Source organism: Triturus cristatus, chromosome 4_2, assembly GCF_964204655.1.
Source record: "Triturus cristatus chromosome 4_2, aTriCri1.1, whole genome shotgun sequence".
NCBI lineage: Eukaryota > Metazoa > Chordata > Amphibia > Caudata > Salamandridae > Triturus > Triturus cristatus.
Window position 1 is genome coordinate 872683053 of NC_140586.1, and position 72089 is coordinate 872755141.

Consider the following 72089-nt stretch of genomic DNA (forward strand, 5'->3'; position numbering starts at 1 on the left):
GGCGATATAATTATCACCGCTTTAGCGTCGGTTGTCGGGCGATAAGCGGCGATAATTATATCGCAAAATCATCAAGGACACGCTAGCGCGTGTTTCTTTGATGTAGAGCCCGTTTTTTCACAGCCTCGCCTCGCATCGCTAATGAGATGCAAAGAAGGCGTGGCTGTGAAAACAACACATGAAAATAACGCGAAGGCAGCTTCGCGATATTAACAAGGAGGAGCAGCGATAAAAAAAATCGCACAACCTTTAGCCTTTATGCTGGAATTTAATGTCTGTTAAATTCCAGACTAAGGCATATTAATAATGGTAGGTGGATTATACTGATACGACCACAGGGTCGCATCAGCAATGTTATCGCTGTTTTCCTTGGAACATCTCTGGAAAACCAGCGATCTTCCTTGATAAACAACGCTATTGCTGAAATATTATCGCCATAGTGCTATGTATTAATATAGTGTTATCATGGCAAAAATTTTCAGTGATAGCCGGCGATAATATTTCTACCGCTATGTGGGGCCAGCGATAATTATCGCTGGCCTTTGTTAATATGCCCCTAACTTGTCTAAGACCTCTAAAATCACCAGCAGGGTTGTCTGGGTTAGTGCAGGTGCTACACTTGCATAAGCGGGCACCATATACGAAGCCAGCCTTCGACATGCGTTAGTTACTCTTGGTTTATCAAGCCATGCGGGCCACGGAAGGTGGCATTGTATGGCGTGATAAATCATAAATAATAGTTGTGTTGCCCCTTCGCCCCCTTGCGTGGAGCCAGGGCGAAGCAACTGAATGATAAGTATGCCCCTCAGTGGCTATGCCCCGAAACTGACATAAGCCCCTTTGCTTCCAAGGCCCTCTTAGGACAGGATTGCAGTCACTCTGCACCAACCCTCGGGCACAGTTGGACACTTCTTGCAGTTGATGAACCTTGAAACATCCCCAATTTATGTTTTTGCAGGTTTTATCATCCTGAGGAATTAGGGGCGCTTTGCAACAGAACCCGAGTGCAATGCACATTTTTTTCTGAAATTGTATTTCTTTCTGAAATTGAAAATCAAGGCATCCGGTTTTTACAAATGTAGGGGCATATCAACAACAACCGGCGATAATTATCGCTAAGCGCGCTTAGCGCTAGGATAATTATCGCCGGCTAGCGTGGATTTTTATCGCTGAGATAGCGTGCTATTAGCAACGCTTATCTCAAAAGCGATAAAAATCCTCACACTAACTGCCTAACGTGAGATTATCGCTGGAAACCCAGCGATAATCTCACGTTAGCTTGTTGATAGGGACTCACAAACTTAGCCATGATATCCACCTTCCGTAGGATATCATGGCTAAGTCAGTCCTGAAGCAGGCGTAAGGAAAGTAGCGATAACAGGGGTTATCGCTACTTTTCCTGCCGCTATGCTTCATAGCGTGGGGCTTGATGATAGGAGAAATGTCGCTTAGCGAACGACATTTCTCCTATCATGTCAGGTCAGGAACGCCCACTTTGCATCTCATTAGAGATGCAAAGCTGGGCGTTGGGAATCCCCACGCTAATGCAAGGTTTCACGCGTTAGCGTGACCTTGCTAATTAGGCGATAAAATTATCGCCGCTTTTCGGCCGAAAACGGCCGCTAAAGCGGCGATAATTTATTATCGCCTCCTTGTAAATACGCCCCCAAGTTACCTTCCTACTCCACCTGGACCTCTTGCTGCCTCTCTGTATTTCAGATATCCCAGCTTGACACCGGGAGAAAAGCGTATTTTAAGGAGGGAAACACACAGCCCACTAGTTAATAAGATGTACTTTCAAAGAATGACAAGTGATAATTATGATATACAAGTGCTGAATAGAATCATTAACTTTAATTTACATGAACATGGAACCATGTTTAAGGTCCGTGGTGAATTGTCACCACATCAACTTACTCTGAAATTATTCTTTCTTTAACCACTTAATTGGTTTCTGCGATTACAGAAACCTTCCAAAAATTGGCCTTGAATTTCACCGCCATTCACTCATTTTTTTTTATTTTTATTTTTTCCTCGGATCTACCCGTCTAGCCCTCAGTCGGCCGGTCGAGCCAGTCTGCCACACCGGCCAACTCACTCGGCCTACTGGCCCAGGGGGTACTAGGCATGGCTTATCTTTTCAGCCTCCCCGGTCTGTCCAGCTCTGCCCTCCCTCCAGCAGCCAACCAGCCCAGCCGAACTGCGGGGGTCGACTTAGCCTTCCAGCCATGCCGTTCGGGCCCGCCGTTCCATCGAGGTCGTCAGCCTGGCCGTGAGTCCTGGCTGACCTGCACAGCAGTCCAGCCAAACCCACCGACCTACGTAAAAAATCACCATCCAGCAAGTCTGACAGTCAGCCCACTTCACAGTGAGCCGCCCAGCAGTCAGCTACTAAAAACGTGTGACTTTACCGTCATCTTGCTCTAGAGTATCATTGCCATTACATCCTAGCTGACCGTCCTCCCTCTAGGGACCACCAAGTGAACTACACTTGATCTAAGCCATAAGGCTGTTTCAATAAATCTGCAAATAAGAGTTCTTTAACACTCATTTCCTATACACTGATTTACACATATTTAATGATTGATTGGCTATATGTAATATGTGTGTGATATAAAGTGCTCTGACACCCTAAACTGGTATAGGTGGCGCTATATAACTAATCAAATATATTGAGAGAGAGTGGTTATGGGGACTTGAGGGAGCACTGTTAAAGTGTGGTAGTGAGGGAGTCCGTGGGGGCGCCAACAAACATTGTCTCACAGGGCGCCACCAATGCTAAAGCCGACCCTGAGTTAATAAAATGTACTTTCAAAGAATGACTTCATTGATAATTATGATATACCAATCCAGTGCCGAAAGAATCTTAATATTAAAATTTACACGAGCATGGAACGGTGTTTTAAGCACGTGTGACGTTTCGATAGCACCGTATAAATCCTCGTAAACTACTCATTTTCTTTCTTAAACCACATGATTGGTTTCTGCGATTACAGAAACCTTCCAAAAATTGGCCTTGAATTTCACCGCCATTTACTCATTCCTTTCGCGCCAATCATTTCAGGCACACGCGGTGAACCGCGGCTTTACAGCAACTTAAGGAGAGTGAAAGAGGATCCCAGCTAATGTGAAACTATTTTCTTACTCGTGTGACTTTTATCAATCTTGCCGTGAGAAAAAAAAAACGTGACTTGATGTACGCTTAATATGCACGTTCTTTAATAGCTTCATTTGTCACTGTAACTCAAAGGATATCGTGCTAACGGGTTCTGAATATGCAAATATAGTGCAAAGGATTGTGGGTAGACCGATTCATAGTGTGTTTTCTTCACAGGTGCTTCTCTTCAGGCAGCTCCGGGCTGCAGTTAACTTAACGTTCATCAAGGCGCTTCATTTGCTGTGTTTGTTACCTTGGGTTACGTTGGATGAAACTAGTAAATCGGTCCCCTGGCCTTAGTTCAGGTCTGTGGAGTTGCATCGGGCTTTACAGGGACATCTAATACCGATACTTGGTCCGGCACCTGGTGCTGCACGTCCTTCACTTCCAGTAACGTGGAGGATGCTCAGGGCCACTGGGATTATGCAGCAGGGGAGGAATAAAATACACAGCACTAGGGTCTGAGGAAATTATATTGAAAGAAAAGTTAAAATTACAAGTTCATATTCCTGCTGTAGTTCTTCGATATTCCAATTTGGCCACCGTCACCCCCTCCTAGGGTGACCAGTTGCTCAAAACAAACAAGCATTGGCATAGCCAATAGGTCTCGCTTTTGGGACCTCACACATGATTAGCCATGCAACACTTGATGTTTAATGAAGGATATTGTGCTGGATAACTAAACACTTATAATGTCCCAAAGGCGAGACCTATTGGCTATAGATTGCGGGGGCCTTATAAGTGTTTAGGTAGAGCTATTGACTTTGTCAATGTTGCTAAGCTGTAGAGAAGTGTGGCTGCTGTGCAGCATGCTGAGAAGTTGTAATTAAAAAGTGTAAGAAGCACTGAGTGATGCTGTGGTGTCGTTGAGTGATGCTGTGCTGGCCCTGAGTTATGCAGTGGTGGCGTTGAGTGATGCTGTGCTGCCCCTGAGTGATGCTGTGGTGGTGCAGACTGATGCTGTAGTGATGCTGATTGTTGCTGTGGTGCGGCAGAGTGATGCAGTGGTAGCGCATAGTGATGCTGTGGTGGTGCTGAGTGATGATGTGGTGCTGCTGAGTGATGCTGTGGTGCTGCTGAGTGATGCTGTGGTGCTGCTGAGTGATGCTGTGGTGCTGCTGAGTGATGCTGTGGTGGCGCCGAGTGATGCTGTGGTTGTGCTGAGTGATGCTGTGGAGGCGTTGAGTGATGCTGTGCTGGCTCAGATTGATGCTGTGGTTGCGCTGAGTGATGCTGTGTGGATGCTAAATGTGTTATGTAGTGGAATTATGCAGTGTGCATTTGTATGTTGTGGTATTGCATAGCAGTTAATTGTGTGGCGGTGTTTTTGAATTATGTAGAGTTGATTGCTTGTCTGCTTAAGCCAGCTGTGTGCAGGAAGCAGCCTGCATCAGTTGGCTATATTGTCCATGTGACTTTTCACAGTTCTTAGATCTATTTACTTTCTTATCCAACCATATCGCTGGATTCATAATTTATAATGCATATAGGGGCATATTTACAATAACTGGCGCATCCCTGCATATCAGCAGGGATGCGCCAGTTATTGTGCGCCACAGCTCCGCCACCATGGATGCGCCGCATTTACAATGCGGCGCACCATGGGGCAAAAACGGCACAGATGCGTGATGCATCTGTGCCGTAAAAGTGGCGCATTGCTGGAGTTGCGTCGCAAGCGCGACGCAGCTTCAGCAATGCTCTGTGGGGCCCTATCTTGTTAATGCTGCGGCAATCCTTACGCCTGCTTCAGGCAGGCGCAGGGTTTGGACGCAGCATGGGCCTAAAAGTGACTGAGTGAAATCTTGTAGATTTCACTCAGCCACTTTTAGGAGGCGTTCCTGCACCGGAACGCGCCCCCCTGCGCAGGAACGCCTATGTAATAAGGTAAATCCACACCAGATGAAGATACGTGGTAAGAGGTATTTATTACAGCCTCAACCAACAGCCAGCATACCAACTGTCATCATAGAACCCTCACATGACAGAACCTCAGAACAAGCTGGTTCCATGCCTAGTGTTCTGGCATGGAGCCATGTTACATCATTACACTTCTTCCTCTTTACATTAGAACAAAAGTAACATGAGAACAATAAACACATTTGAACAACAAGAAAAAGAAGGTAGAAAGAACTACACAAAATCACGTAAATGCAAAGGAAACCTGCGTGTTCTGACACCCCTACAAGTACTATCAGACCTTACATCAATGTCTGAGGGAAAACGATAAGAAGTATCATCCCTCCTGTCGGCCACACCACACCCCCGAAAATGTGCTACACGACTATGATTCCAGATGCGACCATCATCCGTCTTGACAGCATTTTTAAACAGCTTAATGATAGTTTTTCGAGAGGTATATTTTGACCAATTTTGACACCCAACAGGAGCTTTGACCTTTACTTTATCTCCAACCTCAAAATTTGTAACTTTCGCATTATTCCTTCTATCAACATAAATCTTCCTTTTGTTTTGCAGAGACACTTCTTTGTCTCTCCATTCCCCAATACCATTGTTTTTCAAACCCTTCCCAGCAACCATCCAGCCAGGACACAAACAAGTATTTGGAGACCTTCCCCTGAGCAGTTCAAAAGGAGTCTTCCCCGTTGATGCATGAGGAGTGTACCTGTAGGCTGTTATACGACACTGCAGTTCTTTTCTCCAATCTAAACAGTTTACCTTTGCTAATTGTATACTCTCCTTTAAAGTCCTGTTAAATCTCTCCAAAGCACCATTCGCCTCTGGATGATATAATGCAATTTTTTTATGTTCAATTCCACATTTTACAAAATACTCCTCCATCTGAGCAGAACAGAACTGCGGACCATTGTCAGAAAGAATAGAGTTAGGAAAACTCTCGCGTTTGAACACAGATTCTAAAAAACTGATCACAGAAAGAGAAGTGATCTCTCTCACCAAACTCACCTCCACCCATCGTGAATACAAATCCAGCAACACCAACAGGTAAGGAGTCTGATGTTCTCCATGCAATGGTCCCACAATATCGATAGCTAATTCATCCCATGGACTTTTTGGTAAACTTCTACAAACCATAGGTGAATATCTTGGTTTGAGCACCTTATCACTAGCTTGACAAGGCGTACACTCCCTAACAGTACGTTCCACCATCAAATCTAATCCAGGCCACCAGAAATCCTGTCGGATGCGCTCTTTGGTTTTAGAAATGCCCATATGCCCTTCATGAGCCATGTTCACGATGACTTCTCTCAAACTCAATGGGGGAATCATTCTTGTGCCCCTCATTAGAACCCCATCAACAACAGCTAACTCATTCGCAACTAAGGACCAAGGTTTAACCAGACTTCAAGACTTATGCTGTTCCAAAAGAGACATCACAGAACACAATTCACTATCCTTTTGCAACTCATCCCTCCATTCATCTTCCTTTACAGCCCCCAGCGTAACGTCACAAACTCTTATGCCACACTCAGCATCACACTGATCATTTTCATCCTGAGATTTATCATTCTCTACCACCTCTGGTGCAGATTAGGGCATACAAATTCTCCCTACTTCCACGGATAGAGTAATTTCACAGATACACGCACATGCACACATCATACGCTTGGGCCCATTTCACTAACACACGCTCGATTACTCTATCAGCATAGAACCTGTGGAGAGAAAACTCCTAAACACCCTATATCTACACTGAGGTCGATAAGACCAGTTTGATATTATCCTGAGTCATGATCTAAACAACAATAATCAAAATAGAGTACTCAATAAACAACAAGAAATAACCACCAACACTGTATTTAAACAACGGTACTTTTATCTAAAATTAGTCAAAGAAAGTCAATCAAAGCAAATCATTATTCTCATAATTACCTATTTTAGCTAAATGTCATAAATGGGTCAGGACAGGTCTCTCAATAGAAGTCTCCCGAGTCGCCGTCCTCACAGCATCGATCCTCACCAACGCAGGTTTGGGAAGAAGTGGCCTTAGACCCTCTCTAGGCTAACAATATTTATAGGGAAACTTGCAATATTAAAGAAACATAAAATGTTCTAAACGTCCGCTGAACCGTTGAGCAGAGCGAGCAGGAAAGGATGTAGCATCGCTACATTTGGAAAATCTCTGCTCAGAAAAATCACAAAAATAAAAAGACGGAAGCAGGAAACTCGGGTCTTGCAAATTTTTCTTTCACATTCTTATTTCCTCGGGACCAGCGTTGTAATCACAAAGTTCATTGTGGCTCCTTTGTCCTCCAAGGACACTTGGACTCTCGCCCAGAGCTGCTGTCCTCACGGAAAACTTTAAAACCAGGCGAAGACTGTGGTCAGGTGACTCTCGACCATGTTCAGCAAGGCCTTCTCATCAAAGTTCGACTACTCAAATGCAGGCTTTAAACGGCAGCCATTTTTTACTAGGCCAAAACGGACCATCTTAATTAAAAGAGACAAAAACAACGTTACCACAGCATAGTGATTAAACAGTGTTAACCCCACTAATACCCTTATGTGTATGTAATTATCTAGCCTTTGCAACACAGAAAAGCATTAGTACACGTTATTTCAAAAGCGTTTTGTGCTTTAAAACAAACAGCACTCAGCAACATTCATTTAGTTAAACCTGCACATTATTATTAAGCAACATGAATGCTTTCCCACGTGTAGTTTTCTCTTGTTAGTTCGTATTGGTTAATCAGAACATTTACACAAAACAAATAATTAACGTTACAAATTAATATTTTTAATTTTTCACATATAGACAAACCGGAGCTTTAAAACCCAATAGATTTTCAACAGAAAACTCTGCTCCAGCACCTCCACCAATCTCGACAGACAGTCTGCCGTTACATTTGCCTTTCCTGGAATGTATTCAAACATGAAGTTATACTCCTGTAAGGAAATGACCCATCTCCTGATCCTCGAGGAAATTGAGTCCAAACCCTTCTTCTCAAAAATTTCTTTCAGCGGTTTATGATCAGACCTGACAACGAAAGAAGATCCCCACACAAACTTTCTGAACTTGTTTATGGCCCAGAAAATTGCCAACGCTTCCTTCTCTATAACAGAATAACCTATCTCCGCACCTTTCAAACATCTTGAAGCACAAGCTATTAGCACCTCTTGGCCCTTCCTGATCTGAAAGAGAAGAGCACCCAGCCCCTTTATACTCGCATCATTAACAATGAAAGTGGGATTCCCAGGTACAAAAGCTTGTAAGTTTGGTGCATTCCTGAGATCATTTTTTACTTGTTTAAACTCAGCACTACACTCTTCCGTCCAAACAAACTCTGCATTCGTACACATCAATTTCCTTAGATTTACTGTCTTATCTGCAAAATTTCGTATAAATTTGTTATAAAATTCTGCCATACCTAAGAATGAAGAAACCTCATCTTTTGTACACGGTTCTTTTAACATTTCAATAGTGTCCACCAAATCCTTTTTTGGACTTACCCCCTGCCGTGAAATATGATGACCCAAATAGTCCAGTTCAGTGACTCCAAATTTACATTTGCTTCGCCTAAGAGATAACCCAGCATCAAGCATCCTTTTAAGCACAGCATGTACCCTCTCATCATGTTCTCTCCCACATATTAATACATCATCCTGGTAGCACTTTACGCCTGAAATGCCTTTAAAAAGATCTTCCATAATCCTCTGGAATACAGAGGCCGCAGAATAAAGCCCAAACGGCATACGCAAAAACTTGAAGGCCCCCATTGGCGTAATGAAAACTGTTAATTCTTGACACTCTTTACTCAACGGAACCTGATGGTATGCTGATGCCATATCCAGAGTGGTAAAATAACCAGCACCATCCAACGATGATACTAATTCCTCAATATTGGGAAGTGGGAACTTGTCAACCACTACTTCTTTATTTAAGGCACGAAGATCCACACATAAACGGATTTCATTATTTGGTTTACGTGCCACAACAATGGGAGCTAACCACTCCGTTGCCTCTACAGGCTGTATAACACCAGTGGACAACAATTTATCTATCTCTTTTTGTACAGCATCTTGGATACAAATGGGAATGCGTCTAACTTTTGCCACAACTGGTACTGTACCCTGTTTCAACTTAATATGGTGATTGTACCCCTTTAAACACCCCAAGGTGTCACTGAACAATTCACCAAACGCTCTCACAAACTTGTTTTCGTCACCCTCAATAGATTGTACCTGAACAGATGGATGTGCATTAGGATTGAGAATGACACCCAAACGAGCTTGATGACTCCAGCTCAACAAATTATCACCCCTCTCAGCAACATAAATCCTAGCATCAGTGAACCTACCATTGTACTCAATGCAGTCATCAAAATAACCTAATAACTTAATTGGCAACCCACCATAACCCGTAGGTTTAATATTAGGTTTGGACAGTTTCTTCCTTCCTTGAAAATTCTTCATAAAAAGATCCTTTGAGAGAAACGTGATGTGAGAGCATGAATAAAATTTCATTTTGACTCTAACATCCCCCACCAAAACCCACTCAGAGGGATGTTCCACCTCACTCTCACTAACTTGAAAACTGACTTCCTTTATTTCTGATCTTGAATCTCTCCTATTCCTCATCCTACAATTTTTTCCAAAATGTCCTCTTTTTCCACATACATTGCAAGTAACCCTATTAGCAGGACACTCACTTGCATTAGCCATGTGTCCAAATCTTCCACATCTGTAGCAATTTCCCTGAAAAGGTGTTGCAAACCTCCTATTCCCTTGTGTCTTTCCTGCGTTTTTTTCTATTACAACACCTTTCTCGCAGACACCCTCATAATTTTTTTCCCTCTCATCTTTTTGTATGGCTCGACACTCCACTTCTTGTGCTTTTACACTGACCTTGTCTTCTTTATGTTCTTTACTTAGTTCTCCAACACACTTTAACATATGCTCTACCCTTTTTGCAATACTAATAACCTCATCCAACGGTGGCTCGTCCTTTAGCCAGAGTTCTTCCCTCACTTTATTACTGCAACACCTCATCACAAACTGATCTCTAATCCTTTCCTCTACCAACGCCCCAAATTTACAACTTGAAGCCAACTTCCGCAAAGCCGTAATATATTCTTCCACACTCTCCTCTTTTCTTTGCTCCCGCAAACCAAAATGGTACCTTTCCATAATAGTACTAATCTTTGGCAAGTAATGTAAATCTAGTTGTCTTGCATATATTTCATATTCATTCAACCCCCTCTGATCATTTTGCGACAAAGGAGGTAGATTTTCCAACACCTCTTGTCCTTCACCCCCTAAACAATGTAACAAAAGTTCCTGCTTCCTTTCACCACTCAAATTCGTTCCACACACCCTGGCATAATTTTCAAAAATCTTTTTCCATTTCTTCCACTTAATAACCGATTCTCCTGGATCTGACAAGAAAAACGGCGGCGCTGTAACATTCTGCATACTCACAAGAGGTGTAAATCACTACTTCCCCACAACCCAACTAGTTGCTAAAAGTGCTTAAAGTCCAAAAGATGTGTCAGTCATCATATGTCCCAGCACGATACCGCTATATCAAACACGTTTGTTGATGGTGTGTTTGTCACTGCAGATGACCTTTTCAGTTTAATTCAATTTACAACGCTCAAATACTTGTATTCCACAAGTGTCATCAAGTTTCAAAAGAAACGTTTATTCCCCTGACCACCAACCAATATAGTGATCCTTATCCAGTCTCCGTCCAATTCTCAACTTCCAATAGACCGTCGATGATCTTCTTCGATGTCCTCCAACACTTGTGCTGCAAAAAAGAAATTAAAAAAAAATATATATATAAGAAAAAATTCCTTCTTCCTCATCTAAGATGGCCGCCACAAAACATTTGGTCCATTTTCTTCAGGCAGTTGGGCTTACTTTCTCTTTGAGCAATCTCGGATCGTTTTCCTCACTCAAAATGGCCGCAACCAAACTCTTCCTCATCTAAGATGGCCGCCATGAAACATTTAGTCCATTTTCTCCAGGCAGTTGGGCTTGCTTCCTCTTTGAGCAATCTCGGATCGTTTTCCTCACTCAAAATGGCCGCAACCAAACATCCGGTCTATTTTCTTTAGTTAGTCTGGCTTGTTCTTCTCCTTTCACCACACTCAAGATGGCCGCCAACCTTTCCCACAGCCTTCAGTCCTTTTTCAATTGCTCACTGAGAAGCATACAGAGACCACTTTGATCCTCAGTACCTGCTCAAACAGCTTTCCACAAGGCTCTTACAACCGCAATTTCCCACTTTTCACTGCTTGAACATGCTTCAAAACGCTCGATCCTCATCCAGCACGTCTCTGTAAGTTATCACCTTTTTTTCTCTGAAATAATCCAAGCTCTTCCTTCTTTGTTGTTGTTGAGGCTGTCCCTTCCTCTGGGTTCTTTTCTCCGCCCAAACGTCGCCAGTGTAATAAAGTAAATCCACACCAGATGAAGATATGTGGTAAGAGGTATTTATTACAGCCTCAACCAACAGCCAGCATATCAACTGTCATCATAGAACCCTCACATGACAGAACCTCAGAACAAGCTGGTTCCATGCCTAGTGTTCTGGCATGGAGCCATGTTACATCATTACAGCCTACTTGTGGTGCAGGGCTTTACAACATGACGCATCCCAGATGCGTCACGTTGTAAGTACCCCGCACCATGGCACAGGATTTGCGCCGCCGCTGCGTCACAAAAGTGACGCAACGGCGGTGAAATGAGGCACAAGGGGCTTGTAAATCTGCCCCATAGTATTTAAAGATTTAGGGGCAAATTTATGTTCCCTGGCGCATCACTGCAAATCAGCAGGGATGCGCTAGGGAAGATGCGTCACGCAAGTTTTCCCATGCGCCACTGCAGAAGCGCCGCATTTACAATGCGGTGCATCGTGGCGCAAGGACAAGCAGATGTGTGACTCATCTGCCGGCGTAAGGTTGGCGCAGTGCTGAAGTTGTGTCACAAGCACGACGCAACTCCAGCACTGTTTCAACCTGCCCTATCCCTAACATGGTGCGTCACGCCTTACGCCTGCTTGAAGCAGGTGTAAGGATTTCACGCACCAGCGTCGGAAAAGTGACTGCGTGAGATCTTGTAGATTTCGCTGCGTCACTTTTCCGAGGCTTTTTGCGACGTAACGCCCACCCTGCATACATTAAACCTGACGCGGGTTTAATGTGGCGCAGGGCTTTACAACGTGACGCTCTCCCTAGATGCGTCACGTTGTAAATCTGTCGCAGCATGGCGCTAGCTTTGTGCCACCGCTGCGTCACAAAAGTGATGCAACGGCGACGCAAAAGTGGCGCATGGGGCTTGTAAATATGCCCCATAGTGTACAGCCCTGCCTTAAAGGGCGGCGGACGCCGTGCGCGCGCAGCAGAGTTGGCTCACCCGTTCCCTGGACTGTGAACGCTCTGCGAGGGTTAAGGCGCTGGCGCAGACACCGCAGCACTCCCAGAGATGTCGAAGCGCTTCACAGGCTGGGCGCGAGTTGCAAGGGTAGGCGAAGGACAGCAAGAGTCACTAATGGATCCGAAGGAGCTGGGTGGGAACCAGAGTACTTTGGAGCATATTTACAATAACTGGCGCATCCCTGCATATCAGCAGGGATGCACCAGTTATTGTGCGCCACAGCTCCACCACCATGGATGCGACGCATTTACAATGCGGCGCACCATGGGGCAAAAACGGCACAGATGCGTGACGCATCAGTGCCGTAAAAGTGGCGCAATGCAAAGAGTTGCTTCGCAAGCGCAACGCAGCTCCAGCAATGCTCTGGGGGGCCCTATCTTGTTAATGCTACGTCAATCCTTACGCCTGCTTCAGGCAGGCGCAGGGTTTTGACGCAGCATGGGTCTAAAAGTGACTGAGTGAAATCTTGTAGATTTCACTCAGCCACTTTTAGGAGGCGTTCCTGCGCCGGAAAGCCCCCCCCTGTGCAGGAACGCCTACATGTGGCGCAAGGCTTTACAACGTGACGCATCTCCCAGATTGCTCCAGCTACGAAATCCATTGAGTTTCCCTACCTCTTTTAGCCCATTACTATGCCACAGTGGGGTCTGGTGGGTTAATCTATTTTTACACCCTAGTGTCTTGGTGGCGGCGTGCCATACTTGCACCACCGTCTGAGTATGTGCAGAAGCTGCCGTCCACGTCCCCCCTGGTATAATGCCGATGGGTATCCCCCCGCTCTCATCCCTCTATGGTCCTCTCCCCTCTGGAGCCTATGGAACGCTATCCGTGGCATCCCACTGCACCACAGCAGGGTTCGCAGTTCCCGCTCGATAGTGAGAAGGAAGGCGTCAGATAGTCTATGTGGCGTGTTCTTTCCCACATAAAGAAGGTGTGGGAGAGCCATAATCATAAAGAAACAAGGCTAGCGGTAACCCTCTAGGACAGAACTGGATTTGTGATTAACCCATCATATCTGTTGGTGATATTTTCAATTCACCATGAGTGTGCAATCTTGATTAGCACCCGCCAACACAGTGCTATTCCAGCCCCTGGAGTGAAAGTGAAAAAACAGCACAAGATGCACCACTCAAAATGTCCAATATAATTTAAATCAGTCTATATCCGTGATGTTTCTTTTCAAAGCAATCTTCTTTATTTTTATTTGTCATATACACATTAAAACATCCAAAACAGCTAAAGCAACCGACACGTTTCGTCCACCTCGGGACTTCTTCAGAGCTGCAACAGATTTTAGTAAAAAATATACAGTATAAATAACACACATGAGGACTAGGCACAGACAATTATAACAATACAATAAACAAAATTCTACATGCATAAAAATGACCAAATTCAATTGGACTCAATTTCCATCAAGATTAAATAAGACGTCCATTGACAGGTATAAACCAACATAAAGTCATTGGAGTAATCAACATTTCATAATTTTACTACACGTTGATCCCAACATCAAATTTACATCACATTAGCTAATTACAGTAACAAATAAGTTAGTCATATAAGTTGATTCAATCAAGTGGCATGTGGGAATATGTAATGGAAAGTATAACATTTCGTTGTCATACTTAGAATATCATCGCCTAAATACTTAGTTTCATTTAAAATGTCATATAAGGACTTCATGGGAGGAAATATAAAAAGTGTTAGTAGTTGGTAGCAAACCTAAGTTCTGTCTAGGGACATGATTGTACCACAAATGTGGCATGACTAATATCATTCCTCAGAATTAAATCTCGGACAGACGAGTAACATTCATAATCAAATCCTGACAACACTATCATCATAGCATAGCGGCAAGAAAAGTAGCAATACCCCTGTTATCGGTACTTTCCTTACGCCTGCTTCAGGACTGACTTAGCCATGATATCCTATGGAGGGTGGATATCATGGCTAAGTTTGTGAGTCCCTATCAGCAAGCTAACGCCACACTACGTGAGATTATCGCTGGGTTTCCAGCGATAATCTCACGTTAGGCAGTTAGCGTGAGGATTTTTATCGCTGAGGAGATAAGCGTCGCTACTAGCACGCTATCTCAGCGATAAAAATCCACGCTAGCCGGTGATAATTATCCTCGCGCTAAGAGCGCTGAGCGATAATTATCGCCGGTTGTTGCTGATATGCCCCTTAGTACATTGGTGTCACCCAACACTGCCATGATCTCATCCTTCTCAGGACTGTTTGTCAGACAACCCGTGCATTGGCAACCGAAGCTGAGCAGCGTCGTGATACAGTTCATAGTTTGGCGCACCCAACCCACCTTCCGCCAAAGGGGCATGTGTTTTAGATAGCCGCCCTTCGCCGCCCGCACCCCATATCAGTGATATATGCAGGGATCTCAATCACTTCACTTCATATTCCTGCTCTTTGTCAGTCACCACAGTGCTCTCCACTTGTTGATCTGTGCGAGTTCCTGGTTGCCTTTCAGTTGGAGGGTATTAAGAGAGGGGCATAGTTGGTGAGGTGTTTACTTACAGCATTGGTCGACTATAGAAGACGAGCCGAATAGCATGGCTTCTCTGAGTCGATGGATACCTGCCACTTCTTCTTTATAGCTAACATTAGTGGAGTCATTATTCTCTTGTTTTTTTCTTCTGTAGCAATTTCTTGCATGGCTTTTATCGAGGCTGATACGGATGCCTTTTCTCCCAGATTTTCAACCATTACTTCACCAACCTGAGGTATCCAGCCAACAATGGTCGATGCAGATGGATTGGCCGCGGCTTGCTGTTCATTCCACCTTTATTGGATTCGCTGTAATTGTTGTAACAGATCGAGGTATAATTGATCGTGCAGCTTTCTTGCCTCGGAAGGTCCAGCATCTTCATGTTCATGATTAATGAATACCTCATAAGATGAGCCGTTCAGTCATACTCTCCTTGTCGTATTATATGAAGCTTTCTGTGCGCAATGGAGGTGATTTGGCCCGGGTGGACCATTACTTAAAGCCCTCACAGTCAAGGTGTGTGTAGGCATGTTACTTACTCTCTATTATACCCTGAGGGGTTTATTTCTGAGCCTCTGGGTCACTTTTGCATCACCATTGTGTCACTTTTTGTGACGCAGCGGCAGAGTAAAATATGCACCACGTTGCGGCCCCTTTACAAAGTGACGCATCTAAGCAGATGCATCCTTTTGTAAAGCCCTGCACCACATTATACCTGCGTCAGGTATAATGTATGCCGGGTGGGTGTTCTCCACATCCAAGCCTCGTAGAAGTGGAGCATTGAAATCTATAACATGTCAGTGCGCCAATACTAGGACCCCCTTGTGTCAAATCGTTACGCCTCCCTCATAGCAGGTTTAAGGGTGACGCAGTGCTATATTCATGGCCCCCCCCTGCATTGCTGGAGTTGCGTCACACCTCCGACACAACTCCAGCAATGCGTCAATTTTGAGCAGACAGATATGTCAGTAATACTGATGTATCTGTCATTCCTTGCGACTGATGTGTGATACAGTAAATATGACGCATCATCATGTCACAAGGAAGGCGCACTGAGAAGTGACGCATCGCTGTTTTCATGCAATGACACGTCACTTCTCATAAATAAGGCCCTATGTGAATTCAGTCTAAAGGGGTGAGAGAACTGAGGGCCTTATTTATGAGAAGTGATGCATCGCTGCGTGAAAACAGCGATGAGAGACTTACAATATCACTGAAGGGTCTCATTTATAAAGCCCCTTGCCCCGCCGTAACGTCACTTTTTGTGAGACTGTTCCATATTTACGAGGCAGCACTTAGCCACTTTCTTTGGCTTAACGCTGCCTTGTAAACCTTATTCCCTTTAATGCAGTTTTCTGTGCTAAAAGGGTGTGCAATGGGTGTTGCTGGTGGCATTCCCAGCAACATGCATGGCTTTGTGACACTGCCCATGGTGCAAAGGTGCCTGCCTTGGCCCACGCAGCCCCTTGTGCGCCGGCGCAGGGGAAAAGGACAGGAATGCACCGTATCTTATGGATATGGCGCATTCCTGCCCTTCTCTTTTGCCGTAGGGCAGCGCATCAGGAAGGCCTGTGGCGCTGCCCTACGGCAAAGCCTCATAGATGAGGCCCAAACTTTCTAAACCACAACAGAAAAGACTGCTCTGAGTAACATTTTATGTAAACAACTTCATCACTTGGAGCTTGGGATGAACAACATTTTATTCTTGGACAGCTAGCCTTCACAAAACACTGCAATTATTTCACCTACAGTGCAAGATGTGCACGTTCTGCTGCATGTGGAGAGACAGAATGTGAACATGGAAAGGTTATGAAGAGAAATAAAAAATACTTCTCCTTGCCACGCCTCGCTGGGGAAGGGGTAGCATTTTGATGCATTCCCAGGTTTATTAGCTTTAGTAAATCTAGGAATGTGTCAAAATCCATGGGAACACCCCTGCTCCACTCATGGAATGCCTTCCAGATGCACTGTACCGCAACGCAACCAGAGGAGCTGCGTTTTGTGGCATTTCTTTGGAAAGCCACACAAGGTGATGCAAATCTCCCCATGTGTGGCTTTGTAAATATAAGCAATGCAAGGCTTGATAAATCTGGAGCTTATGGGGCATATCAGCAACACCCGGCTTTATCGCTCAGCACTCTTAGCGTGAGGATAATTATCGCCGGGTAACGTGGATTTTTATCGCTGAGTTAGCGTGCTATTAGCAACGCTTATCTCCTCAGCGATAAAAATCCTCACGCTAACTGCCTAACGTGAGATTATCGCTGGAAACCCAGCGATAATCTCACGTAGTGTGGCGTTAGCTTGCTGATAGGGACTCACAAACTTAGCCATGATATCCACCTTCCATAGGATATCATGGCTAAGTCAGTCCTGAAGCAGGCGTAAGGAAAGTAGCGATAACAGGAGTTATTGCTACTTTTCCTGCCGCTATGCTTCATAGCGTGGGGCTTGATGATAGGAGAAATGTCGCTTAGCGACATTTCTCCTGTCATGTTAGGTCAGGAACGCTCCCTTTGCATCTCATTAGAGATGCAAAGCTGGGCGTTAGGAATCCCCACGCTAAAGCAAGGTTTCACGCGTTAGCGTGGCCTTGCTAATTAGGCGATAAAATGATCGCCACTTTTCCGCGGAAAACGGCCGCAAAAGCGGCGATAATGTTTTATCGCCAGCTTGTAAATATGCCCCTATGTGTGGTCAGTAGTGTTGCATCAGACTCTATACGGACATGTAATATCGGTGGCTGGGACTGCTCCTTAGTGCTGCATATTTTACAGACAAATGCAGTAATGTGGAAGATGCTGCACTGTTCTGATGCTTTTCCAACACGGACATCTAGTGACAGCGTACGGTACTGCACCCTTCTGCTTCTTCATCTACAGGGACACCTACTAGCAAGGCGCAGTGCTGCACAATTGTGGCACTTGGTATACAGGGACATCTAGTGACACTGTACAGCGCTGCATACTTGTGCTTCTTTCTCTACAGAGACACCTAGTGATAGGTTGTGATGCTGCAGCATTGGGGTGTGTGCTCTTCAGGGACATCTAGTGACAGGGTGGGGTACTGCACACTTATATTGCTTGCTCTATAGGGACATCTAGTAACAGGGTCAAGTACTGTACACTTGTGGTGCTTGCTCTGTTGGGACATCTTGTGACAGGTTGCGGTACCGCACACTTGTGGTATATGCTCTACAGGGCTATCTAGTGACAAGGTTGGTATTTCACCCTTGTGCTGCAGACGCCACAGGTTTAGTAGCTGCAGCAATGTACCCAGCTGCTGCTCATGGATGCGGATATCCAGGCCTTGGTCACATGAGTGCACTCCATTAGGACACCGTCTGTAGAAGGATACAGTTACCATCACAGCTCCATGACGTAACAGAGACGGGAGGGGTGCACAAAGGGGCGTTAACCTTCCTGATAGTCCAATTCACACATTTGGGGTGTTTTTTCAAGAACTGACGCATCAGCATCCATGCGTCAGATTTCTGCGCCTGCCGTAAATGCCCTAACAACGCCATGGATGTGCTGTATTTACAATATAGGGCTCCATGGCGCAAGGATTGACAGATGCATCAGAATTTCTGACGCATCTGTTGGCACTAAAGTGACGCATTGCTGGAGCTGGTCATAAGACTGACGTAACTCCAGGAATGCGTCAGAACACAGAAGCGAGTCCCATGTTAAAAGCCTTGCGTCAATCCTTACACCTGGTTCGAGAAGATGTAGGGATTTTGAAGCAGTCAAGTCGTAGAGTGACACAGTGAAAAGTTGTAAATTTCACTGCTTGAGTTCTAAGTGTCTTTTAACATGGGAACGCCTGCCCTGCATACATTATACCTGGCGCAGGTATAATATGACGCAGGCCTGTACAAACTGATGTATTGGGCCCAATGCGTCAATTTGTAAATATGGAGCAGTGTGGAGCACTGATTGTGCCGGCGCTCTGCCAAAAATAAATATGCTGCGGCAGCGCTAACTCTTTGTAAATATGCCCCTTGCTCTGTGGTTGGAAAACTCTATACATAGAGGAAACAGCATGTGCTTCCATGCAACTTGGGCCACATTTATCATCCTTTGATGCGTCGAAATGCAGCAAGACAACTTGCTTTGCTGCGCTGCGTCAAATGGAGAGATGACAGGAATGGGCCATGTTTACTGACATATTCTGAATTCCTGTTCTCTCACTGCGCAGGTACACTATGTGCTGCCTAGCACCAATCGTGGGCGCCCGTGCAAGGGTGTACGCGAGCCACTTTTACAGGTAGGATTGTTTTTGTGTAGGATAGGACACATTCATGCACAAAAAATAATTACAGGCTTTTTCCTCTTTCTAAGTGTGCTGCAGAATGCAGCATACGTAGAAAGATTAAACAACAAGGAGGAATAAAGATTTTTCTTCTTGTTGCGCCTCTATCAGGAAGGCACACAATTTTGACGCATTCCTAGGTTTACTACTCTCTGTAAATCTGGGAATTTGCCATAGCAATGGGTGGATGCGTTGAAAAACACACTCTCCAGGCATGAAATGCCTTCCCGGAACACGGTAATGCAGGACAGCGACTTACGCTGCCCTGCATTACTCCAGATTTACCAAGCCACGCAGGGCCACACACCATGGCCTTACATGGCTGGGTACATCTGAGTTAAGGATTGCGCTGCCCTTATGTCACCCTTGCGTCACCCTGCATGACGCAACGGCAATGAAATCCATTGATAAATCTTGGCCCTTGTGTAAATATTTTAGTAGCGCTCACCTTGCAAGGGTGAAAGGCTGAGGCAGCGCCTTGATGCCGCCTTCTCTAGGCACAGGAGGGAAGGAACACGAACCTTCGTTTTGTTACATGAAAAAGAGAATCACTGGACCTCAAATGTAATACCTCCATCTTTGTACATATTTCTATATGTACCAGACATGCAATAAGTGACTAAATAGTAATTTTTTTTCTGCACCACTTCTCAGAGCATTAATAAATAACCATTGACAAAATCACCAGATTCCACCTGCAGCAGCTGGACGGGAATTCCTCGAAGATTTACTGCTTCAGGGAGCGCAGAATTTTTGCAAATGTCAATTTATATTTAATTTGTTTATTCGTGGTCAATAAAATTAACCATACAATATCTACATCTGTCTTTTTTTTAAATCTTTTTATTAAACCAGCTCACAAACATCCTTAAATGGATTGCGATTCAACACATATCATTGGGTTAAATTTGACAGCAGTAATACGGCATGGCGAAATCTTGGAAATACAGTTACATTAGAAACAACCTAGTATTTTCTTTTGTTACACTACTGTGTAGCTGAAGCGGGCAGTATCAAATTAGCATTTTTGCCTGGAAGGCATGTGCTGTCTTGCGCCAGGAGTCTCACATCCCCCTGTACTTTTGCCATGGGGACCATGGGGCATATTATCAAGAACGGCGTTACAATCATCGCCACTTTAGCGGCAGGAAACTGCAGCTAAAGCGGCGATAATGGGCTTGATAATATGCCCTTGTGAATTCCAATAGAAACCCATGTTCTGGTGTGAACATGGGCTTCTATTGCAATTCTCAAGGGCATATTATCAAGCCCATTATCGCCGCTTTAGCGGCAGTTTTTCTGCTGCTAAAGCGGCGATACTTTTAACACCGTTCTTGATCATATGCCCCCATATCTTTTCCCACTTCTTCAGGCACCCTCTACCTTTGTATATTACTTCTTCCGCTCGTTGGCACCAGTCCAAGTCAGCCTCCCAATCTGTCACTGATGGGGGGAGGTACGCTCCCCAGTGTCTTGCTATATTGCGTTTTGCTACCCCTGCCCACAGGGCCAGCCAGATCCTATTATGTCTAAGCCAGTGCCCCTCTCCTTTAATCATCATTAGCAGCCATCTGGCATCTAACGATATCTCCATCCCCAATACCCTTGACATTATCACTGTTACTCCCCTCCAGAATGAGGTGATCACTGGGCATTCCCATAATCTATTGAAGAAGGAGCCCTCTTGTTGACAGCCCCTTGCACATAGTGCTGTCTGGGCCTTCCCTCATCTGTGTAGTGATGTACGGGGTAGTATGAGGGATGAAGTATTTTAAGTTACACTAGTCTGAAACGTGCCCGGATCGCTATGTTTCTGGGGCTCTACAGTGCCTCCGACCAATCCTCATCGTCAATGTTACCCAGGTCATCTATCTAGGCTCTTCTAAGGGAGGTCAGCGTGTCTGGGGCATTATTCATTACTTTCCTATATGTTGTGGCTGTCGCTTTATCTGAAATAGGGTCTGCTAATAGCCTGTCTTCTAGCAGTGAATAATCAGGGATGGTGGGGCCTCGTTGTATGTGAATTTGTAGAGCATGTACGAATCTTATATATGAAAATCTCTTGGAGGGAGTCGGGGTGTATTCTTGTTGGAGATCGTCAAAGGAGAGAGGCCCCCTATCTCTCCACACATCCCCCAGATGCTCAACACCTATAGCCTGCCATCCCCTGAATCCCTTAAGCATGGCTACCTCGCTCAGTCGGTCACCCCGCCACAGGGGCTTCATGCCCGTCAGTCGATCTTGCCAGCCCAAGTACCTATTTGCCTCATTCCAGCATTTGACTACAACTGCTGTGTGCGTAGGCTAATCTTGACATGCCTTTCGAGCATACAGAAGATGCTCATAGTCCCCGCCCGGCATCGCTTCTCTATCCACCCTATAAGCCGGTTCCTCCCTATTAGCATACACCCAATCATTTATTACCATGAGCTGCGAGGCCCAGTAATAGAGTTTAATATCTGGAACCACCAGACCCCTTTTGTAGACCCCCCTTTGCAATTTATGTAGGGCTATTCGGGTGTGCCTCCCTGCCATAGCAGAGAGCATAGTTTTGGGGCTATCTGCTTAAAAAGGGACTGCGTAATTGTGTAGGGGGTATTTTGCAGGATGTACGAAAGGCATCGCAGGGTCTTCATCTTATACAACGCCGCTCTACCCATTAAAGTCAGTGGTAGAGTGCGCCAATGTATTATGTTGGTGTGGAGTCTGTTCAGTGGGGGGAAAAGGTTCCGTTACAGGAATGTTTGTTGGTTACGAGTTACATAGATGCCTTTGTATTTGAAGCCTTCTATAACTATCGGGCGGCACAGCTCTCTGGGAACATTAACTACTTGGACCAATTTATGGTGTAGCCCGAGTAGCATCCAAAGAGCTCAAATATGTGAAGGACTATTCCCCCGGCACCACTATGCCCCAGATCATGGGGTCAACTCTGACCCAATGTGCCAGCGGCCCCAGCGCCAGAGCAAATAGCAGCGGCGACAAGGGGCAACTCTGTCCGGTACCCCTACCCAATTCGAAACTTCTTGATAATGCTCCGTTAACCCTTACTCTGGTGAGTGGACCTCGGTAGAGCAATCCTACCAAACTACAGAATTTGAGTCCGAAGCCCAATCGGGAAAGCACAGCAAATAAATAGGGCCACTCTATACTATCAAAGGCCATTGAGGTATCTGAAGACATCAGCACCGTCTATATGAATAATTGTGGCCAGGACGTCATTAGTCTGTTTGCTAGGGTTTTGGCAAGCACCTTTGTTTCAACATTCAGTAGGGAGATCGGCCTATACGAGCTGCAGCTTCTGGGGGCCTACCCGTCTTATGTATTACCACAATTGTGGCTGTACGCTGATCTCTAGACAATGAGCCTCCCTCTCTCGCTTCTTCAAACATTCGAAGCATGGGTTGCGCAATTTTTGAAGCCAAGCCCTTATAACTCTCAACCGGAAGTCCATTCGGACCCACCGCTTTCCCGGATTTTAAGGCTCCCAGGGCATTGGCGAGCTCCTCCACTGTCAATCAGCCTCCAGGGCATGGCGCTCATCCACACTGACTGTTGGAAGCGAGAAGTCCACTAGGAACTCCTCACAATCTCTGCTAGTTCTTGCGATAACCGGGGCATAGAGAATCTCATAGTAGGAGGCAAACTACTCCGCTATTCCCACATTAGTTGTCTGGAGGATATCCAGTTCGTCTCTGATCCCCACCACCCATGACCTCTCTCTATCTCTTTTGTCTAGCCAGGCCAATGGTCTAGAGGCCTTATCCCCTATGTCATAAAAAACGTCTGTGCTGCGTGGTGAGTGCATAAGCTCACGCTGCGTTATCCGCTAGGGCGCGGAATTCTTGCTGACGCATGACTAACCTATGTCATGTCTCTGCGCTCCCACCAGCAATCGCCTCTCGCTCCAGGGATTGTATGTCGCACTCAAGGGTCAGAAGTTGCAGTATAGCTTCCTTTCTCCCTCCCTCCCCATCAATGCCTGGGCTTGTCCCCGTAGCACTGTTTTAAAGGCCTCCCAGAGGATTTGATGGGACTCCACTGATCCCTCATTTTCTTTGAAATATAGATCGGGCCCTTCTTCGAGAAGTCCTTTTAAGTCTGGGTCTTTCAGATACCAGGGGTCTATTTTAGGGAATGCCGCTTTACTCGTACTTGGCCCCTCAAGAGCAACGATTAACGAGGAGTGGTCTGAGATGCCTCTTGCCATGCGCATCAGCCTCACAAAGCACCCAATCTGACTGTGAAGCATGAGTAAATAGTAAACAGTCTATCCTTGAAAATGATCCATGTCGTGCCGAGTAGTATGTATAATGCCTATCATAAGGATTAAGGGCCCTCCAGAGATCCACTAAGCCCATTGCTGTCAGAAAACCCGGCAAGATATGGTCCCTCCTATACCCCCCAGATGCGCTGGACCGGTTCAGGTCCGAGTCTGCTACCACATTAGTATCACCACCGGCTAGAAGGGTACCCGTAGGCAGGCCCATTATCAGTGAGCTAATTTTTGGGAGGATATTTGTATGCAGGGGGATTGTAGAACGAACAGAAAGTGAATGTGCACCCCTCCCATCTGCCTGCTATTGCCGTGTAGCACTTATCATCATCCCAGCATATCCTGTCGACTGTGAGAGGCAGGGCGCTTTGCATCAGAATACCCACCCCCATCGAGTATCCAGAATAGGCCGCCAGTCTGTAGCCGAAGCGGCCTAGGGCCCTGTAGTATTTTCCCTTCAAATGTGTCTCCTGTAACAATATCACATCGGGGCGTGGCGTTTAATATATTGCAGGACAAGTGTCCGTTTAATCTTGTTTCCTAGGCCATTTACAATACATTCCAGGTCCATATACTTCATATAGCGCTCTCCCTTTCCCTCTTGGATGTGCCAGGTTACAGCTGGTACTGGTTTTATGTGTATGCTAAGTCCAATGAGTGTGTGTATTATGCATTGAATACGTTCAACATGAACAACATTGATTAATTTACCAATACCGACAAACAATTCCCCCGCCCCCACTCCCTGAAACCCTGCTAGGTGAGTAATGAACCCCCCACCTCCCCAACGTGCAGAGTGCCTGTCGCTGTGACAGTAGTATTATAACAGTTGAGGGGTGGTGTGCATGCCGCCAGCACAGACAAACTTGTTATTTAAAATGGATACTTTAATACCCTTATTACATTAGAGGAAGCACTTAAGGGCTGTCGCCGGCACCCACCTAAATGTTCTGGGACAAGTCTCTGATCCTAGATTGAGGTCTCAGATATGGAGATCTGGAGGCCTCACTCCTCTTCTCTATTTATTAGTCACTTTATTTCCTACTACAGGAGAGAGAGACACCTTTATCTTCACCCCACCATTGGAATGTCATTTATTTGTCTTTGGTGGCTGGTCAGATTGTCCGGTCAGGGAATCGGATTCTTGCCTCCTCAGTTCGTGCTCTGTCGTGGTGGACATTCAACCCTTATCGCTCTTCCACCCGACTGTCCCCCAACCCTCCAACCACTCCCAGGCCTCTTCAGGAGACATAAAGAAATATGTTTTCCCCTCAACCAACACCCTGAGTTTGGCCAGGAACAACATCATATACTTTAGATTTTTGTCCCCGAGGGCTTTTTTAACTGCATCAAATGTTTGTCTTTGGCGCTGAACCTGGAGTGTAAAGTCTGGAAAAAAACAGAGAAAAAGGTGGACAATTGTTTTGGTTTCAGAGTATGGAGGACTAAATCTTCTAGGAAGAAGTCTGTCACTTGTCCTTCCATGCCCTGCGGGACTCCCACCACTCGAATTTTATTGCCGCGCGCTCTGCCCTCTTGATCTTCAAGCCGCATCATAATTTCAGTTTGCTGCTTCGTCAACATCGTTACCTGCTCTTCTAGCAGCATGGTTTTGGACTGTAGGCCTCCAATGCTTACCTCAGCGGTTGACATTTTGTCTGCAAGCTTACGAAAGTCCACCCTTAGTAGGTTGACTTCTTCTGTCACGAGTCAAGGTTAGGTTCCAGTGTGCCTCGTAGATCCCTAATTGCTTTCATAATGTCCTTTAGGGAGGTGTCTGGCATTTGCTCTTCCTCCCCGGGTTATGTAAGCGCCGCAGCTGCTCCCCGCTCGCGGCTCATGGCAACTGAATATTATCAATGTGGTTGGCCTGCCCCAAGCCCGTGCCTTTGGTGCAGACCATTTTTTCTGCATTGCCTCGTCGCAGAGTGGCTTCGCAAAGTCTTTGGGATCAGCAATATCCTCACACCTCTGCAATCCTTTCCCGGTTTCTTGGGCAATAACACTGCTTCCTCTCTCACGTGGCGTCTGAGTCGCTATCTCCAGGGAGCATCCAACTTTTTCCTGCCCAGGGTAGGAGCGCTGCCCTGCTTTTCTAGTCCGCTCTGTTTCACCTCCTTAATCGGACCACAGGTGTGCACCTCCCGTGATGGGGGAGCCAGAGGCGGCAGTCAACTCTATGTTGCTTTATAAGTTATCTCTTACTGAGGGCCCTCGCTCCCTACAGGAGGTCCCTCAGCATGGAGGGTGTTATGCTCATTTCCAGGCACAGGGGGAGGGTTTGGGGGTGCTTCCAAAGTCCCTGACTTGGCGCGGTCTCTACTTGCAGCTGTCCTCTATGGGCCTCAGTGTTAATCAGGTGTAACGCTGCACTGGCTTCCCAGCCAGCCGCTCACCTGGGTGCTTGTTTCTTCTATGTTGCTTGTCTCTTCTATTCACCGTGGGGTGGGAGGAAGCCAGACACCGAACCTGGACACTGTCCCTGCATTCTGATGTTGCCTGCCCCCACTGCCGCAGTTGGAGGCTATCTCTTTACCTCTGTCATCTTCGGAGCACCAGGATCAATTTTGCTGTTTCCTGCAGCTCAGGTTCCTTGGGGCCTTCGCACGGCTCGGTGTAGTCTTGTCGCACGGCCGGGAGCCGCAGCAGCGAAGCCCCTCACATAGCCAGTCGGCTTAGTCCGGGTTTATGCATACCAGCGTGGACCTCACTGAATTACATTTGATTCTCCAATTGCTGCTCCCGCATTACGTTTTTTCGTGGTCTCATGCTTACCCACGGCACTCCGTCTGCCCACCCATCTCACTTCCTCCCCTCCGATGTCAGCCCCCACTGAGGCCTCCTTCTTCGGATTATGCCGGATATTGTAGGGGTTATCTGATGATGGCTAGCGGAGCACACTCAAAGTGCGGTCATCTTCGCCTGCTGCAAGCCACGCCCCCCATCTACTTATTGTCAAGCTTAAATCGTTAATCAATATGTAAAATATTTACAGTTGATCAACAGGCATTAAAACATATAAATAAATCTCTGCGGGGCACTCAGGTATATTTACTAATCATTCAGGTGACGCAGGGCAGCAAGCAAAGTTGATGCGCTGCATTTCATGAAGCAGAGAGAGCAGTAATGCTCCCTTTCAAAGTTATGGACCATTTCTGCTCTTTCATTGCGCACTGTGGGGTATATTTATGAGAGCTTTCTGTCATGCTTCCACCACACAACGTGGTACAAGCATCACGCGAGCCTCAGCCAGATTTATGCAGCCATACAACGCCACTTTGCATGACTTTTAACAGCTTAAAAAATCTGGAATAGGGCAATGCAGCGCAACGCAGTAGAAATGCCCAAACTTTACCCATTGAATGCTTCCCAGCCACAAGGTAACGCAAGGCAGCAAAATGGGCTGCCTTGTATTACCTTAGATTTACTAAACCACGGAGAGCCATGCAGAGTAGCTTTGTGTGGCTTAAGTATCCCAAATAAGGGTTTGTGCCGCCTTCGTGACACAAGGGCAATGCAAGGCCATGGTAAATCTGGCCCCAGGTATCTGCCAGGCTGTGCCAATTCATGTTTTACCCAAATCCTGGACAACAAAGAACTAAGTGGAACACGACATAGCACAATAAACAAGCATTGGCATAGCCAATATGTCTCGCCTTTGGGACCTTATAAGTGTTTAGCTATGCAACAGTTGCATAACTAAATACTTATAAGGTCCCAAAAGCGAGACCTATTGGCTTTGCAAAGCGGCCCTGTGACCACGAAAGTTAAAGTGATAGCGATCGCGATCACGATCAAACATCAAAGCGGCCGTGCGGCCGCGAAAGCGAAAGTAATTGCGGTAAAGCCCGACGCGCGCGCCCGCGCACATGCACTGTAGCTCTAGGCTGGCCTGGTAGCACTTTTTGGAGCCCTCTCAATAAGTCTCGCCAGACCAGCGCATGCGCTGGGTCAGGCGAGACCTAAAAACTAAGACCTCCCATGACTGCACAAAAACAATTCTCTGGGGCATATGTCTCTTTCTATGTGTGCTGAAGAATACAGCACACTTAGAAAGAGGAATAAACGAGGAGAAATAACAAGATTTCTCGTTGCTACTCCTCACCTGGGGAGGCGTAGCATTTTGGCACATTCCCAGATCTACCAGGAATGATAAATTTGGGAATGTGTCAAAATCCATGGGTGGATGCATGGAAACACCCATGTTCCACCCCTGGAACTTTCCGTGTGGCAGAGTACCGCGTTGTGTTGGAGGAAAGTAGGATCTGCTTTCATGGTTACCCCCACTTTTTCCTGGTTTCGTTCTGTTTACTGACTAGTCTGACTGGGATCCTGCTAATCAGTCTCTGTGTTTCTTCCCTGAATTGGACCATGGTGAGTACTTAGGTACTCGCCACATTGGCTACTGGTGTACCCTTCTACCCTTGTAAGTCCCTAGTATATGGTGCTAAGGTACCCAGGGCATAGGTACCCCAGGGGTCCCCGATGGGCTGAAGTATGTATTATGCCACCCATGGAAGACCACTCACATTGTGACTACAGGCTTGCCATTGCAGACTGTGTAAGCTGGTGCTAGCACGACTTACAACATATGTACGTTTTCTTATATCTGGGGTCACTACAATTAAAACCTATATGTCAACCCTAAGGCAGGCCTTTCAATCCTGAAGGCAGGGTGCTCGGTTATAAGTCTGAGGGTGCCCCTGCATGAGCAGGACACCCTACAAACCTCAGTGTCCATCCTCCAGGCATTGTAAGTGCATCAGACATTACGATACATATAGTGGCCATGCAAATTTACACAATGGCTAACTATAAACTGGCTGTAACGAACCCTAGCATGCTTGGTATCAAACATGTTGGAATCATACTCGAACACCGTAAACGGTGTTGGAGGTATGATTGCATGCACTGTGGGGCTCCTCCGGGAAGCCCTCAGTGCTCCTGGTACCAGTTGTCCAGAGTCTGATAGCAAGCTATGGCTGCTGCCGACCGCAGACATGATTCTGCCCTCCTGCTGCTAAGCCAAGCTCAAGCAGGGCAAGGTAGGACAAGAGGGGGTATATGTACAAGCCCCAATTGCCAAGGGAGCGTCACTTTTTAGGACATTCCTGTGGCCATAGGGGCTTCGCCTTATTTACAAGGCAGCGTTAAGCCACTTAACGTTGCCTTGTAAATAAGGCCCCCTTTCACGCTATGCTTAGCGTGAAAGGGGTGGGCAGTGGATGTTGCGGTGGGCGTTCCACCACAACACCCATTGATTTTGACACTGCCCCCTATTTACAAGGGTGGCGTACATAGGAGGCAGCGCCAAAATTAAGACCAGGGAAAACCTGGTCTTAGCTTGGTGAAACGAGTAGAAATGCTTTATTTCTCCTCGTTTTTGCTTTTTCCATGTGTGCAGCCTTGTGTAGCGCACATAGAAAAAACAAAACGCCTTGGATTGTTTATGTGTAGGAAGGTGTCCCTTCCTGCAGATAAACAACCTTAAAAAAAATGTGTTACTTCCATGTGTGCTGTATTAAGCAGCACACAAAGAAGTGACAAAATGGCATTTAAAGATTGTTTATGTGCAGGAAGGGACATCTTCCGACACATAAACAATCTTCCCCTGCACGCAGCCACCCTTGCGCTATGATGTAAGGGTGCCTGCGTTGGCGCTAGGCAGCTAAGTTTAGCGCCAGTGCTGGGGGAAGTGCAAGGCTGCACCATATTCTTGTAAATTTGGTGCAACCTTGCGTTTCTGAAGTTGCGTAGTGAGGCGTTAAGCCATGACGGGAAACGTCTCACTCCGCCACTTCTTTGGACATATGCCCCAGTTTTCCTGTCACGGGGAGGTAGGAACACCTCCCAGACAGGATTTAGTGTATTGACAGCACCACTAGACTGCCTTGAAGGTTACATTTGGTGCCCTCCTTGCATATTCCAGTTGTAACCACTTCAGTGAGCCGTACACTCTCGCTCTGGCGTGAAACTGGACCAACGACATGGGAGTATCCTCCCCACTGTCCAGCCCCTCCTCTGGGAGGGACCCCTGAATCGTCCCAATCCTTTCCTTAGGGCACTTAAGGGCTTACCTGTAGGTGGCTGTTTAGAATCGTTGTGGGAGAAGATTCAGATCCAAAACCACTTCATCTTCCACCGTATGGACTTCGCTAGACTTCGGTTTGCGAACCAAGACTGCACCTGGAAGACTCCCGCTGCTCCTGGTCTTGTTGCCCTGCTAGTCTACTGCGTCGTCTGTGCCTGTGCTCCATACAGGTTCTTCTTCAGGCCTGTGGGCATCCAAGACTCCGCGGCACCTGTAGGCACCGTAACAAAGCTGACTGGTCTGCTGTTCCTGAGCTCCCGCAGACTCTGAAAGGTTCAGCAACACAGGTGGCGGTTCTGCAACCCCCTCCAGGCCTGCACTGTCTTCACAGCAAGTTTGAAGCCTGTATCCCTTGTCGGATCCGCTGGGGCAGTACTCCTGTGCACAGTGTTGACTTGCTGTTGCCAAGGCTTGTGTACTCTCTTCTCCAGAGATCTTCGGGCTCCAAGAAGCTCCAGCCTCCAGCATCTCATGCTACCAAGATTTTCATCCTCACCGCATCCTCTGCACCGTGTGCATGCATCATTGGTGAGCCACTCCAGGTCCTCTTGCGACTCCTGTGCCTCCAGCCTGTAGATCTTCTTGAGGGTCTTCTTTGGCTCCAGTGGGCTTCCCTGTTTGCTCGAGCCTATTCTGACTTACCTGCTTCTGGTGAGTTCCTTGGACCTTTCTGGTCCCAACATTGCACCTTTTTTTCTCTGCCAAATTTGTTGCCACTGCCAAGGCTTGCTGGTGTTCTCACCCGACCCCGACCCCCTGGCTCTTGACATCCAACGTGGGACTGCTTGTGAATGGTTCCTGGTCTTCCACAGTGTCGCCTGGTCAGCACAGTTACAGCGCCAAAGTCACCGTCAACCCTCCTGCATCTTCCGACATCGGTGTGCATTTGTCTTCAGTGCCTCCTTCTCACTCCTGAGTGGCATAGACTCTGTTCCCTCTGCTTGCAGGTACCTCTCTTCCTGAATCCACCCTTGGATTCCACCGGACTATTCCACCTACTTCGCCAGCAGCATCTTTACTGAAGTCCTCCATTGAGGTCTACGGCGGGTGCTGGCGTCATTTTGCACCTATGCACCCGGCTTCCTTGGTGTAGGTATCCTGGTTTCCAGGGTATCCACGACGGGTGGGGTGACTCTCCAACCTTGCATCTGCCACGGGTTTCTTCAGGGTCCTCTGGAAAGGGTCCTTCTGCTTGAAAATTACAACCATGACTTCCCTATTGACTTGTATTGAGCACATGGTCATGTTTCCACTCTGCACACGGCCTCCACGGGGTTCCTGGGTACTCACCTTGGGTGGTTCTTTGTGTCCCCGGCTCATCTAAGTCTTCTGGGTCAAGTCTCGATTTAGGTCGTGGTTCTCATTCCACTATCTCAGTATATGGTTTGGCCTCCCCCTGGAGTCCACTGTGTATTTGTGCTACTGTTCTTTTACTGAAGTATTGTGTGTATTGTGATTATATCTCCGGGGAGGAGGTATTGCAATGTGTTAGTGAGTGTTTATAATCAATGCCTATTTTTATAACTGTACTGTGTGGTTCTTTCTCACTTAATCTGTACCAGTAAGATTACACTCCTTCTGGACTAAGCCTGCAGGCTGCTCTCCACAGCTACCACTTGGAGAGCTTTCGAAGGTTGCTTAAGACCTCTAAAATCACCACAAGGATTGTCTGGAATAGTGCAGGTGCTACACTTGCATAACTGAGCACTATATACGAAGCCAGTGTCCAACATGCGTTACTCTTGGTTTATCAAGCCATGCGGGCTACGTAAGGTGGGATTGCATGGCGCGATAAATCATACATAATAGTTGTGTTGCCCCTTCGCCCCCATGCGTGACGCCAGGGCGACGCAACTGAATGATAAGTATGCCCTTAGTGGATATGCCCCAAAACGGACACAGGTCCCTTTGCTTCCAAGGCCCTGTTGTAGGACAGGATTGAAGTCACTCTGCACTAACCCTTGGGCACAGTTGGACACTTCTTGCGGTTGATGAACCTTAACAAATCCCCCGTTTATGTTTTTGCAGGTTTTATCATCCTGGGGGCTTTAGGGGCGCTTTGCAACAGAACCGGCGATCAGAGCAAAAAAAAATTCTGAAATCGAAAATCAAGGTATCGAGGGGCATATTATCAATGACGGCATTAAAATTATCGCTGGTTTAGCGGCAGAAAACTGCCGCTACAGCGGCGATAATGGCTTGATAATATGCCCTGGAGAATTCCAATAGAAGCCCATGTTCACACCAGAACATGGACTTCTATTGGAATTCTCAAGGGCATATTATCAAGCCCATCATCGCCACTTTAGCGGCAGTTTTCTGCCGCTAAACTGGCGATAATTTTTAACACCGTCCTTGATAATATGCCCCCGAGTTTTTAAAAATTTGGGGGCATATCAGCAAGGGCCGGCGATAATTATTGCTAAGCGCGCTTAGCGCGAGGATAATTATTGCCGGCTAACGCTGAATTCTATTTTCGAAATAGCGTGCTATCAGCAACGCTTATCTCCAAAGCGATAGAATTCCATGCGCAAGCTGCCAAATGTGCGATTTTTGCTTGAAATCCAGCGATAATCACACAACGTTTGGCGATAGCTTGATGATAGGGCAGGGCAGACTTAGCCATGATATCCACCTTCCATTGGCTAAGTCAAACTAAAAGCAGGCGTAAGGAAAGTAGCGGTAACCGTGGTTAGCGCTACTTTGCTTATCGCTCTGCAGGTTAGCGTGAGGCTAGATAATTGGAGAAATGTCGGTTAGCGACATTTCTCATGTTATTTCGGGGAGGAACGCCCACTTTGCATCTCATTAGAGATGCAAAGCTGGGCGTTAAGGGAAAGGGCGCTGAGGCATGGATTCACGCGATGGCGTGACCTTGCTAATAGTGCGATACAATTATCGCCGCTTTCCAGCCAAAAACGGCCGCTAAAGCGGCAATAATAACTGTCTTGATGATATGCCCCTTAGTTACCTTCCCACTCCACCTGGACCTCTTGCTGCCTCTCTGTATTTCAGATATCCCAGCTTAACACCGGAAGAAAGGCATGTTTTGTTAAGAACGGGAACAGCCCACTAATTAATAAGATGTACTTTCAAAGAATGACTTAATTTATAACTACGATATACCAGTGGCGTATGAATCTTAGTATTAAACTTTACACGAACATGGAACCGAGTGAAAGGTCACCAAATGATACGTTCCTGCGAACAGAGAAACCCTCCAAAAATTTTCCTTGAAGTTCACCGACATTCACTCATTTTTTTTTTTATCTGGATCTACCCGTCAAGCACTCAGTCAGCTGGTCGAGCCAGTCTGCCACACCAGCCAGCCTAGCCTCCCGTCCCGGCCAACTCACTCGGCGTACTAGTCCGGGGGGTACTAGGCATGGCTTATCTTTTCAGCCTCCCCGGTCTGTCGAGCTCTGCCCTCCCTCCAGCAGCCAACCAGCCCAGCCGAACTGCGGGGAACCAATCCGCAGTCAGCCATTAGCCGGTCAGCCTTACGCTGGTCGGACCTAGGAGGGGTTTGCCAGACAGGGGGTCGACTTAGCCTTCCAGCCATGCCGTTCGGGCCCGCCGTTCCACCGAGGTCGTCAGCCTGGCCGTGAGTCCTGGCTGACCTGCACAGCAGTCCAGCCAAACCCACCGTAGAAAATCACCATCCTGCCAGTCTGCCCACTTCACAGTGAGCCACCCAGCAGTCCAGCTACTAAAAACGTGTGACGTTACCGTTGCTCGAGAGTATCATTGCCATTACATCCTAGCTGACCGTCCTCCCTCTAGGGACCACCAAGTGAACTACATACGTGTGACGTTACCGTTGCTCGAGAGTATCATTGCCATTACATCCTAGCTGACCGTCCTCCCTCTAGGGACCACCAAGTGAACTACATACGTGTGACGTTACCGTTGCTCGAGAGTATCATTGCCATTACATCCTAGCTGACCGTCCTCCCTCTAGGGACCACCAAGTGAGCTACACTTGATCTAAGCCATAAGGCTGTTTCACTAAATCTGCAAATTAGATATTTCTCTTTTTAACCACATGATAGGCTTCTGTATTTACAGAAACCATCCAAAAATTGGCCTTGAATTTCACCGCCATTTACTCGTTCCTTTCGCGCCAGTCATTTCAGGCACACGCGGTGAACCGCGGCTTTACAGCAACGTGAAGCGAGTGAAAGAGGATCGCAGCTAATGTTAAACCCTTTTCTTGCTCGGGCGACTTGTCTCAATCTCACCGTGAGAAAAACGCAATGAGTGTTGGAGTACCCTTAATGTACACATTTTTTATTAGCTGATTTCTCACTGTAAATCAACGACTATCCTGCCAATGTGTTCTGAATATGCAAATATAGTGCGAAGGATTGTGGGTAGACCGACTCATAGTGTGTTTTCTTCACAGCTGCTTCTCTTCGGGCAGCTCCGGGCTGCAGATAAGTTAACGTTCATCAAGGCGCTTCATTTGCTGTGTTTGTTACCTTGGGTTGCGTTGGATGAAACTAGTAAATCGGTCCCCTGGCCTTAATTCAGGTCTGTGGAGTTGCATCGGGCTTTACAGGGACATCTAATACCAATGCTTGGTCCTGCACCTGGTGCTGCACGTCCCTCACTTCCAGTAACGTGGAGGATCCTCAGGGCCACTGGGAATATGCAGCAGGGGAGGAACAAAAAGACAAATTACAAGTTCATATTCCTGCTGTAGTTCCTTGATATTCCAATTCTATGTCAGGCCCGGAGGCTCCGATTATGCTTCTCATTTTCTTTACTGAAAATTCTCAGCAGCCAATAAGAAAAGTAAAAGACAAAATACACACTACAATACCCATAAACCCTAGTGGGTATCACATGACAACCATAGAGTAGACCCTATATAAGGTACGTAAGAGAATACTACATCCTCTTTCTTTGCTGCTCCACAGCGAGTTAAGTGCATTACTTTCTTTCTGTTACTTGCCTTTCATTGCGCTTTGTTTCTACTGCTGAGTTTTGTATTACTTGCCTGTTTCTTTGATGCCTGTAGCGCTGCTCGCGCTCTGTTGATTATTCATGCTGTGAGTCTCAAGCGCTGTTTGTGCATTTTGTCTGCTCACCGTCTCGCAGCTGTCCCTCTTAGCAGGGGGTGTTTACTTAATGTGCGGCTTTCTCCCGATCTGCCGCTTTTCATATTCTTTGTTCCCCTGGCGCTGTTGTGTGCTCGTTTGAGTGTCCCGCTATCGAGGCGCTTCTAGGTTTAATTTTGATTTGTTTGTGATTTTTTTTTTGGGAGCGCTCTTCGCCTCCCTCGCCGGGCGCTGAGTGCCCGTGTCGATCGCTGGTGGAGCGGGAGACGAGGGTGAGGACGAGCGTCGTTCCGACGCGTAGTCCTCTTTCTGGCATCACTACCTGGCCGTTCCACGCATGCGCGGCGGCCATTTTGTTTGTTGATTTCCCGATTTTGCCGTTTTTCGGGATTTACTGAGCGCGGGGGCAGCGCTGTTGTTTGCTCTTGCCCACCAGTGTATGCCTCCCTCTCATGACGCTCAGGTTCACAATTCATTGACTTGGGCTGTATACTAATGCATAGGCTTTGCCTGGAGTGGTGTAATTAGGCAAGCCCTCCCTCCACATTTGAATATATATTTGCACACAGTGGGTCTTGTGTTGCAGTGGCTTGCCTGGGGTTTCGCCACTCCCCCTTATCATATCACTGTTAGTACATACAGTTTTATCGTGTATTTTCTCCGCAGGCAGTGCTTATTTTGCTCCAACTTTTTACCTCTGGTGGGTTTATCGATCACTTTACTGTGCCATTATGTCTGACTATTATGAGGAAGAGGACTACTTTGAGGCGGGCCCCTCTGGGTCTTTGGAGCATGAGCTGGTTGAGGCTCTTGATGTGGGAGTCCGGCACTCTGTAAATAAGGCCATGGTCAGGGCTATTGAACCCTTAAAACGGCATCTGTGTAATTATGCCCGGCAGCAAGGCTGGCTTCCTGGGTCTTCTTCCCGTTCTCCCTCTGGAGGGAAAAGTTAAAAAACCCCACATTTTTCAGATTTTGCAAAATTGGCCAAGACTTTCGCTACGGACCATTCTTATGGCTCTTCCACCAGGGATACTTCTTCTAGCTCGCCTCACAGGGATGATGGAAATACCTCCTCTGATACGGCGTCGGAGCCGGAGGTTTCCCCTCCCCCAGCTAAGAAGTGACGCAAGGAACGTTTTGTTGATGCTCCTTCCCATCCCACTTTACTTAATTTTGAACCCACTGCCATTGTCCACCCTAACTCCTCCTCCTGGCTTCCCTCTACCAAAGTTGCAGAGTATGTACAATCGCATCTGCGTCAAGACTTTGATAAAGATGTCAGAGCGCGGTTGCGTTCCGAATGTCCCAGACCTGATTTGGCAGACAAAGTGGCGGACAATCCAGAAGTGGCTCCATCCATGCTTACTTATTTAAAGAAATACACGAAGGATCCTAAAGAGGGAATAGATTGTGCATGGAGGTCCTGTCAGGACAAGCTCTTGGATTTAACTGGTCCCCTTACAAAAATTTTGGACTTAGGTTTTAAATCTAATGCCTCGGGGCAAATCATTGAACCAGATGATCTGATCGGATGGGCTCAGCGTGCCATCTGTCAATTGGGCAATGCTAATTGTGCCATGTCCTGTGAGCGTCGCCGCTCTATTCTTTTGAAACTTGACCCTAAATTGGCGGAGTTAGCTACCTCGGAGTCAGGCCCCTTAGCCCAAGGTCTTCTCTTAGGGCAGCCTTTTCTGAAGGATCTCACAAAATTTGTCGCTACTTTCAGTGGCCTTGACAAGGCGCAAGGTTCCCTGAAACGTGCTTTCCGCCCGGTTTTTGGCTGGGCCGGATGACATTGGGGTCGGTCGTTGGGCCGCGGTTACCAGCAAGGCTCCCAGCGGGGTTATTCCTCCAATCGTGGAAGATTTCAGGACTCCAACTCCTCCGCCTCCTTCTATCCCACTAGTGGGTCCCGCAATAGCAACAGAAAAGGACGCTATGGAGGCAACCAAGGAGGTCACCGTGATGCCGCACCTTCAGGTGAGCCTGATTCCTTTTTCAGAGGTTCAGTTGGGGGTGCCGCATCCAGTATTTTCTCTGCAATTGGCAAAGAATCTCGCAGGATGCGTGGATCCTGGATTTGGTGCAGGGTTACAAGATAGAGTTTTTTCATTCCCCCTCTCAAACTCTCCCTCCTCGTCCCATGCTTTTTTCCTTTCAAGTTCAGCTGTTCATTTCCAGCGAGATCGAGTCTCTTCTTCAGAAAGGAGCCATAGTACAGACCTCTCATCACCCTCATGGTTTTGTCAGCAACGTCTTCCTCGTTCAGAAGAAGGAGGGTGGATCTAGGCTTGTTTTAAATCTCAAGGAGTTCAATGGATGGGTTGTATATCGTCACTTCAAGATGGAGGGGATCCATCTGCTTCGCGATCTTCTTCAGGAAGGGGACTGGATGGTCCGCTTTGATCTGAAAGATGCCTATCTGTCGGTGCCCATTTACAAACCACATCAACGTTTTCTGCAGTTCCAATGGCAGGGGATCTGGTACGAGTACAAAGTCCTTCCTTTCAACCTCTCGTCAGCACCTTGGTGCTTCACGAAACTTCTGAGGCCTGTAGTCGAAGTTCTTCTAGCTCGGGGCGTTCGGCTCATAATTTATATGGACGACATCCTCATCCTGGGCCAGTGTCCTCGCCTGGTAATGCAGCATATTGCCTGGACCATAGATCTGTTACAGAATATGGGTTTCTTGGTCAATCCTCAGAAGTCTATGTTGATTCCTTCTCAGTCTATTGAGTTCCTGGGTTTTCTAGTCAACTCACTCACTTGTCAGCTCCTCTTGCCACATCAGAAGATCCGATCGATCAAGAGAGAGAGTTGAGGTTGATTTTGAACAAGCAGACTGTGTCCTTGAGGTCTGTAGCCTGGGTCGTTGGGTTGTTAGCTTCTTCTATCCAAGCGATCTTCCCGGGTCCCCTTTATTACCGAGCACTTCAATGGCTCAAGATACGTCATCTCTGGAAAGGCCTCAAATATTCCGATCAGATTCCTCTTTCCGAGGAAGCGAGGTGGGAGATGTTGTGGTGGCTAGAACATATGGAGTTGTGGAACGGTCGAGCCCTATTCGGCACTACCCCGGAGGTGGTGATCGAGTCCGATGCCAGTCGGTGGGGTTGGGGAGCCCGGTGCAGTCAAGTGTCCACTGGCGGCCGTTGGTCACCGGAGGAATTGAATCTCCACATCAATTGCCTAGAACTTCTGGTGGGCTCCTTTGCGATTCGGTGCCTCTCGCCCAGTCAGACGAATTGTTGCATCCTTGTCCGCATGGACAACGTGTCGGCGGTTCGTTATGTCAACAAGTTGGGCGGGACCCGGTCCTGTCTCCTAGCAGAGATTGCCAAAGACTTTTGGCACTTTTGCCTTCAGAACAAACTGTTTGTGGTGGCGGAGTACCTTCCAGGGTGCAGCAACCAAGTTGCCGATTGGAATTCCCGGCATCTTTGGGATTTCAGCGATTGGAGGCTTCACCCTCGAGCATTCCGATTGTTGAACAAGATGTGGGGCCCTTGTCGAATCGATCTGTTTGCCTCCAGACTCAACAAACAGATTCTGGAGTTCTTCAGCTGGCGTCCGGATCCGGAGGCTCTAGCCACGGATGCTTTTCTGCAAGTGTGGCCTCCAACACTTTGTTATGCGTTCCCTCCGTTTGTAATGATTCCAAGAGTCCTCGCCCGAACCAAATGTTATCGCTCGGAATTCATTCTGATCACTCCTTTGTGGAGGGCTCAAGCGTGGTTCCCAGTTCTTCTGGAAATGTTATGTGCGGTTCTGATTCTTCTTCCTCAACGGTGGAATCTATTGTTAGACCCTCTCCAATCTCCACATCCGTTGATAACATCAGGTCAACTCCTGCAGGTCGCTTGGTGAATTTCGGGGATCGTTGGAAAGTCCCAGGCCTTTCAAGAGACGTTACCAGATTTATTAATGAGGCTTGGTCACCCAACACACACAAACGTTATGCTGCAGCATGGAAACGATGGCGTGATTGGTGCTCTCAACGGGAGGTGGATCCCGCTGCAGCAGATGTCTCCTTGGTAGTGAATTTTCTTGCGTCCTTAGCTGCTTCAGGCCTTGCTTATAGCACTGTCAACAATTTCCGGTCAGCCATCTCGGCAGGTCACGTAGCCATTGACGGCAAACCTCTTGGGGATCATCCATTACTATGTATATTACTCAGAGGTATCCGGTTGGTGAAGCCACCATGTACTAAATATTCGGAACTTTGGGATGTCTCAATTGTCTTACGTTTCTTAGACTCCTGGCCTGTAAATCAGTGTTTGTCTCATAAACAGCCTTCTGCCAAACTAGCTATGCTACTTTGTCTAGTATCTTGCAAACGTGTCTCTGATATTTACGCCCTCGATCTGGCGGGTCGCAGATTCTCTCCAGAGGGTGTTACTTTTTTGGTTACCAGATGCACTAAATGTAACACCACTTCTGTCACTTATCCTGCATTTCCTGACAATCCGAAATTGTGTGTGGTACAATGTATACAGGATTATGAGGTGAGTACTGCAGGTTTTCGGCAAGATATGGCAGGTCAATTGTTGATTGTTCTGCAGAAACTTTTTCGTCCACTGACTCCAGCTACACTGGCACGATGGGTGCGTTGGCTCATGAGCGAAGCTGGTATTGATGTCTCCAAATTTGGTGCTCATTCTGCTCGTGGTGCTATGGCATCCAAGGATTTTTCTGTGGGAGTCAGTTTATTAGACATTATGAATGCAGCTGATTGGTCCTCTGACTCTACATTTAAAACATTTTATTATAAGCCTATTGTTAATGTTGCATCTGTTGTGGTGGCGCAGCTTTGAACAAGCATAATCGGAGCCTCCGGTCCTGTCATAGAATTCAAAATTTGCGAACATTCGTGACAAGAATTTTCAATTCTATTAAGGACACGGAGGCGAGGATTATCCCACCCATATTTCAGTACTGTAATGTCTGATTTGAATTGTTTATACTGCACTGAATATTTATGCTGTTTTTTACCCTTCGCTATTGCTGTTTCTCTTCCTGGGAGTGTGGTATTACGGCTTTATCTTTATATTTCAGGCTCTGATCTCAAGTAAAGTTTCCTGGCTTTCACCTTTGCGGAGGATGTTCATCGTCTCCCAGGGACTGCTGTTTCGTGGAAGCTGACTTCACGTTTGTTTCGTTGCCGTCCGTTGGCCTGTGGATTTCCTTATGAAGAATGGATTCTTCTTTCCAGTTGTTCCCAGATATCAGACTGTGTTTATTTTTGGATTGTTATTTCACACAAAGGAAGAGGATGTAGTATTCTCTTATGTACCTTATATAGGGTCTACTCTATGGTTGTCATGTGATACCCACTAGGGTTTATGGGTATTGTAGTGTGTATTTTGTGTTTTACTTTTCTTATTGGCTGCTGAGAATTTTCAGTAAAGAAAATGAGAAGCATAATCCTCGCCTCCGTGTCCTTAATAGAATTGAAAATTCTTGTCACCAATGTTCGCAAATTTTGAATTTGGCCACTGTCACCCCCTTCTAGGGTGACCAGATTCTCAAAAAAACAAGTCGGACAGTTCATAGACATAGAAATAGGGCTACAGTTTGCAGTAATAGTCGACAAAAAAGTAGGACTATTTGACAGCTGTCATAGACATAGAAATTGGACTATAATGACAGCCACCTCCACAGACACAGATGAAGAATTGCAGACGACAAATCAGATGTGTGACACAGACAGCAATTGATTTTTAAGCTAACAGCATGTGCATGGATTTTGGAGTTTTGCTTTAACAATGCCAAGAACGGCCTCCAAACTAGTAAGTTGCAAAAATGGCTAAAAAGCTTGCACCATGCCAGAAGTTGAGAAGGGGAAGAAGGAAGGGAAAAGGAAACAAAAGGCACTATGATGCGGGAAGGGTTGAGGAGGTAGGCCTGTCTGTCTCTGAGATGAGGGGAGGGATGAGAGAAGGCCTGTCTGTGCCTCTGAGGTGTGGAATGGGCTGTGGATATAGGCCTGTCTCTGCCTCTGAGATGAGGACGGGGCGGGGACTGTGGCATTTCTTGGGTACGAGGCTGACTCTAAAATAGATGCAGTATGTTACTGTTGATGTCTGCTATGTGCACGCTGCTGTCATACATAAGTGTCTCCTGTTGGGCAGCTTTAAAAATACCTCTAGGCACTGTGTATGCATCCATTCTTTGCTGTGATAAAAGCCATGACATCATAGTGCTCAAAAACATTTTACTGAGTGCATTTCTTCAGGGGGCAGTTACTGTCCAATCACAAGCTAGCATTTCCTATTGTCTGTGTTAGATTTGGGGGTCTCTATTTGGCACAGGTAGGTACTTGTGACAAATAGGGACCCTTGCCTCTAGTCAGGGTAAAGGGGTACACTCCTACAATAACCCCTGCTCACCCCCTTGGTAGCTTGGCACGAGCAGACAGGCTTATCTCAGAGGCTGTGTGTAAAGCATTTGTGACCACATACAGTAATCCAGTGACAACACTACAAATGTACACCACACAGGTTTTATATAAAAAATAAGTATACTTTATTTAGATTTACCACAAGACCATAAACAACAAAAATACACAATACTATTACTTTAAGATGGTAGTTGTAGCTTAGTTCAGTTCAGTTCTTAAGATGCGACACTTTGCGTCAATGTACCTTACGATGCGTTGCGCTTCCACGACAAGCAATGTCGCAGCGATGGAAATGCGGCAAAGTTCTGGTGCAAAGAAATAAAGACGTGAAGATCTTCCAGATGCGGCACGCTTCTCCGGGGATGCGAGAAGTTCTCGGTTCGATGCGTGGACTGCAGCGGCGACACCCTTGTTCAGAAATGCGACGGCAACAGCTTCAACTGCGACACTCTTCTCCCACGATGCATGAAGCTTCCGCACGATGCGACAGCTACAGCGGCGACATCCTTTTTCAGAAATGCGACGGCAGCAACAGCGACACGCTTCTTCCTCGTTGCGAGACTCTTCTCTCGATGCGGTGCAGTGCGACAACTCCAGCGGCGACACCCTTGTTCAGAAGTGCGACGGCAGGCAGCAGCGACGGCGACTTGCTTCCTCTTCATTGCGAGACGCTTCTTTTCGATGCGGTGCAATACGACAGTTCCAGCGGAGACACCCTTGTTCAGAAGTGCAACGGCAGCAGCAGCGACGGCGACACGCTTCGGCTTCGTTGAGTCGCGCTTCCAGCTCTTTGCGACACGCAGTCCCTCAGAAGGCCCAAAACAGCAGCAGGCACTTCCAAAGAACTCTGGGGAGCTGGGGGCGAAGTCTGTTGTCCCTGAGACTTCAGCAGGAGGCAAGCTCTGTTCCAAGCCCTTGGAGATCCTTACAAGTTGAAATAAGCACACAAAGTCTCTTCTCCTTCCTTTGGCAGTCAGGCAAACCACTGCAGGCCAATCCCCCAAGCAGCACTTCAGCTTAGGGATAGTCTCTCCTCAGTTTCTTCAGGTTACGCTCCTCAGTAAAGGTTTCTTCTTGTTCCAAAAGTGATCTAATTTCTTGGGATCAGGGTCCCACTACTTATACCCCTAACTCCTTTGTCCTCTGAGGGCAGAGGAGCCTTTGCCCAGTCCAAACCAGTTCTGGAGCACTCTGTTGACATGACTCCTTCTTTCCTTTCACCGTGCAGGGCAGAAACATCAGACGCCCAACAGGAGGTGGAACCAGAATTGTGGAGGGAAAGCACAGCCCTGGAGCACTTTGTTGACATGATTCCTTCTCTTCTTTCACAGTGCAGGGCAGAGACATCAGACGCACCACAGGGGTGGAGCCAGCACTGTGGGGGGCAGGCACAGTCCTATTCAGGTCCCTCCCATCTAGATGCAGATCTCTCTATTCACCACTGGGCGGACTCACCCTGTCTCCTGGAATCCCCCAGCCCTATCACTCAAACTCCAGACAAGGAATACACAACCTAGCAGAGGCAGGCTTGAAAAGTTAGGCAAGAAAATACCTACTTTCTAAAAGTGGTATTTTCAAACACAGAATGTTAAAACCACCTACACTAAAAGGTGTATTTTATCATTCTGAGTTCAGGCATACTAAACTCGAATTTCAACCATGTTCTCTGAGTCAGTTAAGATTATAAACATGTAATAATCTAACAGCCCATTCTGGTATCTATGGAGAACAGGTAGCCTTGCAATAGTGAAAAACGAAAATGGCTGTAATTCACTATTAGGACATGCCACACACATCAGGACATGTCCTACCTTATACTTACTAGGCACCCTGCCCTTGGGCCTACCATAGGGGTGTCTGATATGAAGAAAAGGGAAGGTTTAGGGACTGGCAAGTGGGTGCACTTGCCCAGTCAGCATGATAGTACCAGACTGCACACAGGTTCTGCAATGGCAGACCTTAGACACATTTTACAAGGCTGCTTCTGTGGGTGGCACAACCAGTGCTGCAAACCCACTAGCAGCATTTGGATTTACACGCCCTGGGCACACTCAGTGCACTGTACTAGGGTCTGACAAGTAAACCAAATCAGTCAATTATGGAATCACCAATTCATACATTAATTTACAATAGGGAGAGCATATGCACTTTAGCACTAATCAGCAGTGGTAAAGTGCCCAGAGTCATAAAACAGCCAACAACAGGTCAGAAAAAATACAGGAGGAAGGCAAAACGTTCAGGGATGACCCTGCAAAAAGGGCCAAGTCCAACAGTCTGGTAGAACCATCCACTGTCCAGCTTCCTCCCAGGTAGGTAGTCTGAGACGTGTGGAGAAGGGTACTACAGCAGAGACGTGATGTAGGTCACAGCAAGCAGAGCTTGCCTCTGACCCTCTGTATCTCATCCAATCATGTCCCATGAGACAACTGCACCCGCAGACGTCTCACCGCTTCTACATCACACAGGGCCTTCAGATGTAGTAGCGATAATACCCGAGCAGGCTTGGAGGCTGCAGTAACTTGACCACATCACCACTCGCACACTACACCCGATTATTTTCCCCCACACTCCCTTCAACCACTCATGCACCCTGTGCCCTCCCAGTGCTCCCAAACATGGCAGCAGGGCGCTGAACTCCCTACAGCGCTCTACAAAGACCGGGTGACATGACAGAAGTACCCAGGTTTCAAGTGGGATGAAAAACTGCGTGGTCTCTCAAAGGGGTGTGGCTGATGTAATTAAGGGCATGGCTTAAAACACATAAGCTAAAAAATCCGTGCTTACCATAGTGTCCCGCCCCAAAGATTTGCTGCTTCTGTCATTGTATTCAGATAAATAATACAACATGTAACATTACACCTACAACAAGCCAGGACTATTAGCTTTGTCAGTTGTTGTTAGCTGCATAAGTTAAATAAGCAACAACTTTGGCTTCGTTGTAGATAACATTGAAAATACTTCAGTTCTGGAATGATGAGACTGTGAAAGAACTAAGGGCCATATTAACAAGGACGGCGATAAAATTATCGCCGCTTTAGCGGCAGGAAACTGCCGCTAAAGCCGCGATAATGGTCTTGATAATATGCCCTTGTGAATTCCCATAGAAGCCCATGTTCACACCAGAACAATGGAGACCAATAGAGACTCTGTTTCAGCAACTGTGTGAAGTAAGCAGAGAAATGTCCCGGTTTTTAAATAGTGTCTCGGTGCGAGACACGATATAAAAACCGGGACATTTCTCAGTTTAACCCGGGCATTGCACAAAAACCAGGACATTTCTGTCATTTGTGGCAAAGTTTCGGGAAACCGGGACGTCTGGTCACCCTACCCCCTCCTAGTGACTCCAAATCGGAGAGGGGCGTCTCTAATGTTACCCTTCCCCACTCCATTTTCAATTTGTCTTTCTTTTAATTTTCAGTTCTGTCGGGGTTGCTCGTGGGGCTGTCCGTCTCCTCCCATACTGTTGGTCGCTGTGAAGCCTTTTTTCTTTATTTCCTCAGTTCACTCATAAACACCTCTTCGGTCTACTGAGTGCAAGAGTCACTTATCTTAATCCTTATTACCACAATTAATTATTATCAAAGCCAATGCAGAAAAAAGACAAAGGGGCAGATTTTCTAATAGCTCACGCAGTGCAGCAAGAAAGTTTGCTGCATTGCGTGGATAGGAGAGAACTGGACAGTGCCCTACTTACCAATATAGAGGGCCTCATTTACTTACTTTTGGCGTAGGTGATAAAGCCGGATTCTTATGTGTTTTACGATCACCAAGAATCCTCTCAGGTCGCCAGGATCTTTTTATCTGCTAGATAGCGCAGAGGGGAGGAAATCCAATCTGTAGTGCATAATCAACCAAATCAAATCTAAACTCCAAAGGACCACTGACTCCGAATCTCACATTTTGGGAATTTATTACAAAGCCAAAAATAATTGCACATACAAGCACCTCAACACGAGGTTAAGAAAATAACTGGGCACTAATACAAAAAAGATCCTACGCAGGAGTCTCATCCGACTCAGAATAAGAAGATTAGTCAGTTCTAGAAGTATCAGGCAGGCAATAACAACTCCAATCTCGATGTTAGAAGTCATTAACCTAAAATAAAATCAGTTAGTCTATCCCTACTCTATCTCTAAGGTGACATCCCTACTTAACATTTCCCCAGGCAAAGAGTAAAAAGGTGTCAGAAGTGAAGACAACCCACCGGGTACTGTCGCTAATTCAAAATCCCAAACACGTAGAACACGCCCTCCGGCACACCTCTTCAGCCAGGTCTTCTCCCAGTAGTTTTCCAGTGAAACTTGTCTCTCTTCAAATGACGGTTTACTCTTCCTTGGCTCCCAGGCACCTTCTCCGCCGAAAGTATCATCCCTGCATTCCAGTATACTCTCATATTGGCTTCTCATGCCATCCTAACTCCTGAAACAAAGGGTTAGTTTCTCTAACGAGGTAGGTGTCCTTGCACCTGCAACAGAAACATGGGAACGAGAAACTTCCCACTTCTCTGAGATTTCCTAACGTCTCTGAAACTCAAAGCCTTACCAAGGGAATCCATTTTCGGCTTACAATATTTAGCTAACATAAGAAACGAATAGGCCTTTCTCTTTAAACGTATGCGATCAGGCCTTTACAGAATTTAAACACACATTTCTATAATCATTCAATAAGCATTGATTTTGTTATACTTCATATATGAATAAGCAAAACTACACGTGCAGACTTTAAAATGGCGCACGTTTAAACCTAATGCATCACATTGTTCGGGAACCAGTCATTATGCATTACCTAAAATACATTTTCGTTTAAACACTACATTGAGGGGCGTGGCCAAGATGGCGGAGTGAGCGGTCGCACTCTCCGTGGGCTCCTGAATCCCCAGGCCCTTGGACCGAGAATTTTAGCAGTATCTCCCCCATATCTGCTGGGAGATCGTGGGGAAAGAAGGGGACTACCAGCGACCTAGAGGTAGGACTCAGCGAGATCCCGAACGATATCGCAGGAGGCCGCGGAAGGCAAGCGCGGGACAGAACAGCAGGGAGGGGCCGAGAGCCGGTGCCTGCCGACGCGGACCACGGTGCGGAGCCAAAGCACCCCGGAGACGGAGCCGGCGAGAACCTACCCCGATTGACGGAGAATTCGGGAACGGGACTGCCAGAAGACCCTCACGGGGAGAGGTCGACTGAAGACGGCGGGAGGCGGCGCCGAGGCCGGGGCCCGGAGCCACTACACGGCGCGGAGCCGGGGGCGCGGCCTACAGGCGGACGACGAGGTGGAGAGCGACGGCGGAGCACCGCATCGGAGGCCCTGGTGAGGGGGTACTCTGGCGAGATAGCCTGGGCAGCAGCCGGTCCTGGGCCCCGCGGGAGACACGACGGATGGCCCCGCTGGCCGCCTGACGTCGGAGGAAGGGCGGCAGAGCGGTACAGGGCCCAGCGAGGAGTGCGGCGGAGCGTGGGAGCGAGCGCGGCAGGAGAAGAGGTCGAGGTACACCCAGCGGCCTGGCCAAGGGCCCAGCACGCATCTGCCTGGGGGAGTAGCCCCTGTATTGCATAGAGACGGACAGTTCGCCTGCCGGAGCAACCGGTGAGCCCCGGAGGACTGCAACAGCGGAACCGGCCCCTGGGAGGACACGTGGCATCTTGCGAGGAACGGCCAGGGGCCTGCGGAGGGCGTGGCCGGGGGCCGGGTGGAGGACACTAGTGTGTCCGGCGAGACTCGGAGTGGACGGTCTCCCCCCCTCCCCCCCCCCGACCGGCGCTGCTCCCTGGGAAGGGCCGCAGAGAGAGAAAGTAGGCCCCACGGACTCGCGCTGCCACCCAGGGGTGAGAGGCAGCGGCACCGGGACTGAAGGCCCAAGAGAGGAGCAGGCTGAGGAGACCCTCCTGCGGTGTGTCGCGTCAACGGGCCCGAGCAGTGAGGAGTGGGCCCGGCGGGGCCCTGGCGGTGGTGGGCTGGTGCCGCCCGACCAACCGTCGCAGCAGGAGGACGGGTGACCGAAGAAGCGTGGAGCGAGCCCCGTGGCCTAGCGACGCCGGCGGGCAGGTGGAGCACCCGAGACACGGGAGGAGCCGGCCGTCCCCTACCAATGGCGGGCAGCAGAAGCAGCAAGAAGGGGGACCGCACTCTCCCGGAGATGCTCAGCAGGAACCACCAGAGGGTGGATAAGGGGCAACCGTCGCCGGGCTCCTCCGGGGGTGCGCAGGAGATGGATGAGAGAGAGCCGCCGGTGACTAGAGCCTTCATGGAGTCACTCTTCAGCTCCCTTAGGGATGACTTTCAAACGCTGAAACAGGAGGTCGCTGGGGAGATGCGAGAGGTGCGCAGAGAGGTAGACGGCCTAGGAGAGCGGGTGGCTTCCGTGGAGGGTGCTGGTCAGAGGAGAGACGAGGACATTGAGCAGTTGCAGCAGGAGGTGCTGCACCTCCGAGACCAGCAGCTCGACCTGCAAGCCCATAATGAGGACCTTGAAAACAGATCCCGGCGGAACAACATTCGGGTCCGGGGAGTTCCGAGCGCGGACGAGGGGTCTGATGTGACCAGCTACCTACAGAACCTGTTCAGGAAGATCTTGGGAGAGGCGACGGACTTCCCCATCCGGATTGACAGAGCACATAGGGTGGGCCCGCCGAGACGCACGTCGGCACCACCGCCGGATATTCTGGCCTTTCTACCGGACTTCCCACTCAAGGAACGAATCTTGGCTGAGGCAAGGAAGAAGTCATCCCTGACCTTTCGAGGACACCCAGTGGCTTTGTATCAGGACTTATCTGCTATAACGCTTCAGAAACGCAAAGCTTTCAGGATTGCCACAGACTTTCTGAGGGAGCACAGCACGCCCTACGCCTGGGGGCACCCCTTCCGACTCATCTTTCGGTGGAATGGCACTTTGCACCAACTACGCTCCCTGCGGGAGACTTGCGGGGTATTGGGCATTCCTGAGACGGAGGAAGATACGGCTACGCCGCACCGGAGGCGCGTTACCAGAGACGGCTGGCAGCGGGTGACGGGGCAGAACTCTTCTGGCCGCACCGGGAGGCCGGACTCACCCACCATCAGGGCTGGCATGGCCGGCGCGGTGCTCGAGGTGGCCAGAGACACCGCCGCTGGTGACGTCGCATTGACGGCGTAAGAACACTCCGGGGGGAGATCATCACAGCTTACTTCACTTTGCAGGTTTGGGGGCTCTGGGGGGGGAGGGGGTAGCGGGGAGGAGATGGTGGCTGGACGTCCACTTAAGTTACTCACCACAGACTAGTCCCTCGTGGGACTCGGCTGGGACTATGGTTCATTGGGGTTGGAGGACGGGGGAGGGAGGGAGGGAGGTGTTCGACTGTTGTCCAAGGGGTTGCTTGTTGGGGTCCGGGGGGGTTCCTTTAGGTTGTGGGGTTGAGGGAGGGGAAGGGAGTGGTTGGGGGGTTGAGTGGGAGTGTGGGGGGGGGCTCGGGAGGGGAGGGGGGAACGTCCAGTGCACCACAGGGACTACGGCCGCCTTGGCGGCGCTCTTGAGACAGACTCCGCGCCTGCGGAGGCTTTGCGCTACTTTATCTATCCTTCCCTATGCCGCCTACCACTCTTAAGCTCGTGACACTTAATGTTCGGGGCCTCAACAACCCGGTTAAGCGGCGCGCTGTGTTATCCCTACTAGAGAGCACCCGAGCAGACATCTGCCTCCTCCAGGAGACTCACTTGTTGCCCCGGGACTGCCACAGGCTCCGATCCCACAAATTCCCGACTCAACTCTTCTCTTCTGGCAATGCTAAGACGGCAGGGGTGGCGATTTTGGTGGCCAGGCAGTTCAGGGGAGAGGTCTTGCACAAACAATCCGAACAGAAAGGGAGACTGTTAGCCGATAGGTTCAGGGTGGGGGGTATCCACTTCACGGTGGGATCTGTATATAGCCCAAACGAACAACAAGAACGCTTCTTACACGCAGCTTTGGAAGATGTCACCGCCTCCCAGGACAGGCACATTATCCTCGGGGGTGACCTCAATATGGTCTTTGACTCGGCCCTAGACAGATCCGCGCTTCGCTCTCCGCAGGCGGGGGAATTCTCGGCCGGGTGTAAGACGCAGCTGGCGGAGCTGGACCTCCACGATCTCTGGCGCCGCATGCATCCTACTGATAGAGACTATTCATTCTACTCCCACGCACATAAGACCTACGCGCGCCTGGACCACTTTTTGGTCACCGCCCCGGTATGTGCGATGGCTGCGGCGGCGGAGATGGGGGTGGTCTCCCTGTCTGATCACGCTCCGGTCACCGCCGAGCTTCGACTGCCGCCGATCCCGGGTCCGCCGCGGGTTTGGCGCCTGCGGGACACCTTGCTGCATCGGAAGGCAGTAGTCACGCACGTGACGCATGCCATCCAGGACTACCTGTCCCATAATGCGGATTCCAACACTTCGCAGGCGACACAGTGGGCGGCCATGAAGGCGGTGATACAGGGGGAGTTTATAGCTCTTTCCTCAGCCGACAACAAGGAGCGGCGGCACAAGAGGGAGGAGCTCACCCAGCGGGTCCGCGAACTGGAACAGGTGCACCGCAGGACAGGGGCTCCCCGGGTTTGGCGGCAGCTAAAGGAGGCCAGAAAGCTCTTGGCGGCCCTGGACATGGACCGCGCGGAGTACGCGGCTTTGCGCTTACGCCATGCCTACTACACGGGAGGGGATAGATGTGGCCGGCTGCTGGCGAACAGGCTTAGAGCGGCTCGACAACAACAGGTAGTGAAGGAGGTCTCCGACTCCACGGGGTCGAGGGTTATGGAGGACACCCATATAGCTGAGGCTTTCCGGGGATTTTATGCGGACCTCTATACGGGGGACCCCCCGGATGCAACGGCGACGGCGGCCTATTTGGACCCGATTGCCCTCCCCTCCTTGACGCCTTTGCAGGCGGAGCACCTGGACAGGGATATACGAGTTGAGGAAGTGATCTCCGCCATCGCCCGACTTAAACACGGGAAGGCCCCGGGGCCGGATGGCTACACATCCCTTTTCTACAAAACGTTCTGTGCGACGCTAGCCCCGCTTCTCACGCGCCTCTTCAACTCCTTCACTGCTCCCGGGGCCATCCCCCCGGACCTACTGCAAGCCTCTATCACGGTCATCCCCAAACCGGGGAAGGACCGGACGCAATGTAGTTCCTACAGGCCGATCTCACTTTTGAACGTGGATCTTAAGCTGTACACTGGGATCCTAGCAGCCCGGTTGGCTCCCCACCTACCGGGCCTTATAGACCCAGACCAGGCGGGCTTTGTCCCGGGACGGCAGACGGTAGACAACACCAAGCGGATAGTTCACCTCTTAGAAAAAGCATCACGGATCCCAGGGGAGAGAATGATGCTTTTGGTGGACGCGGAAAAGGCGTTTGACCGCGTCCACTGGCCTTTTTTGGAGCAGGTCCTGCGGAAGGTGGGGATAGGGGACAGATTCCGATCATGGATTTTCAATTGCTACAAATCACCGACGGCAGCGGTACGGGTGAATGGCTACAGCTCCAGAAGTTTTGCCATCGAGAGGGGCACGAGGCAGGGTTGCCCGCTGTCGCCCTTGCTCTTCGCCCTGTACATGGAACCTTTCGCCCAACGGGTGCGTCATAACCCAGCAGTGAGGGGGGTGCGGTTCGGGGGCTTCACTCATGCCATTAGCCTGTACGCGGATGACGTCATACTGTCGCTGGATGATCCGCTCACTGCCCTTCCGGCGTGTATCAAGGAGTTGGACTTCTTTGCCGCGGTTTCGGGATTCAAAATGAACGTGGGGAAGTCTGTGGCGTTGGACGTGTCGCTCAAGCCAGCTACTAGGACTTCGTTGCAGGACCTCTTCCCGATGCTCTGGTCGAAAGAGTTGGTGCCCTATCTCGGGATTCAGCTGGCTCCCACCTTGCCGGCTATGGTGGCGGCTAATTATGCCGCTTTGGGCAGGAAGATTCGAGAGGAGATAGGCCGGTGGGATCGCAGCGCCTTGTCATGGCTGGGCAGAATAGCTGCCATCAAAATGACTGTTTTGCCCCAGATTTTGTATTTGTTTAGGGCGTTACCATTGCAGCCACCTACGGGCTGGATCCAGCAGACGCAGTCGGACTTGGCGCGTTTCATATGGCGGGGCAAGAAGCCCAGGATGAAAAGGGCGCTCTCTATGCTCGCGCCGGAGGCCGGGGGGCTGGGGATCCCGGACCTCCGCAGGTACTTTCAGGCAGTGCAGCTACGTTACTTGGTGGAGTGGAGTAGGTGGGAATCCGACAAGCACTGGCTTTTTCAGGATCAAGCGGTGGCGGGCAGGCCCTTGCAAGAGGTGCCGTTCCTTCGTAGGGCTCACCGCCCGGCGAATCTATATGCCTCCTTCGTCACGCGAGTACCCCTACGGGTCTGGGATGCTACCAACGCCGTGCACGGCCTGACAACATTCCCTTCACCTCTCACACCCTTGCTGGATAATCTGGACTTCACCCCGGGACTGGAGAAGGGGGCCTTCGCTCTCTGGCGGGAGGCGGGGTGTCGGGCCCTGTGTCATATGTATGACCCGGAAGGGGTCATCCCCTTCGTGCGCTTCAGACAGGAGTATGCTCTCCCGGAGACCGAGAGGTTGCACTACCTACAGGCTCGCCACTGGGCGCTGCATCCCCGGGTGCGAGAGACGGCTGATAGGAGACTTCTCCCGTATGAGCGATGGCTTCTGACTCGCACGTCCGACGCGAAGCTGATCACCGATCTCTACAAGCTGTTACAAACACCCTCCTCTCACTTCTATAATCCGGGACGGGAGCGATGGGAGAGGGAACTGGGCAGGTCGCTGAGCCATAGGGAATGGGAGCAGGTGGCATATAGGGCCAGGCACTCGGCGTACCATATGGGACTCACTGACACGTTCACCAAAGTCTCGACGTACTGGTACTACACCCCGGAGCGCATACACGACATGGATCATAGCAAGGATGCTAACTGCTGGAGGGGATGCGGGCGGGTGGGCACGCTGCTACACATCCTGTGGGGCTGTCCGCTCCTCGACTCTTATTGGAAGGAGGTGATAGACGATATCGATTCCCATTTTGACACTGAGCTGCCGCGCTTCCCTGCATACATTTTACTGGGCCTCCCGAACGGGTTGATGTATCCCTTGAAATCCCGCAGGGGTAGACAGATAGCTATTGCACTGGGATCGGCGATGCAGAACATCCTCGCGCACTGGCGCTCCACGACACTCCCCACTGTCACGGGCTGGCTTCTGTCGTACTTTGGTATTTGGGACCACGTAGGAGAAAGGGACCTACCCCTGTTTATTCATGTATTAGCAAACCGCGATTGGTCAATGCGGTATGTACAAGCGCTTTGCATAACGTCCCATTGCCAAATGCACTATGTATACGTTATTATACATTGACTCCGTGGGTTCCATCTTGGAGCGGTGGCCATCTTGTCATTGCCCTCACATAGACAAACACATTATAAGCAAGTACGGGCCTTTAGAATACATGTACTTTCTGCTTGACTTCTCCATGACCTGGGCAGCTGGTCTCCGCTGCCCCAGGTCAGTCCGGTCTCACGAGCTCCCCTTCCTCCGGCCACCTGTGATTAGCATCAGGGCTTGACACACCATAAAGTCCTTTCATCGCACACAAGCCTCCGGCTAATCACTTTCGCACCTGCTTGTTCCTGCTTTATGGCCTGTTTCTCAAAACAGGAGATGCTCATGTTTATTGGGGTCAGATGTGGGATCTGAGCCTTGCTGGGTAAATAATTGCGGGCTGGCTGAACTGAAATGTGAGATTGCAATCATGACTCTGCTTGTTCTTTGAAGTAAAATATGTGAATGACCAACTGCAAGAGAAGGGCGGTGTTGCCCAGATTCTGTATAAAAAAGGAAACTGGTTTCTGTTCTAGAGACTGCCTCATTCAGTTGCTAAGGCTTCTGTGCGATGTAGTCTCACTCATGAGAGTTTAATAAAGATGTCTTTTCATATTTCAGCTTCTGTTGCCAAGTTCTTTGTGATATTATCAAGATATGCAGACTTTTATAATACCACATCAGGAAGTACTCGAAGTCATAGGGTGCTAACTCCTAGCACCTCTGGAGTCTCAAAAATTGGAGTACTTCAGTTTGGCGCCCACCAGCTGGGCCTCATCAGAGAAGTGACTTTCTGTGGGAGTGATCTGGTCAGGAGACTGAAATCTACTGGAAGGACAGAACGGGATTCTACCAAGAAGGTACTCTGTGCACAGGGATTCTGGAGATTCTTTGATTATGTAGTCCGGTATATTTCTGCTCTTCCTGATTTTGATCCTCCACATGATGTCACTCAAAAGGTGAGAAAAAGAACCCTTTTGGCGTGAGTATTATAAAAGACGTATGGGCATGTAGAACTTGACAATTAGAATTTGGATAACCTTTTGATTATTAAGAATAAGAATTAAGTATAAGTGGGTCGCTCCCAGTCCTTTGGTTCTTTGGGTCTTTAATTTGGTTATCGCAATTACCAAAGCCGAGGGGTTGGTTTCTTGGTTTCTGATTTGGTCATTGAAATTACCAAAACCGAGGGTCTTGCATATTTGCGAGTTTATTGGTAGAGATAAACCCTTGAAGTTTGAAGCTAGATTAGTGAGCTATAAGATGCCTGATCTTAGCAAATTTGGAAATGTAGCTTTTGGTTTGTATAGGTTTGGATATGCGAATTGCAATTTGCGTAGGCAGGTAATGAGGAGATATTTCTCCATTTGGTTTTGATTATAATACTTGCGTTTTCCGCAGCATTTTTGACATGACTGTTTGTAAGCTCACATGGAAAAATGTGTTGCTTTTTGTTTTGAAAGGTACCATAGTGTGGGAAATATCTAAATAGGTTAGATTTAAAAACATATTTCTTCCTTGGTGATTTTGTATCCCCAGGGAATTAAAATATGACATAATACAAAACAAGGATCCTTCGTTCTGCGCAGTTTCACGAATGAAGATATGCACAACGATTTTGTGTGGTGTTCTGCTAGGCAGAGCTAGTGAATTGAGCACATTCACTACTTCTTGGACATGCATCTGTCTGTGGAGCTGTTTATGCAGCCTTTTGGAACACTATTGAAAAGCGTTGCTTGTAAATATGACCTACAACAGTAGTTGCAAATGGTTTGTTTCAAGTATAGTCTGTGAGCTGTTCTTTCTTTCTGTCATGCGTATTGATTTGTAAGTCAACTGTGTGTTTAAATGTCTGTGTTTTTTTTATCATTAGTGCAACTTCTGTAAGTAAATTGCGACGGCGCTATTTATGAAAAATGGCTAAAGCGCGCTGTATTGTCTGTTTACCCCCTTTCTGTTTATGTCTGAAATGAGCTCAATATGTGTTTGTGGGTCTTCTGATGTTTCCAATCTGTTAAGTAGTTTGTTGGTTAATTAATATCAAGTAGAAACTTAAAACAAAAATCCAGAAATGAACAATGTGATGTGCTACAATAGCTATGTGTTGCTCTTTAATTTATAGAATGAGCAATTGTGCACATATACAAAACTGCCGTTAAATGCTTAAAGGATAAAATTAGAAACACATTCGATAGACATAAATCAGGCCCCAAAAACGAAATTATCTATTTTTGCAAAAGTAAATAAATTTACAGCATTTTCCTTAGATGCATTATATTAGATGTTCACAGGCAAACTTTTCAGCTGCAGTATATTTGCTAGAAATGCTCCTTCAGCCAGCACTTTCCCAGTTAAACACGGGTGGAATTTTGCAGGACCGTCCTTTTAAATGAAAGTGGCGCAAAAATGTGACGCGTTTCAAATTGGGCTTATGCGCTTAGGCTTGTGAGTTAAATGTGTCCAAAATGATAGGCAAGGGATGCAGCTTGTTTTTTATACATGGAATTATCACAAAAACGAATAATTGGGATTTTTCTAAAAGAAAATTATTAATCATGGGAAAAATTATTTAAAAAAAATAAGTGCTTTTCAAAATCGTTTTTTGATATTTATAAAGCTTAATACTCATACTATGACCTCCTAGCATTAACATTTGATTTAAGTTGTGTTGCATCACTAAAATGACAAGCATTCGCGCGTACAATTTTCCCTTGGCGCAGGCGCAAACAAGCTCATTTTTATACAGTATAAGTTATTATTTCCAATGCCTGACTCCTGGGTTATGTAATAGACATTCTGGTAATGCATATTATGCAAGAAAATTGTAGGATATTCATTTTTTAATGCTTAAAATATCAAAGTCGAATTTGGGTAAAAAGGACTGTTTCAATTGCATTTTCTTTCATTCAGAGTACTGTTTAAGGTGTCCCAGGCTTCAGTAAATGCATACGTTTAGGTTTTGATATATATTTACAGGTTGTGCCTTCTTATGATTCAATGAGTCAATGTACCAGTACAAAGGCTTGTTTTAAGATCAGGGTTGAAGGTTCTAACTTTAGCTGTGTCTGTCACGATACTACTGAACATGCTATGAAAAACAAGACCTTTTTTAAAACTTGGGGAAATTAAATAAAATATGGTGTCGCAACCCGCAACTATTTGATGTTAATAAAAAACGGCCTTAATGGAGTTAGCACCCACATAGAGAAAGAGAAATGGAGAATTGTTTTTGATGAAGGAAAAAGAGGATGTTTGTGAGCAGGTACGTGATGAAGTCAGTAATGATAGAGGGGTGGAGAAATGTAGAACTACGGTTATAGGAACTGGGTAATGCGTAGGAAGGAGAGGAACAATTGGGAAAATAGAATGCCGTGGAGGGAAGAGAGATGATGAAGGGGAGTAATAAAGACATGAAGAGTAGCGTGAGTAAGGTTGTATTGACGAAGGGAATGAAAAGGAATGTGGTTCCGGTTTGAGTAAGTAGGAGGGGAAAGATGAGATTGCAGGTTCTAGCAGTAGGGGTGAAAATATTGTAATTACCTAACGGGAGGCACTGAGTTACATATGCTAATATGAAAGGGGACGAACAGAGCTTGAATAAAGGCAAATGACTAAATGATGAAGAAAATATCAAAACTCATTGTGAATGCAATTCACTTAAGGTTGATGAAATGTATACCATTGCATAGGATTGCAACAAGCATTTATTCTAAAAACTGGTATGTGTGTTATTAAATTTTGTGAATTATTCACAGTACATGTAGTTTAACAATCTGGGAATAGGGATAATTTTTTAGCGCCTAAAAAGGAGAAATTATTTTTCAACATAGAGCGAATTATTGCAAGTTAGGAGGGATTAGGAAGACCTTCTGGCTTTGACGAATTCAGAGTGTCAGAAGCTGGGGGTTGGGAGCTGCAGCGGCTGGCTCGGTCACACTGCTGAGATGCTATCTTTCCCGTAAACAATGGAGTTGACATTTATGACCTTTTAAATTAGGGCCTTGCCTCTGTGGAATGCAGAATGACCTTGCTACACGGGCCTCTAAAGGTGGGGTTTCTGGTTTCTCCATAGCATCACTAAAACTAAAGAACTTAATTCCAAAGGGAAAATATAGCAAAGGGGTTTTCTTTGAAAGTCCAAACATCATGTTAAATGCTTTGCTGATACATTGGTGCTCTAAAAAAGAAAATAGAATGATGCCTGCTATAGTTGCTCTTATTTAACAGAAAACGAAGTGTTGCATTAAGTCTTAGACAGAAAACAAGATGCAGCCTTTTTCTAAAATTTCTTTAAGGCTACATGCCTACGTGAGAATGCATTGCCAATTAAGACTTCTTTTTCACAGTGGAAATTGTAGGTGCCAAATTACTATGGAGTGTCAGTGTAACGATTTTTTATTTCTAGAAATGTAAAACTTAAGTGGCTGGATGTTGAAAGGACTGACAAGAGGGTAACAGTTAAAGTAATGCAATTTATTTTTGTGTATTTGGTTCTATCATGAATTGTTCTTGCTGGTCCTGTATGTTAGATGAGAAACAGAAAAGTTATATTTGACAGCAGATTTCCATTCCCTGGTGATCTACTGTCAAAAAGGAGGGTAAGTATTTTAAACCTGACAAATTAAACGGGCCCAAATATTGGGTTTTGGGCTGCAGTTTTACAGTGCATAAAGTACATGACATGGTGTTGTGTGTCACCGCTTTTTACATATGCTATTGTTTTGTCTATGCTTTTTTTTGTGCTTGATATACAGCAAGTATATCTGATGGCTTGATGTTTTGTGCGTTTTTATTATTTTTTTGCATGTTTTCGTTGTTTTTGTTGCTGCTTTTTATACTATTACAAGTTTACCTGTGTTGTGAAGGGGATGGTCATGACGATGCCCATCGCTACGCAACAGTTGGTTGAACTTGTTCTGGTTACTAAATTCCACAGCTAATGATATTTCATGCTGTGAACATGAGAGGCAACACTTCACCAGTGCATGTCTAAATTGGCTATAATGGTATTACAGAAAACTAAAAGAGATCTACAGGATCAAAGTTTGTCACCTGTCACCTGTCACGTTATACTGCCCTTCCCTTAAAGGAACAGGCAGCCCTACATTTATGTATCCTTGATTGGACCTAAGGATGAAATTATAGATCTGTGACTCAAGGTGGCCTAATTTCTATATTACATTAGGTAATGGTGTCCTGTCTCCTAAGTAGCATATGGCCTTTGCTTCTTGAAAGGAAACTAGGTTTTCATTTTTCCCTGCAGAAGGAACTGGAACATTAGCTAAGATTACCGTATATGGTGTAGTCGCCAGCGGTAGAGTTAAAACGTAAGTGACTTTGGCCTTTTGTGTATCACCCGTACTCTTGGTGATGTCACATGCCTGACTACCACCCAAGTAAATTCTTGTCCTTCCTATAGATTTTTATTTTTTATTGCTTTTGTTTCTTCCCTGCCCAATGTCGCATTATGCTTAGTGATTGGGGATTTTAGTTGTGTCCTAGTTCCAATTCCCTTTTCCGTATTCCTTTCACCAGTCAGCCCATTTATTATTGTAGGTGTATCGTTCAGGTACATACTTCCAGACTGCAGTGATGCACCAGGAACCCCCATATTATGTACAATTCCCTTTTGCATGACCTGACTGGTTTCCAAGAATTTTCCTTAGGCCTGCTTCAATGTTTTCCAGCCTGACTGTCAGGATAGCGATAGACTGGCTAACTGACTCAATATTATAGTAAGACAAGTTTTCCATACCAATAGGAGATATCTTACGTTTACCCTTTTGAACATGACGGATTTTCAATGTCTATTTTTAATGTGGTTTTTACCCTTTTTGTTCCTGCTGCTTTAATTTTCGGTGGGATCAGAAGTTTCTAATCATGCAAATATCAGGACCCTCTAGTTCTTGTCTTTTGTTTTCATATCTGACTATTAGCCTTTGTATTGCCTAGTGCACCTGATATGAAAGGTTTCTACATGCCTATGATAATCTGTACCATGTGATTTTTCTATTGAAATGTCCTAGATAAGGAATTTAGAAACACTTATATGTAATCATTCAGAAAAAAAATGTGTTTGCCCTATTAGACAATGCCACCATATGTGAAGACATCCATTTTAGATAGAATTCTCGTGTAGTTATCTACCCTTAGATGATGGAGGCTCTCACACGGAAACCCAATTGAAAAACTTAGAGGCACTGTTTTGCCTACTGCCTTTTTATTTGTATTGCTTCTTGAGAAAGACAGTGTATTCTGGACCAAAATTGTCCCATGGCGTGTGGCCACTCTTTTGAAGGACCGCAGGCCACCTGTTTACAGTCCCCTTGTTATACAACGAACTGTTTAAAGCATCGCACTTGCTTCATCAGAAGGCGTTCAACATCAGAAAGGAAGAAGGAGCTGCTTTTGCCAAAACCAGAATTTCAGTACAAAAGAGCGCCTGTCATGTGCTGGTAACCTCTGACAGTGTGCAGTCCTTTGAGCCCCTTGGCCTGAGTTTTTGGCCACACACACCCCCTCTTTTCCTTTGCTTCAATGGAAGTGCAGTGCACCGGCGGATCCAAGATTGACAGAAGGCACTACATTCCAGTGCCCATGGAAGAGCGGCCTGAGCGTCCTCTGACACTGAGTGACGAGTGTTGGAGTCTGAGAATGGTCCCGAATCTGCACGAGATGACCTGTGCCTTTGATCAATGGAGAGCACACTACCTGTAGTGCCTGCCGCAAAGGAAAGATACTGGCGCACTGCCTTGAAACATTGAGACTCTCGAGTGAGCTGTGAGGGCACTCCAACTAAGCAGTACTTTCTTTTCTCATGTAAGGCTTGAATGAAGAGGCCCATGCAAAAGAAAACAACAGAAGAAGATTTGATGGACAATAGAAGCCTGCCAGAGAGGCTTTTTGAACGGACTCTGGGCATAGGTGGTTTCACAAGAGGTTTCCGTGTTAGAAGACTGTTTGTTTTGCTGGCATTGTCTAGTATAAGCAGAATAAAATCCATTTTCTGTGGAAAGGTGCCCCCTTTTCACCTCAGAGCATTGATGAGGGTCACCACTGTTTCACCTGAACATACAAAAAAATGTATAGGAGCTCTAAAATGTTACTAAATATTTCATTTGTAATAGTGGTCGCTACTTTCTCCCGTTGTCTATATATATTCTTAATAACGTGTTTTCTAGTGGGTTTTAAACATGACGTTGTCATTTATGGGTGGGATTGTTTTTCTCTACCCAATTGACTTCTGCACCCGCTTCTCAACCTATGTCTTTTTTCCACTACTGTTTCTTTGCACTCTTTTCCTGAACATGAGCAGGTTAAAAGATTAGAATTCGTAAGCAACTCCTCTATACAGCTACTGCATCGACACTAGTTAGTAGTGAACATCACTAATTGTTGGGGGTGTGATCTTATGCCACCTAGATAGAGGTATTGCTTATTTTGGCCTGCCATATGTGGCCTTTGTGCTTCTTCGTGTTCAAGGAGACCTGTCCAGAGAGAGAGTCCAAGTACTAGGATTTTGCTCCATCAGCAACATCTTGATGATCTGGTGAATATAGACCTGGACTAAGATCAGTATGAGTATAGTGATTGCCTATGTAAGGGCAAAAGGAGGGTCTGTCGTACTTTGGTATTTGGGACCACGTAGGAGAAAGGGACCTACCCCTGTTTATTCATGTATTAGCAAACCGCGATTGGTCAATGCGGTATGTACAAGCGCTTTGCATAACGTCCCATTGCCAAATGCACTATGTATACGTTATTATACATTGACTCCGTGGGTTCCATCTTGGAGCGGTGGCCATCTTGTCATTGCCCTCACATAGACAAACACATTATAAGCAAGTACGGGCCTTTAGAATACATGTACTTTCTGCTTGACTTCTCCATGACCTGGGCAGCTGGTCTCCGCTGCCCCAGGTCAGTCCGGTCTCACGAGCTCCCCTTCCTCCGGCCACCTGTGATTAGCATCAGGGCTTGACACACCATAAAGTCCTTTCATCGCACACAAGCCTCCGGCTAATCACTTTCGCACCTGCTTGTTCCTGCTTTATGGCCTGTTTCTCAAAACAGGAGATGCTCATGTTTATTGGGGTCAGATGTGGGATCTGAGCCTTGCTGGGTAAATAATTGCGGGCTGGCTGAACTGAAATGTGAGATTGCAATCATGACTCTGCTTGTTCTTTGAAGTAAAATATGTGAATGACCAACTGCAAGAGAAGGGCGGTGTTGCCCAGATTCTGTATAAAAAAGGAAACTGGTTTCTGTTCTAGAGACTGCCTCATTCAGTTGCTAAGGCTTCTGTGCGATGTAGTCTCACTCATGAGAGTTTAATAAAGATGCCTTTTCATATTTCAGCTTCTGTTGCCAAGTTCTTTGTGATATTATCAAGATATGCAGACTTTTATAATACCACATCAGGAAGTACTCGAAGTCATAGGGTGCTACCCCTAGCACCTCTGGAGTCTCAAAAATTGGAGTACTTCACTTCACAGATTATGGCATGTGTTGGGGATGGAGAAATTGTCGCTTACACTGGCAGGGGATATAGAGCAGTTCAATGATCTCTGGCAGCCGTTTCAGTCCCTGCTGGTTACTGAATTTAGGGAACTGACCTGCCCAAGATATCTTCGCCTCCTGCGGCTCACGGCCCTGGAGGAATCTGCCTCTTAATTGGTAATGGGGTGGAGTCCCTCTGGGAGAGACAGGGAGGGGCGGCGGAGTGGATCAGACCTACGCACTGGACAGGGGGAGGGCGGGGTTTGGGGTGGGGGTTCGGGAATTAGGGGTGGGGGAGGTTGGGTTGGGAGGGGGGGAATTGTTTTTGATTGTTACGGCACTGTTCATCATCGAGGGTCACAGCGGACTGCAGTATTATTGGATTGTTCGCTACAGGGCCTCCAGCCCGGCATTGGACTTCGCCGCTGTACTCGTATACTCACAATGTGTCGTATTGTTTGTTTCTATGCATTGCAAAAATAATAAAAACATTTTAAACCTAAACACTACATTGAGCTTCATAAATGACTTGATTACATTTCTAATCACACTATTATGAGCAGATTTTAGTAATACATTTCTAAGTCACACGTTACTCAGATTCCACCAAATATGTGGGTGCGGACTAACAGTGATTATAATGCACCCCTACAAATTTCAGAAATACATGGCGCTCTATCATAGGGAAGTGCCTCAACCCCCCCTGCTGCGTTGCCCTACATCAGAAGAAAAGAGCAGGAAGGTCCCGTATCTATGAGATACAATGCATTCCTGACCTCTTTTACTGCGCTGGTGCTCAAATGGCTGCCTTGCTGCAAGGGTGCTTGCATTGAAATCAGGTTCTTTATTTTTGTGCAGGCAGGGACACCTTAATGCACAAAAACAACCGTTACACCACACCTGGGGACGCATATACTTTTGACGTATTCCCAGGTTTACAGCTTGTTGTAAATCAGGGTATGTGTCAAATGCCATGGGTGTTACATGGGAACACCCACCATAACGCCCATTGCACGCCTCCCTATTGCGGTGTGAGGAAACACAGCAACTTGCACTGCGTTGCCTCACATCATATTTACGAGACCATGAAAAGCCATGCAGAGTGAGTTTTGTGGCCTCGTAGATATGGCTAAACCTTGTGCACCTCTGGAAAGTCAAAGAAAGTGATGATCCAGCGGCGCACAGGACTTTTGTGCTATGGTGCAACGGTGACTGCGTTACAGGCAGGATTGTTTTTGTGCAGGAAGACAAAAATAATCATGAGGCATATTCCTCTTTCTATGTTGCTATACAATGCAGCATGCACGGAAACAGGACCTAATGAGGGGGAATGAAAATTTCTCCTTGTAATGCCCCTGTTGAGCAGACGCATCATTCTGGTGCTAACACACGTGTACAAGTGTTCGTAAATCTGGGTTTGTGTCAAAATATATGGGTGGGTGCAAAGGAATGGCCAAGCACCATCCACCCAACGTCTAGATGGCACAAAGAAACACAAGCGTTGCGTTACTTTGTATTTACTAAACCATTAATAGCCACACAAATCTACTTTGTGTGGCTTAGTAAATGGATTTTGCGTCGGGCTGCGCCACAAAAGTGGCATAACCCTGATGCAAATGTTTGGTGAATTTAGGTCAAACTGTAGCCGTATAACCTTAAGCTTCTTAGACACTGGCTTGTTGTCATGGTTTGCATTTCACAGCTTGCTAGTTTTTGCCAGTAAAACAGCATAGTTGCTTGTTGTGTTGTTGGAAATATTTCATGACCACAACATTCAACTCTCACTCACAGCGACAACACAACTGAACTCTTCTTTCAAGGAACAACATGGGGGCCACAGTTGGCTATTGTGGAAGGGAGTGCAGGGAGCTGCAGTGCCATAAAGGGCTGGTGTACTCTGTATCCCCAGCGACACTGAGCGGGATATGTACTACAGCAAGATGCGACATGCAACACGTCATCAGACTGTCGAACTTTAACCTCTTCTGTGCCCATGACGAGATAGTCTCGTCATGGAGCACGGTTGCGCTGTGCCCATGACGAGACTATCTCGTCATGAACCCCGCCTGCTAATGTAACGCCCGGCACAGGAGGGGGAAAGGGCGTGGCACTGAAGGGGTTAAAAGGACATAGAGCAAAGAGAAAAATACATGGGGCAGAAGTCTCAGAGGGGTAGGGTTGTGGGAAGTGGGCAGGATTTTTGTATATGTTTAAGAACGCTGCGTCACTTTTTTTATGTTCCAGCGGCGCTGAGTGTAGAGCCATATCTATGAGGCAATGAAAAGCCACCTTGCGTGGCTTTTCATGGTCTCGTAGAGATGGTCTAAGGCAACGCAGCACAAGCCACAGTGTTTGGGAGGCGTGCCATGGGTGTTAGTGTGGGTGTTCCCACATAACACCCATGGTATTTGACTAATTCCCAGATTTACAAGATCTGTATACCTGGGCGCAACAAAAAGAAATATTTTTATTTCTCCTCGTATATTCCTCTTTCTTTGTATGCTGCATTCTGCAGCGCTCGTAGAAAGAGGAAAACGCTTCCATGGATTCTTTTTGTACAGGAAAGTGTCACTTTCTTTACAAAAGCAATCCTGTCTGCGATGTAGGCATCCTTCCGCCATGGTGCAAGGGTGTCTGTGTCAGAACTAGGCAGACCATTGTGCGCCAGTGCAGGGGAAGAGGACAGAAATGATCCATTCCTTGTAGATATGGCACATTTCTGTCCTTTCCCTATGGCGAAGGCTATCGCAGCAAGGTCACTTGATGCGCTGCTGTGTGCCATGGGGCTTGTAAATATAGACCCATGATAGTTAAACTAAAGATCAACATGATATTACAAATCTGACTAGATATGAACCATATTTCATCATAAAAAATGCTTCAGAAGTTATTTAGTGCAGAACTTGCATATTGTGTTCAAATCTGTTGAATTGCACTCATTCTATTATGTGATCAGTTTGTGTATTAAACAAGTGCCTATGGGCTAATACACTCTACTGAACATTAAAACACAGGGGCTCAGTTACAAAAGGCCTGGGCTGCTGGAGCGTCACTTTATGACGCTGTGGCGGCTCAGGCCTCTCACTCATATGTATGGGGCGACGCAAAGCCACCCTGTGTGCCTTTGCATGGCCTCAAAGATACAGAGCAAAGCGCTGCGCTGCCTTATTCTATGTCAAGGAGGTGCGCCATGGTCATTACGGTGGGTTTTCCCACGCAACACCCATTGGTTCTGAGACATTCACAGATTTACAAGGATGCAGCGGCGGCTCCTCCTCTAAGGCGGGGAGCCTCACCCCACTGCTCTTAGAGTAGTGGAAACAGGAAAAATAAAATGATAACAACACCATGTTATTTTCATTGTATTTTTCCGTTGTCAGGCAGGTTTACGGGGCGGGGCAGGTCTGAGCTGTGTTCACAGCCAGCAGGGGAGGAGTTGTTGCGGCACTTAAGTGCTCATGAGAGTTTAGCCAGCTGTCTTGGGTCAGCCAAACAGTCACGCAGACTTTGCTTGATCTCCACCGGTTGCATTACAGCCTAGCGAGAGAACATGCACAAGCTCAGTGTCCCTGTCTGAGTGCTGAGCGCTCAGACAAATCACGACGCTGCTGTCATGGTGACAGCAGTGTTGTAATTGGCTTAGGGGGGCCTGTGTGTGCTTCTTGTTACTGACAGGAACAGAAGAGGACAGAGGTGAGGGACAGCCGGCAGCAAAGTAAGTAACTTTTAATTTATATTTCTACCCCACCTGGCCCCCGCCCTACCAGTACTACTCGGAGGCAGCCGCCACTGCAAGGATCTGTAAACCTGTGAATGCATCAAAATTGTGCACCTCCCCAGGGGAGGCATAATGAGGAGAAGCAACGTTATTCATCCTTGTTTTTTTCCTCCTTCTATGTGTGCTACATTCTGCAGCACACATAGAAGGAGGAAAAAGCCTTCATGGATTGTTTTTGCGCATGAAGGTGCTACTTCCTGCCCAAAAATAATCCTGCCAACAATGCAGACACACTTGCACCATGGTGCAAGGGTGCCTGCATTGGCACTAGGCACTAAATTGTGTGCCGACGCTGGTTGAAAGGACAGAAATGCGTCGCATATCATAGATACGGGGCATTCCTGCCCTTTCCCTTTGATGCACGGCAGCGCAGCAAAGTTACTTGCTGCGCTGCCCTGCTCCAAAAACTAGCAAATGAGTCCTAAACTCTCTAAAAATAATATGCTGTACCACTCCCAAGTGATTATACAGCCCCATTTCCCTTTGTCATGAACAATATTTAATATCTATTGGTATTGTACTAAACCCATTTAATAACTGCGTGTGGCTGGACATTTCATATGGAGGGAATGGGTACAATTCGAATTCTGTTGCTTAGTTCCTATAAACCTATATAGGATCTGCGTGTTTAGACAACATAAACTGTGGGATTGGTGTCCAGACTGATTCCAGACACCCCACCGGGTATGCTGGCCTGTATACCAGCTAGCTGACAGTGCCACTAGAAACCCCTCTTACCAAGGAGAGAATAGTTCTTGGCAACTATCGAACATGACAACTCTGTCCCATCAGGGATCGTGGAAACAGTAGGGTACTTTTTGCTCGGTCACTCATGCTCACTTTGTCTCAGAGAGATACACAGACTAAACGGCGGGGACGTTTTTCAATAAGCATTTATAGAACCAGCGTCATTCTAGTGTAAAATAGGTGTGCTGAAACAACCATAAGACAGAAACAGATATAAATGATTATAAGCAACAACAGAGTAAAAGGATGGTAAATTTCTACCATAGTGCTAAAACAATGAATACAGACAGGTATAAAAATACATGACAGTAAAAATGCGTGCTCCTATGATGCGACCCTAACTAGATGTATCTAAGTGTACCTAGCACGTATCCCTCTAGGATAAAATCAACCCCATTACCCAAAATGAGAGACTGTGGGACCCCGGTCTCAAGATGGACACCCCGCGAGGTATGGCAAGCCACTGTGAGCTGGAGTGTCTGCATGCTGGAACTTCAGCGTCTCGCGTTGGTGTGTCAGCATGGAAGCCCTTTCCTCCTCTGCCTGCCTCAGAGAGATATGGTGTTTATATACCCAAAGTTGTACCCACAGGGGTTCTACCTTGCTGTGTCATGTCGGACTTAGGATGATGGCAGGAATGACCCTTGACCCTGATCCAGGCAGGTCACTCCCCACGCCGCAAAGCTCCACCTGTCTGTGCCCGTGTCCCTGATCCCTGACCTCGCTGCCGCCGTGAGTTCCGGCCCTCCTCCACTCGCAGGCTCCCACTTGCGCCTCATCCCTGGTGGCCCAGTGGTGAGCCGTAAGTATCTGTCTGCTCGCTCTGTGTTATTTGTCTGCTGTTGTATTACATTTTGTGGTATCTGTTTCCCACTGTTGTATTCCTTTTTGTGTATTCTGTGCTTTCCGCATGTTTTTTGCTCTGTAGCCCTCCAGCGTTCCAGCCTTCCCTTCCCCTTCCCGCCGCTGCGTCCCCTGCTGGCCCACCCCCCGCTTGCCCATTCGTCCCGCTCCGCCTCCCAGCTGCTCCTCCCTCCCACCTCCCCTTCTTATGGCGACTGCTGCATGGTGAAGAGAGCGACCCTGATCCAGGCAGGTCGCTCCCCACACCGCACAGCTCCAACTGTCTTTGCCCGTGTCCCTGCTCCCTAATCTCGCTCCTGCCGCGAGTTCGAGGCCCCCCTCCACCCGCAAGCTCCCACCTGCACCTCATCCCTGGTGGCCCGGTGGTGAGCCGTAAGTATCTGTCTGCTCGCTCTGTTCCTTTTTGCCTGTGTTATTTGTCTGCTGTTGTATTACATTCTGTGGTATCTATTTCCCACTGTTGTATTCCTTTTTTTGTGGTCTGTGCTTTCCGCCCGTTTTTCGCTCTGTAGCCCTCGAGCGTTCCAGACTTTCTTTCCCCTTCCCGCTGCTGCGTCCCCTGTGGCTCCGCCATCCCGCTCACCCATTCGTCCTGCTCCCGCCTCCCAGCTGCTCCTCCCTCCCACCTCCCCTTCATATGGCGGCCACAGCGTGGCAGCACGCATCGGGCGCGCTGCTGCTGCACCAAATGCAAGCCCGTCTGCGCCCGTCCACGCATGGACCGTGCCCAGCGCCAGATCCCCTGGCCCCTGCGAATGCCATGATGCCCGCCGCCACTACGACGGCAGCACCCTCCACGCACTCAACGCCGGACGATCATACACCTGCTTCCTGGCCACCCCGAAGCGCAACCAAGGACCCTTCTCCTGCCGGTGCTGCAGCTTCACAAGCCTCCAAGCCGTCACCTCGCCCACCGGGGTAAGACGCAACCACCTCAGATGCATACTACTCAACACCCGCTCCGCCCGCAAGCATGCCATCAAACTCTGGGATTTACTCAACTCATCCTCCCCGTATGTCGCCTTTCTGACCGAGACCTGGATGAACCCCTCCTCGGCACCCGACATCACCATCCCGGACGGCTACAAGATCACCCGCAGGGACCGCACCAACGGAGCAGGAGGAGGAATTGTCATCATCCACAGGAACACCCTTAGAATCTCAACCAGCACCAATGACACCCTCAGCACCGCCGAACATCTGCACTTCCAGATCCACATCAACCCCAACACCACCCTCAGAGGAACCCTCATCTATAGACCCCCCGGACCCCAGCCACAGTTCAGCGACTCCATCGCCAACTTCGTCAGCACGCATGTCCTTGCATCCACGGACTACATCCTCCTCGGAGACCTGAACTTCCACCTCGAGAACATCAACGACAGCAACTCCACCACCCTGCTCGACAACCTCGGACTCAAACAGCTCGTCACAACTTCCACCCACTCCGCCGGACACACGCTCGACCGCATCTTCTCTGCCAGCAACCACGTCACCTTCAGCCACACCACCGAACTCCACTGGACCGACCACCGCTGCATCCACTTCTCCTTCAAGAAACCCACCATGCACCACCACACACAACGGACCCCCCACCGCAGCTGGAACAAGGTCACCGAAGACCAGCTAATCGCCACCCTCGCCCGAAACCCACCAACTGACACTGCTGACACCGACACTGCCGCCAGCAAACCCAGGCAATGGATAAACGACTGCGCCAACACTCTAGCCCCGATCAAGAAACCCTCAAACAGACGCACCGACAGAAAAGCCATCTGGTTCAACGCCGACCTCTAGGCATCCAAGCTGACCTGACGAAGACTCGAGAAGAAGTGGCATCACGAACAGACACCGGATAGCAATGCAGCCCACAAGAATGCCATCCGCAGACACCACCAACTCATCCGAACTGCCAAAAGGACCTGCTTCAAGGAAGGCATCGACAACAACGCACACAACAGCAAAGAGCTCATTAACATTGTGAATGAACTCTCCAACCCCAGCTTCAACTCCAAAGACATCCTGCCATCACAAGACCTCTGCGACTCCCTAGCCATCTTCTTCCACTGCAAGATCGCAGACATCCATGACAGCTTCAACAACCAGGCCCCCCGGAAAACCACAAACACCTCAGACTCACCGCCCCGCAGCCACACTGACCCCCTGCTCTCCTGGACCCACGTCAATGACAACACCATCAAAATCATGAAAAGCATCAACTCCGGCTCACCATCCGACCCTTGCCCTCAGCACATCTTCAACAAAGCAAGCTCCACCATCACCACCATCACAACCCATCTCCGGAAAACAATCAACAACTCCTTCGAGACCGCCACTTCCCGGAGAGCTAGAAACACGCAGAGATCAACGCCTTACTCAAGAAGCCCAAGGTGGACCCTAAGGACCTCAAGAACTTCCGGCCCATCTCCCTACTCCTGTTCCCGGCAAAAGTCATAGAGAAGATTGTCAACAGGCAACTGACCCGCTTCCTCCAGGAGAATAACATCCTGGACCCATCCCAATCCGGATTCCGCAGCAACCACAGCACCGAAACTGCCCTCATCGCTGCCACCGACGACATCAGGACCCTGCTGGAGATCGGAGAAACCGCGGCCCTCATCCTCCTGGACCTTTCCGCCGCCTTCGACACCGTCTGCTACCACACCCTACGCACACGCCTCCACAACGCCGGGATCTGCGACAAAGCCCTGGACTGGACCCCCTCTTTCCTCACCGGCAGAATCCAGAGTGTCCACCTCCCCCATTCCGATCTGAAGCCACCAAGATCATCTGCGGCATACCCCGAGGATCATCCCTCAACCCGACACTTTTCAACGTCTACATGGCACCGCTCGCCCACATAGCCCAATCGCACAAACTCAACATCATCTCATATGCCGACGACACCAAGCTGATCCTCTCCCTCACCAAGGCCCCCACCACCGCCAAAACCAACCTCCACGAAGGAATGAAGGCCGTCGCCGAATGGATGAAGAACAGCCGCCTGAAACTGAACACGGACAAGACGGAGGTCCTCATCCTCGGCTCCACCCCCTCGACCTGGGACGACTCCTGGTGGCCGGCCACACTGGGAGCTGCACAGACGCCCACCGACCACGCACGCAACCTGGGGTTCATCCTAGACTCATCGCTATCAATGACCCAGCAAGTCAACGCTGTCTCATCCTCCCGCTTCAACACCCTCCGTATGCTCCGCAAGACCTACAGATGGATTCCCACTGGAACCAGAAGGACAGTCACCCAGGCCCTCGCCAGCCGTAGACTGGACTACGGCAACGCCCTCTACGCGGGAACCACTCCCAAACTCCAGAAACTACTACAACGCATACAGAACGCCTCTGTTCGCCTCATCCTCGACATCCCCTGCCACAGCCACAGCCACATCACATCCCACCTGAGAGACCTGCACTGGCTCCCCGTCAACAAGAGGATCACCTTCAAGCTCCTCACCCACACTCACAAAGCACTCCACAACACTGGTCCAGCTTACCTCAATGAATGACTTACATTCTATACCCCGAACCGCCAGCTGCGCTCCGCTAACCTCGCCCTCGCCACCGTCCCACACATCCGCAGAGCGACCGGCGGCGGCAGATCATTTCCCCACCTCGCTGCCAAGACATGGAACACCCTCCCCATTCACCTGCGGCAGACCCAGGGCCTGCTGACCTTCAGGAGACTTCTCAAGACCTGGCTGTTCGAGCAGTAGCAGCACACCCCCCCAGCGCCTTGAGACCCTCACGGGTGAGTTGTGCGCTTTTAAAATGATTGATTGATTGATTGAATGACCCTTATACATTATTATTATTTTGGAGATGGTAGTCCTGTTGAGTTTCCAAGAATTCTCATGCATAATGGACAAGGCTAGTTTTCAAGGAAAACCCCATGTCCTGTAAGCAGTACCGTAACTAGGTAAAAGGTCAGTCTCAAGAACTGTTAAGTAGTGTAATGGTAGGGGAGAATATAGGTGAAAGGTTAGGTTGGGGTACTTATATGAAACATAACAATTCTTGGACAGAGCTCGAACTATAGGTGGATACTCATTTACTCAACATTTTGTAATGTGAGTCCTCGTCGTAAGGTTAAAATATCATGGAGTCATTGGTATGATTAGATGGAACTCTGTGATTTCAGTGACTGGAAAGAAGATTGAAGTCATTTCTTTGTATTATTCCTCTTTTTAAAAATAAATATTTAGCATTTCGCTTATAATCCTTAAGGTACATTTTGTCAATTTTGAAAATGTATGTATGTTTTCTTTCAGCATTACTGAGTCTCCGGCTATAAGTCTGAGTGTCCATTGTAATGCTTTTTGTATCAGTTCATCTGCTGCCTTTGATTAGAACTTGAGGATTTCTGCATCAGTGCCACAGTTGCTAGAATTATTAAGGGGCATATCATCAAGGACCGGCAATAATTATCGCTAAGCGCACGTAGCGCTAGGATAATTATCGCCGGGTAACGTGGAATTTTATCACTGAGATAGCGTGCTATCAGCAACGCTTATCTCCTCAGCGATAAAAATCCTCACGCTAACTGCCTAATGTGAGATTATCGCTGGAAATCCAGCGATAATCTCACAAAGTTTGGCGATAGCTTGCTGATAGGGCAAGGCATACTTAGCCATGATATCCACCATACATAGGATATCATGGCTCAGTCAGTCTTGAAGCAGGCGTAAGGAATGTAGCGATAACAGAGGTTATCGCTACTTTGCTTGTCGCTCTGCAGGTTAGCGTGCCCATTGATAATTGGAGAAATGTCGCTTAGCGACATTTCTCCAGTTATGTCAGGGCAGGAACGCCCACTTTGCATCTCATTAGAGATGCGAAGATGGGCATTGGGGGAAAGGGTGATAATGCAAGGATTCACGCGATAGCGTGACCTTGCTGATTAGGTGATACAATTATCGTTGCTTTTCGGCCGAAAACGGACGCTAAAGCGGCGATAATTTTTAATCGCTGCCTTCATGATATGCCCCCATCATCCCTTCTTGACTTGTTCTTTTCTTGTTGCCTTTCAAGAAACCCACTTAATGTTCATATTCTCATTAGATCATTTAAGTAGAGACTACAGGCAGAAAGTATTGTTAATACAACGCTAGCATGCCGATAATTCCTGCGATAGCTATAATATTTTTCTCGCTACGAGCGGCCAGCGATAATTATCGCTGCCGCTTGGTAATATGCCTCACCATTCGCAATTAAACCGTTAATATCCGTTTTCAATCAGGGAAATTTGAATCATTCAATGGAAGATATTTAAGAATGATTCATTCCATAATGCTGGCAAAACCAAAATTCGTTAATTGCTGAATAGTGTCATTCATAACTATGAATTCTTTAGGATAATAACATGCTAAAGAGTGTGTCTGCTCCTTGGATCTGCCACGCCTCCATCTTCCACACCCACTCTAAAAGAATCATTTTAGTCCATTTAATAAACTCATATTTAGTGTACTGGTTTACCACGACATATAAATAAATCATTTGTTGTCTACAAAAGAAACCACATTGGATTAGTATAGTTTTTGTTGTGGAAATAAGTGTCAGGGTCAAACCAATATTTTAAACCTGCTTTGAAGAAGGGGATTTGACCACAAACTCAGGTTTACTTTCCCAAGTCAGAACTGAGAGGTGTTCTCCCTGCAAATGTTGAAATACCATCCTC

The 72089-nt window shown here is 47.6% G+C and overlaps 1 long non-coding RNA gene across 1 annotated transcript; it reads left to right on the forward strand.

The window, feature by feature from the left end:
- Nucleotides 1–11286: 11286 nt before the first annotated feature.
- LOC146835296 (uncharacterized) lies at nt 11287–40191 on the forward strand. Its single transcript, XR_014960710.1, has 2 exons — nt 11287–11417; nt 39823–40191. It is a non-coding gene; the product is annotated as an uncharacterized LOC146835296 (long non-coding RNA).
- The last annotated feature ends 31898 nt before the right edge of the window (nt 40192–72089 follow it).